This window comes from Hypomesus nipponensis, chromosome 19, assembly GCF_054491055.1.
Source record: "Hypomesus nipponensis isolate SF chromosome 19, ASM5449105v1, whole genome shotgun sequence".
Classification (NCBI taxonomy): Eukaryota; Metazoa; Chordata; class Actinopteri; order Osmeriformes; family Osmeridae; genus Hypomesus; species Hypomesus nipponensis.
Window position 1 is genome coordinate 2,963,601 of NC_140379.1, and position 72,089 is coordinate 3,035,689.

At 46.3% G+C, this 72,089-nt stretch overlaps 2 protein-coding genes and 2 long non-coding RNA genes across 5 annotated transcripts; 2 read left to right on the forward strand and 2 right to left on the reverse strand.

Moving 5' to 3' along the window:
• Positions 1-24,153: 24,153 nt before the first annotated feature.
• LOC146246549 (uncharacterized) lies at positions 24,154-34,938 on the reverse strand. The gene is made up of 3 exons (XR_014732204.1): positions 34,813-34,938; positions 33,941-34,088; positions 24,154-24,243 (listed from the first exon to the last, which is right to left on the reverse strand). It is a non-coding gene; the product is annotated as an uncharacterized LOC146246549 (long non-coding RNA).
• A 3,367-nt stretch (positions 34,939-38,305) lies between these two features.
• Positions 38,306-40,664, reverse strand: cebpa (CCAAT enhancer binding protein alpha). Its single transcript, XM_084683099.1, has one exon. The coding sequence runs from the start codon at positions 40,307-40,309 to the stop codon at positions 39,422-39,424; it is 888 nt and encodes a 295-aa protein (XP_084539225.1). The 5' UTR covers positions 40,310-40,664; the 3' UTR covers positions 38,306-39,421.
• A 2,298-nt stretch (positions 40,665-42,962) lies between these two features.
• Positions 42,963-45,784, forward strand: cebpg (CCAAT enhancer binding protein gamma). 2 transcript variants are annotated; one of them, XM_084682996.1, is made up of 2 exons: positions 42,963-43,106; positions 44,007-45,784. In XM_084682996.1, exon 2 carries the CDS (start codon positions 44,124-44,126, stop codon positions 44,646-44,648), a length of 525 nt encoding a protein of 174 aa, XP_084539122.1. In that variant the 5' UTR covers positions 42,963-43,106; positions 44,007-44,123; the 3' UTR covers positions 44,649-45,784. The 2 variants fall into 2 exon arrangements, with proteins under 2 accessions (XP_084539122.1, XP_084539121.1); XM_084682995.1 differs by having other exon boundaries at positions 42,963-43,101.
• A 951-nt stretch (positions 45,785-46,735) lies between these two features.
• Positions 46,736-48,393, forward strand: LOC146246552 (uncharacterized). The gene is made up of 3 exons (XR_014732318.1): positions 46,736-46,957; positions 47,530-47,992; positions 48,222-48,393. It is a non-coding gene; the product is annotated as an uncharacterized LOC146246552 (long non-coding RNA).
• Positions 48,394-72,089: the final 23,696 nt, after the last annotated feature.

The following is a 72,089-nucleotide window of genomic DNA, read 5'->3' on the forward strand; positions in this document are numbered from 1 at the left end:
TTTAGGCAGACGAGACAGAAGTGGAGCAGGCTGCAGGCTACAGATTGGAGGTCAAAGGTTGGACTCGGCAAGGCGTAGCTAGATAAGGGTTTGATGATGTTAGTGAGCTGGTTAGTTTAGTCAAAGTCATCAAACAAACACACACACACACACACAAGCACAAAACCTTACACACACAGACTTACACATACACACACACTATGCAGAAATGGACAATAAAGTTGTATTGTGTTCATTGTGGAGCAGAGCCATCACTCCCAGACTAAAACCAACCACAGTTAAAAGGACGTTAACGATTCATTACATTTTGACCATACACCACCTGACAGCTATTTTTAGCTGTCTAATGAGCAGGAGGAGACACAACGTCCCATCAATGTTTTATTTCCCTGTCTGGGGTCTAGACAAGTTATCTTGTCAAACCAGAATATCAGACAGATCTGCAATGCAGCATATCACAGGTTCACACTGACCGAAGGTAAATACGTTTTACACTGTTCTTGGTGCGGTTAGTGCATTTCATATTTTGATGAGGTGTTCATCTTGGTTGTTTTGTTCTCTGTGCAGATCTGACCCCAGCTGTACGGGTTATGTTCAATCTTGCCTGACACGAACAAAAGTTTAGATAGGAATGTGTGTTTGTGTGTGTGTCTGTCGTGCCATGCAGTTTGCATAGTATCCAACCACACCATAGGCACACTCACCACAGTCATATTGACGAACACAAACAAGATTGTGTCATGCATTCATACTGTAAAAGTCCTGTACATATGTACAGTTTAAAGTTATGCTTAGTTTTTGCGATTTTAAGGAAAAAAGGTACAGCAAAGCTTATTGTCACCTATCTGCATTTTATTACTCATCTTGTGTGTGTGTAATTAATCATCTCAGACAAGATGTCACATCTGTGGAATCCTCCTTCACTTCATACTCAACACTTCCCACACAGAGTTCTTCTGAAGAAGTATTGTTCACCTTACTTTATCCTGTATACACACATCCGTTACTAATGACTCAACCAAAATTGAAATTTTTCAAACATACGTTTTGCTCAGTCATGCTTTGAAAAATTAGAAAATGACATGCAAGCGTATGCTTTCAAAAACAATTTCAGCAGCTTTTTCGCATTCTGAAAAAAGCCAAAAGAAAAAGAGGTTGGTCGGTCGGTCGCAGTTGCTAGTAACTTTCGCAAGTGTCTTGTCTTGGAGGTGCGGTATGGCCGAACTCAGAGAGGAAGTCAGGGTTAAAGTGGTTGAGACATTCTGAAGAAGAAGTTGAAGAAAAAAGAAGAAAATGTTAAATGTTTCTGGTCAGGGGTAGATCAGTGATGCAAGGACACTTACCTGACACTTAAAAGAAATACAAATAAAAATAACAACAAAGTGTTGCATTTAGCAGACGCGCTTATCCAGAGCGACTTACAGTAAGTACAGGGACATTCACCCGAGGCAAGTAGGGTGAAGTGCCTTGCCCAAGGACACAACGTCATTTTGCACGGCCGGGAATCAAACCAGCTAGCCCAATTCCCTCACCGCTCAGCCACCTGACTCACCTGCTAAGTGTTATCACGGCAACGTAGAACAGGGTCGATGAATAAGTCTCTGGGAGGAGTCTTCTCAGGATGGGTTGCATAATATACGTGGGAAGAGGAAAAATCGCCATGACTTACTCATAAATGACCAAAACCACATTCACTCAAGTCATCGGCGTTGCCTCCCTTACGAGTGGGCCTCGTTTTCAGACTGCTGACTAGGTGGGGAGAGGTAGCTATAGCATGTTAAACTGCACAAGCCTGAGCAGTCCTGATGGTCTTGCCCCCCCCCCTCCCACTCCCCCCCTTCCCCCCCCCCTCCACCCCCTTTGCAACCGCAGAGAAGTTGAGTGGTTATTCAGAGGAGCTGAAGTGGATTTCAGTTTAAAGAGAAGAGATTAGCGCTCTCTTTACCTGGGTTAAGCTCTGTCTGACCACCAATGATTCATTGCATTGGACGGCACCAAGCACTCCCACATTGCGGTAAAGCGCTTGACAATAACAAAACAAAACAGAGATTGGTGTCAGGCAGTGAGCAGATCGGGCCGATCTGTTTAGCGACAACTACGGATTAAACGCTTGCTAGACTGAAGGGAAAAACAAAGGAAGTGAGGGGGTGTTGCGATTCATAGGGGTTCTGTTGAAGGTATGGGTGGTGTACAGAGGGAGGAGATGGGCTGCATGCCATAGCCTCAAACCACGGGCACTAGTGTCATTACACAGCTGCGGGTGAACTTCAAAAACAACAAACAGATAGAAGCGAACACACATACCTACACACACACACACACACACCACAATTTTCAAACTTTTTTTGACACCTCACATCTTCACCTCAACTGTTTTAAAATGAGGAACACGGAAATGTCAAATGGCTGTAATAGCCAATCGGAGACAGCAATTACTTTGGAAGATAATGACCTCCACAGTGACGAGTGATTGTTGAGACAAGATGAGAAATGATTTACGATCGAAATTGGAAAGCGGTCTCCTGTATTTCGGCACTGGAAACGTAAATCACATGGCCGTGCTCTGCGGCGACTTCACAGAGAGAACTGTGAAGGGTTGCAGTTCAGTGGGAATCACCCTTCCTGTGTCTCCTTTCTAAAAAGCGGAGGTGAGGAGATCATTGAGGAGCTAAACGCCTGTCACGACAACACAGCAGGCTCGCAAAACAAAACCAAAACCAACGGCAGAGCGTTATTGTACCATAAATCCAATCACCTCTAAAAACACACATCACGGCCTCAGCCACGGATATAATATTACTTATTAAAAAATTCAGAACGGTTGCGTGGCCCCGCACCCCGAGAGGTATGGTTTCTTTGGAATATCGGAGGACGATTCGAGTTTCCCGGACCGAGCTCGTGTTGAGTGGAAGTGGAAAGAAGATGAGCAGTGTTTTTGTCTGAGACAATGACCACGTTATGTTTCACGCGTTGATTGGCTCTGAGCCTACTGGTGAAGCTTCTCGTGGACAAAGGAGCACTATCCTTGAGCCCTGGCGTAGCGTTTGCCTGTTGTAGTCATTAGCCAGGTATGCGTAGGAGACACCTGTCGAGTGTTGTGCTGGTTTCATTCTTGTTGTGTGAAAGATCAGAATCACACAAAGCTTGACAACCCTGCGGGCAGGATTGTGCACAATGTCAAGTATAGGCTTATATATCATGAAAAACGTGTTATATATGCCTAACTGTAGAACCTTGCCTAACTATAGAACCATGCCTAACTGTAGAACCTTGCATAACTGTAGAACCATGCCTAACTGTAGAACCTTGCCTAACTGTAGAACCTTGCCTAACTATAGAACCATGCATAACTGTAGAACCTTGCATAACTATAGAACCATGCCTAACTGTAGAACCTTGCATAACTGTAGAACCGTGCCTAACTGTAGAACCTTGCCTAACTGTAGAACCTTGCCTAACTATAGAACCATGCCTAACTGTAGAACCTTGCATAACTGTAGAACCTTGCATAACTGTAGAACCTTGCATGACCACAGGCTGCCCAGTGATGATGTTGTCTGTGGAGGTCTGGCTCATGTCCCACTTTCTCCTACTCGCCCTTCCCGGTCATATATTTGAAACCATCGTCGTCCTTTACCGGTGTTTATCTGGAGTTGCCATTTGCCAATACTTTGAATTACTGCACCGTTTGGTTTTCACGATCTAGGCATCAGAATTGCTCAGAAATCCCAGAAGGACCCTGGGAATCCCAGCAGTCAAGTTTCTGTGTCTATCCTTGCATACAAATTTGGCCTCAGACTGTACAGGTATGCAGTCCATGGGATCTGCCCATGTTTTCTAAGTAAATAACTGGTTATTTAACCCTAACTTAACTCCTCACCCAGGAGATAGGAGACCTTAACCTTAACTTAACTCCTCACCCAGGAGATAGGAGACCTTAACCTTAACTTAACTCCTCACCCAGGAGATAGGAGACCTTAACCTTAACTTAACTCCTCACCCAGGAGATAGGAGACCTTAACCTTAACCTCACTCCTCACCCAGGAGATGATAGGGGCACTAACCTCACTCCTTCCTCAGTTCCTCAACAGATAATGTAGGATGTTTGGAGGTCCTTATTTTCGGCTGACCTTCCTCCTGCTGTCTTAGAGGAAGAGGACAAACACGAAGAGCTCTGAGTGCTGGGCTGAGCTCATAACCTCAAACAGCCATGATTCATGAGCCATGACCTCCATGGAAGGCCAAACCCAGTGCTTCCTGAGAATATGCAAACCAATGGGAGAAGCAGACTCCGGAGAAAGCATGTGACTCCAGACAAGCCCACATTAATCTACCTTGGAGACAGACAGAGTAACAGACAGAATAACAGACAGACAGAATAACACAGACAAGCAAACAGACAGACAGACAGACAGTAAAACAGAGAATTCAAGTGAAAGACTGAACACTAGCCTGCCTCGAGTGAGCCGGTGATCATTTAAGGACGGAACATCCGACCCCATCAGATCCAACAGGTTTGTTTTGGGAACCTTAACATATCCGTTGACCTGAGTGATTGGATCTATTTTTTCTATTCATCAAAGCCCTCTGGACCAAATAACATTGTCAAATATGCTTAAAGATTCAAATGAATCCAACCTGTCGATCGCCTGGACAAACCAACTAAATTGGGTCGAACATAAATCCCACTGTCTCTCGTGTCAGGCGACATAAAAGCAAAGTGTTTCTTGGCAAGGGGAGGATGATGTGAAACGCGAAACAGGAATGGAGAGAGGAGAGCAGAGAAGAGCCAGAACACAAGCGTGCTAAGGCAGGAGAGAGGCAGATCAAATTTTAGCGTGGGAAAGTCCGCATTGTGCAAAAAAAAAGTAAAAGAAAAGAAAACGGTAAACGTTCACTGGTACGCGCTCTCTCCAAGACGAGAGCGAGAAAACGCCATCCAGTTTATCTCGCTACCTCAAGCCAGAGCGAGAATACATACACAAATTACGCCTCTGGAACAGCATGTGTCCATTTCCCTCGGCGCTCCCGCGGCGAGCTAGCGCGGGCTAAGTTGCTAGCAGCGGAACAATAATTACCTTTCTCCCGCTGAAAGAGTGCTGGGAGAGAGAGGCTAATGTTTCTTTTCTTTGGACTGGATGGACCTCTCCTTCATCCAAGCCCCTTCCCTCCCCTCAGTCTTCTCTCCGTCTCCCTCGTCGTGTTTAAGCGTCGGCGCTTTGCTGCTCATCTGGCTTAATAGGCCTCATTAGTTGCGAGGGAGAGAGGGCAGTGGTCCCAGAGCGGTTGCGGAGGCCGGAGTGAAGCTTGCTTTAGGCCTGGTGTCACTGATGATGTACTATACCACTGTGGAAACTCACAGTGGAGGATACACAGATTCACGCCAAACTGAGGGGATTCCAAAGGCCCTGGACGATTATTACAGCTTTGTTTTGGCACAGGCGATACATTTTTGGAGGTTAGCTGTATTTCCCCCAGTGCTGGATAAAGTTTGCATTGAACCCCTTGGGGTGCCATCTCTTATTATCAAATTTGATAGAATGTAAGACTTATTTTACACTGGGCGTAGTGTGTGGACTCTGAGATATCGTGGACACATACTTTGTCTAGGCCTGGTGTTGAGTCACATGATAGCACACAAACACACATACTCAAACACACATACACACACACACTGCCCTATTCATGTCGTGCAACCTCATACACATTAACTCAAGCACAGTGGCTACAACATGTATGTAAAGCATAGGTCATACGAACGTACATTCTGTACACCTTGGCAGTGCACACACTCCTCACAAACACACACACTCCTCACAAACACACACACTCCTCACAAACACACACACTCCTCACAAACACACACACTCCTCACAAACACACCGATAATATTTCATTCATCCAGCTCTGAAAGCCTCCTGTGATAAATGGGGAGGCCTAGAAAGGTGAAATATAGAGTCATAAGGGGCTTAGAGGAGAGGTGGGTGTTGTTATATCACCATTCATCACCCCAGGCCTCAGTGCTGGGCCCCAGGCCTCAGTGCTGGACCCCAGGCCTCAGTGCTGGGCTCCAGGCCTCAGTGCTGGGCTCCAGGCCTCAGTGCTGGGCCCCGGGCCTCAGTGCTGGGCTCCAGGCCTCAGTGCTGGGCCCCAGGCCTCAGTGCTGGGCTCCGGGCCTCAGTGCTGGGCTCCGGGCCTCAGTGCTGGGCCCCAGGCCTCAGTGCTGGACCCCAGGCCTCAGTGCTGGGCTCCAGGCCTCAGTGCTGGGCTCCGGGCCTCAGTGCTGGGCCCCAGGCCTCAGTGCTGGGCTCCAGGCCTCAGTGCTGGGCCCCAGGCCTCAGTGCTGGGCTCCGGGCCTCAGTGCTGGGCTCCAGGCCTCAGTGCTGGGCCCCGGGCCTCAGTGCTGGGCCCCAGACAGTGTATAACTCTCTGTTGTTAACAGGACAGAGTTCAACCAGGGCTTCTGCTGCTGCCAAACAAGAGATTAGAACTCAGGGTCCAGTCCCCCCCTCCGCCTCCCCCTCCCTCTCTGCCTCCCTCTGCCCCCTCCCTCCTTCCCTCCCTCCTTCCTTCCCTCCATCTCTCTCCCCTTTCTTTCTCTCCCTCCCCAGAACCACAGAGGCTGTTTAGTATCAACACCAGCTCACTGCTACGGTGTCATCCAGAGAATGCACCCTTTTCATATCAAGTAGACCTATCCCAGAGGCAGACTGTGGACACATGCCAGGGAGTGTGTGTGTGTCTGCGGGGGTGAGGGGGGGCATATGAGAGAATGAACATGCACTGATAAAGATGCAAGAGATACTGCACATCATACCTTACCCTAAGTCATGACATATCAATGCCATGACCATCTAACAAACTCAAACATGCTAACATTTGCATCAGTCAGCTACAAACAACATTTCAGGTTACATACAGTGGGACTGACACTTCTGTCATATTTTGTTGTGTATGTTGTTGTTCTTGATGGAACGGATCAGTTCCTGGTGGCTGAAGTCGTTTCTGTAGAATCAATCATAGATTCCCACCGAGCACAAACTGTCGTCTGTGTCTCACGTCTTTGATGCAACAGAATGTGTGAAACACACACTGAGAACGCTGGCGGCCATGGTGACACCCACCCACCCACCACCCACCCAGACACACCCGGACACACACACACACCAAGCATACATGCACACCACATGCATGGCGTGTCTTCTGCGTGTTGGAGCGTGGTTTGGAAATCTGCCGCAGCACCTGGGCCTTGTCACAAAGACTTTTTCAGCTCAGTGTAACTATTCCAAACGTACCACTTCGTCCATCACATAAACGTCATCCGGAAACCCCACATCACCCTGTTACATCTAATAAAGGCCATGTGTTGATGACTTCTGACTGTGCTGTCTTTTATCCCAAAAACTGTGCTTGGGTTGAAAAGTCATATTAATTAATAGCATGTGTTTTTTCCCAAAGCAATGTTACAGGGGTGGATTTGAACCTGTGACCACTTGATCTACAATCACTAAGCTGTACCAATCCTTCCTAAAGTGATTTGAAGGACATAGCACTCTACACTGGCCAATCAAGGAGCAGAGTATAGTTGCTGACTTAGGATGGCTACTGTAGAAGTCAACCTTGTAGATGTTCTCAGCAAGTTGCCAGCTCACCCCTAACGTCGCCTCAAAGGTAAAAATAGAGGTGAGAAGGAAGTCACCTATAGTCATTCTTTCCTGTTCTCTCTCGCAGGTAACAGGTTCCAGCACATTCTCCTTCAAGGTTAAGATACCATTTCAACCTTAATAACAATAAGGTATGGATTTAGCAGATGCATTGATCTAAGTACAGCACGATGGGGGGGGGGGGGGGGGGGGGGGGTAGATTTGGATCTGCAATCTCTTGATCTACAGTAAACTGCTCTAATCAGTGAGCTGTACCCTTCCACCTCTTCAGAAGGTCACCCAAGGCCTGCACATTCTGGAACGAGTTGTGGCAGCTTGGGTGTTATGTGGTCGTCTGTACGGACGGACGCGTTAAAAGGGAAAAGAAGAAATAAGGAGAGAGTGTGATGACACTTAAGAGCTGTGACACACACACACACACACACACACACACACACACACAGACACATACACACACACACACACACACACACACACACACACAGACACACACACACAGACACACACACACACACACACACACAGACACACACACAGACACACACACACACAGACACATGACACACACATGACACACACACACACAGACACACACACACACACACACATGACACACACACACAGACACACACACACACAGACACACACACACACACACATGACACACACACAGACACACACACACACATGACACACACACACAGACACACACACACACACACATTACACACACACAGACACACACACACAGACACACACACACAGACACACACACACACATGACACACACACAGACACACACACACAGACACACACACACACAGACACACACACACAGACACACACACACACGACACACACAGACACACACACAGACACACACACACACACATGACACACACACAGACACACACATACAGACACACAGACACACACATGACACACACACACACACAGACACACACACAGACACACAGACACACACACAAACATGACACACAGACACACAGACACACAGACACACAGACACACACACATGACACATGCACATACACACACAGACACACACACACATGCACATACACACACAGACACACATGCACATACACACACATGACACACACACATGCACATACACACACAGACACACTCACTCACTCACTCACTCACTCAATCACACAGACGAAACTGTAGTTCATGTTAAAGATAGATCACTGTCATACTGGTTGGTCCTGTCCTTTTGACAGGAACACATACCATTCATTCATTCATTTCAATACCTACTCACATGGGACTGCGGCTGGAGGCTGGAGGCTGGAGGCTGGAGGCTGGAGGCTGGAGGCTTCATAAACAAAGTCACGGTGTGTTTTTGATTTGTGTGTGTGTGTGTGTGTGTGTGTGAGTAAGTGTTTGCGTGGGTGGTAGCTGATGAGATATGAGGAGATGAGAACCATCCATCATGGAACCATCCCAGGAAGAACACACTTGAACACACCTACTAGACACGACACACACACACACAAACAGACTCAAAAATTGACAAAGAAATGCTTGCGCATCCATACACATACACACACACTCCAACGCAGTATGAGTTTGTTTGGTGTCGGTGGAACCACACTGACAGTAAGAGCGTGTTCCCTCTCCTCTCCAGACGAAACCAAACCGAAACGAGTCTCTAATCCGGCCTCTGGTTTGCTGGGACTGACAGTAGTCAGCGTTAAAAGAGTTCAGTCGGAGCTGAACTCGATCATGACAGCAGGACATTAATTCAAATGTTCTCTGTGTATTTGCTGCCCCATCAAGTCTGAGTTAAGAGTCCATGGACTGAGAACGTATGATAATAGGTCCCCATGGACAACATAGTAGTATTCCAATGGGCAAAGCAGACCATATAAGGAAGGAGCACAACAGAATAAAAGAGGGTGGTTGCTTCACTCAGCCACAAAGCCTCCTTTGGCCCATTGCAAAGAATAGCTTAGCATCTTCAGTACCAAAGCTATTAGCAGTGCAGGGTGGGTGGGTTGAGATGATGTTGTGACTTTCAAAGCCTTTTATTGTTTCCACGGCTTGCTGTGGTCTGATGTTGGAAGGCAGACATGTGTGGTGGGTGGACGTGCTTAGAGGGTTGGTCGTTTATAGGATCACTGCGTCTGAGTCAGTGTGTCATACTGTCTGTCTGAGAGGGTGAGTTTTCAGGCCCTCCTTCAGATAGGATCAATCCAGTTTGTCCTTATTACTGAGAATACGAGACGCTGTCAGCAAAGCGCTAAGCGAGATTTGCTTCATGTGTCTTTGAGGCGGATTGTAGAGGAGTTTTTGTGAGACTGGAAGTTGTGGTTGATTTCTGTGTGTGTGTGTGTGTGTGTGTTGGTGGGTGTAAGTGCATGTGTGTGTGGGTTGGTGGGTGTAAATGTGTGTGTGTGTTGGTGGGCGTGAAAGTGTGTGTGTGTTGGTGGGTGTAGATGTGTGAGTGTGTAGATGCGTGTGTGTGTGTGGTCGCCTGTTATTCGTGTGTGTTATTGAATAACAGTTTTCAAAAGAATCCCTCCTGCTTACACCATAACACACGTAACAAGTACACACCCTTCCACAAACACCGCCCCCCCCCCCCACACACACACACACACACACACACAGACACCCACACACACACACACACACACACACACACACAGACACCCACCCACACACACACACACACACACACACACCCACACACACACACACATCTCCTCCATCTCCATAACACACTCACCACCTTCCTCAGCCACGTTCCCCCAGCTTCCTGCACACAGTGAAAGCTGTGTGGTTGTGATAACACCCCCAACCCACACACACACACGTATACACTCACACACACGCACTGCTGGATTCTTATCAGGCCTCATCATCTCTCTCCTCATAGGGGGAAGAGGAGGTTGTGGAGGCTGAGGTTTGTGTTGGATGACACAGGAACATGCAGAACCCAAGTCGTGCTTGTTACAGTTAGTGTGGGTTAGCCAGCCGTCTCCCCCACCTCACCCCACGAAACGTCCTCCAACGGGGGAAGGAGAGAGGGGGGAGAGGGGGTTGGGGGTGCAGGTGAATGACATGTTGCCCTGACAGCATGATCATGACACAGCTGGAACTGAACTCTCAAAGTCAGTGTCACGTTTCCCCCCGCGTCACTTTAGGACCTTTCTGGACGTCAGACAACCCACATTTTGTACACAAACACCTCTGACAACCATGGCAACCGGCTCAGGGAAGTCATCGATGATCTTTAACCTTCTCCTTCATCCTGTAGCCTTTCGCTGACATACGCGTTCTGTAGAGCTTGACAAGTTTTTGGGGAAGCGGATCCCAGGTCGTTGGTGAGTCTGAACCAGAAGGTTTTTGTCCACACAGCTAATCTCTCTGTTTTCTTCAGACCAAACAGCAAAAACGACACATCTAACTGAGTGTGATCATCTTGTTTTTAGATTTTTAATCGAGTTGGACGTGTTTCTAGTATTAATGGCTTATCTAGGGACTTAATTTAAGTAAATGACACATTATTTTATAAAGTACTGACATTTTAATACCGCACTGGCAGCCAAATGTACTTGTTTTAAGAATAAGCAAGCATACGACTCATATTTCTGTGCTTGAATTTGATAGGGCAGTTTTTCAGCGTGTTTCTGTGTCATCCCTCCCCACAGGAGCCTCCTCTCACTTCCACTCTGACGCTAAACAGACAGCGACATCCGCGCCGGGCTATCGGGAGAAAAAGCAGCGCTGGTTTTTAATTGGGTCTCTGGCTCCGCTGTGGTTTTATTTTCGATATAGTCGTTTCCATAGCGCTGAATTGATGAACCTGAAGAAACCTCAACACACCAACATGGTTATCGGTGTACTTGTTGATGGAGAGCAAATCACGTGTGGTTGAAGTTATGTGGATCAAGTTGCGGGCCAGTAAGGCAGAGCCTTTTGCTTGTCATCACAAGATTAAGTTCTGGGTATCAATTTATTGTACATTCATAATAATAAAGATTTTTTGGGGGCACAATAACTATCAAGTAACTATACATGCAGTAACAGTCTCCATTGACAACATGTAGTTATTTAAGTACAGCTATTTTGTTACATTTGATTATATTTAAGCAGTGATCGCACAGGTGAAACTTGACATGGGGGAGTGTTGCATAGCAGTTCCTATGAACCCACAATGTTGTTACTAAAGGCGTTGCCATGCAGTTACATGGTAGTTGCAGTAGCATATTACTGTTCAGGTAAGGTATCAAATGTTGATGTGTACTGAGGCTTGGGTGCCCACACTTTGTCTTTGTTGTGGCATTTGTGGTCAAACACTATCTCCAATCAGCTAGCTGTCTGATACTCATAAACGAAGAACCCAACCTGATAATCACACCGTTCTAGTGAAAAAGGACAGACCTTTCTTCCACACACTGCAAAGTCACCCATTACACAAACTAAAGCGACCTCAAGAGTCGACAGTTCACACATGCAGAGATTTCTCCTCAATCTTCAATTGTTGTTCCACAGCAAGTCACTGGGTGACATTTGACAAGAGCATTGTCACAAACGAGCGAGTTTTTTCCTTGGTTACGTTTGAATCTCCAATCAGCGTGTGCAGTGTATTAATGATTTAATTCACCGGCACTTTCATTCCCCCAAACCCAGAGAAGGTTATCCTGTGAGGGGTGGGCCTTCTAAAAATGTGCTTTGTTCCTATGTTATGTCCACTATGGGGTTCTATTTGTGTTAATGTTATGTAGTTTCCCATTTGGGGGAGCATGTCTTTCTCATATTTGGGGGGAGTGTTTTCATTTGGGGGATGCACTTATATTAGTGGGTGTGGTTTGCACTTCAGGGCCACCGAAACAAACAGAACGCCCTAGCCCACCCCTATCCCACTGCAGCGTCAAGGTACACGAGCATCAACGCGCCCTGCGTCACTCTGCTGCTTGTTGCCACGGTCGCGTAGTAAACATTCTGGTATCTATAAACGTCCATTTCTAAGTGCCTCGGTTGCGTGCAATATCATTTTCCCTCTTTGACAGAGCATGACCGAGTTCGAAAACGTGCACGCAATAAAAGATATCCCATGTTTACAGAGGAACTAATGCATGACCAATCTCTCTCCCATATAGCCTAGTGTCAGATAACAGTCCAGTTTGACACATTGCTTGTTTTTCTCGCTTCTTCTCTTAAAACTTATTGGTTATATTTGTTTAGACTATCTGTGAGACTTTCCATGACACATTACTTCGTATTTAGGAATACAACCTAAGAGTTCCTTTTACATTTCCCCACATACAGTTCCATTCAGATCCAGTCATACTCAGATACAGTTCCATTCAGAAGCAGTTCTATTCAAACACAGTTCTATTCATTCACAGCTCTATTCATATTTCCATGAGTTTACAGAGGGCCTCTACAACATTTGGACACGTATCAATCAGTCCTCCACAGCCCACAAGGTACACAGGAGAAGAGTCCTGGAGCAGGTCATGTTGGTTTAGTGAAGGCCTCAACACACACTCTCCGATCAAAGCTCAGAGTGACTGTGAGTGTCTGAGGGCTGGATACGCAGCGTGCCTCTGCATCCATGTCAGTGTACGCCCTATCGATCCACGGACCTTTTCCAGGCCCACATCTAACCCTGCCTTATCCATCAAGCCAACGACCAGCAGGATAATCCCTGGGCAAAGAAAAGCCTAAGCCATGGCCATCGGCATCTTAGAAAGTTGATCAGTAACTGAACTGTAAAATAATTCCCCTAACAAACAAGTTTTTTATGCGGCCACCTGGTTTAAAGTCTGTTTTGATAAATACTACTTAGTAGTTAATGTTTGGACTTCGACCCACTTCTCGTTCTCTCTTGTGAGGAAGCTCACCAAGTAGCCAGTGAGCCCATTGTTGTATAAATCGTGTATAAAGTATGCCTGGAAGTAAACAGCAGGAGTTTGAGGCTCTGAATGGTGGCTTTATGTGGTTATGTAAGGGCGTTGGGCCGTGAGTACAGGCCCGCAGAAGGGGTGATTCGCTGACGTATGCTTTGCTGATTGGGTGTTTTGAGGGTGCCATGACCCATGATGCATTGGAGGGAGAGTTGGTTCCTACAGAGGCATGATTGGCTAGGGGTCTAGAGCTGGTCAGAAGTTTTTGGCTTTTGGTTCATGGGACGAATGCTTGAAGGTTGTAATGTAAGTCACTGACTTTGATCTGCAGTTCGGACGCTCCTTTTCAGGGAGAGCTGCGTTGTCTTCGATTGTTTTGCTGACCAGGATATTTAGAAAATACAATTGGTGAAAGGGACGACAGGTTTGACCTTTCACACGTGACGAGAGCGAGATAAACGAAAAGGCCTGCAAACACTTCATCTACCGCGGAACTGCGAATCATCTGCCAGCAGTGCTCAAGTGCCAGTTTATTACACCGTTTAAAAAGTCTATATAATCTACGATACATATTAAATTGTATCTAAACAGTCAGTTTATAATGACGAACAAAGACTAGTCTTGTTCTTTGACCCTGGCGTCAACTCACTCATCAAGTAACGATGTTTGCACTGTAGGCAGTCCAGTAGTTAAGTAGTGTTCTGGGTTATGGGAAACATCCTGGAGGTAGAGGGAACCTTGATGCTTGGACACGCACACAATGACTTCAGTCATGATGCTCTCTAAGGTTACCTACCCAGCCCGGCGAACACTGAAGTCTCCTGGTGACTGTTTCACTGTAAACACAGCGAAGGAGAGAGAGGGAGAGAGAGACAGAGAGAGACAGAGAGAGAGAGGGGAAGAGAGAGAGAGAGAGACAGAGAGAGAGAGGGGAAGAGAGAGAGAGAGAGAGAGAGACAGAGAGAGAGAGGGAGAGAGAGATAGAGAGAGACAGAGAGAGAGAGGGGAAGAGAGAGAGAGATAGGAGAGAGAGGTGAGAGCCTCTAAAGGAGGAATAGAAAACAGGAACTTCCATATACTTACACTTACGTCAATCTCTTGTCATGAGAGACAGACTGTAACATAAAAAGGTCAGTTTAAAAGCATTTATTTTGTCTAAGGACTTGAGCTTTTTCAAGTCTTTGTTGAAAGAGCTCAAGTGCTTTGACAATAGATTTTTTAGTTTTTTTTCTAAAGGTCTAACGTTTTTGGGGGAATATGTTTTGAAACGTCAAAAAAGTATTTTTGAAATACATTTTGAAAAAAAAGTTACAAAAAAGGTTTGCGTCTTGATGAGTACTTGATGAGAACTCTACTATACTCTACTCTACTGTACTCTATTGTACTCTATTGTACTCTGCTTTAATCTACAGTTTTAGGCTTCTAATTTCTCTTCCCCTCTCCTCCTTTCCTATCCCTCTACTTGCTATGGGTCATTTAACCTAACATATAAGCATTATGTTTGTATTGCATTGTATTTAGCTGTTTGGGGAGGGCTTTGACTGAACAAGGATTGTGTTGTATTGGACAGAATCGGATTGTGTTAGTCAATGGGATGACTGGATTTGATGTTTTACTTTGTATTCAGTTAGCAAGATGCTTGTATCCAAAGGAACATACAAATATTATATATATAAAATAGTACACGTTGAAAGAACAGCAGTAGATCAAAGATCAGAGGAGCACAGTTCCTTGCTGTGCATTTTGTAAATATGTTACATGCAGGCTGTCAATAAACAACGATGTATACATGTGTGTACGTGTTTGTATGTGTGTGTAGTTTATTTGTGTTGTCCTCAATATGTTTTGCTGTAAGTGAGAAGACATGACTCAGAATAAGGAACATCTACGATCTACATTCCAGTCAAATTTCTTATATGCAAATACTGTTGAAACCTTTGATGTGTGAGAGCAATGGCCGACTTGTCTTGTGAAGCAGACAGTTAAATTTTGACAGGATCATAACAGTACTTTCTCCTAAAGACCTGAGCCGAATAAACTGCTGTGTGTATTTATCAGATAACACAATCACCATGACTACCGTACCTTGAAGAGGGAGGAGAGGGAGTGGTAGGTTACTGTGTGTGTGTGTGTGTGTGTGTATACTTAGAGAACTTGACAAACCAGTGTACACTAAAGAATGCCCTCTTTGTTTATGACTTGAGAGCATGTGGCCACTCGCCAGGTAAATACTGCACAGCAGACACCAGAGCACAAGCAGCACAACAGGGACACACACAGCTTTGTGTGTATGTGTGTGTGTGTTTTATGTTCAGGTTCAGGCCAAAAGAACATTGAACAGACCAAGAGAAGGAGAACAAAATACAATATTAGTTCCAGTGAGTTTTCTGAGCTTCCCAGCTGACACCAGCCAATCCCATGCAGGTGTGTTGCGATTGGAGGGATGTGAGGATGACATCACATTCTGAATCACTGACCACACATAACAATCCTCCCCTCCCCATCCACTCCCCTCCACCAAATACATGGAGTTTCAGGTGGCTATTAGTCATCACCGTATATGTTAGGGTTTTAGTTCCGTGGTCTTGTCCATGTTTGCTCACACACCATCTCTGGACTGGGAGTGTGACTAGTCAGCAACATAGTGGACAGATTAGTCACGATTATTGGAAGAAAGGGCAGTTTAAATAAAAACCATTATCTTCAAACAGCCTTGGCTGGGTAAATCGGTCACCTGCCTGAATGATTCCTGATACTTGTGACTGTTCAGGCCTGCGTGTGATAAGCCCTGAAAATTGACCCACAGACACACGCACACAGACACACGCACACAGACACACGCACACAGAAACACACTCTCTGACAATGATGGAATGTGTAAACAACTCAACATGCGCTCATGCGTACATACATTCACACCGGTTCCATAATCCTTCTGTGAGGTTTCTCGCAGTGTCAGACGTCGCGTTGGTTTGCTGGTTCACAGAGAGTTTACAGGAGGGAAATAAACCTCCAAGACCCCCTCCCTCTCTCCCTCTTTCCCTCTCTCTCTCCCTGTCTCCCTCCTTCCCTCTCTCCCTGTCTCCCTCTTTCCCTCTCTCTCTCCCTGTCTCCCTCCCTCTCTCCCTGTCTCCCTCCCTCCCTGTCTCCCTCTATCTCTCTCTCTCCCTCTCCCTGTCTCCCTCCTTCCCTCTCTCCGTCTCCCTCTTTCCCTCTCTCTCTCCCTGTCTCCCTCCCTCTCTCCCTGTCTCCCTCCCTCCCTCTGTCTCCCTCTATCTCTCCCTGTTTCCCTCCCTCTATCTCTCCCTCTCCCTGTCTCCCTCTATCTCTCCCTCTCTCCCTCTCTCCCTCCATCTCTCCCTCCCTCTATCTCTCCCTCCCTCCCCCCTCAATATTCCCTCCTCATAATCAGATTAGTTTGTGTGCCTCTGCCCCACCACGCACCAGCAGACTTCCCTGCGCACAAGCTCAATCACACACATACACATGCGCAAACACTGAAGAGTGAGGCGGACCTGTGAGTGTGTGTGTGTGTGTGTGTGTGAGAGAGTGGGCATTTACAGCTTTACAGGATATCAGCTATTAACAGTGTCATACCAAATGACATGGAGCAGTCTTCCACACAAGACCACTGCCAAGAATGTCATTGAAACCTGTCACACACACACGCACACATGGTCATACACACACACACCTCCACACATTTCCCAAACCACCCCCATCACTCCTAAACACACATTTCCCACCTCCACCCCCATAACCCTGCCTCCCTGTGCAAAAATAAACCACAGGATTGTTAATGATTCCCTGAAGAAAAGCATTGTTTGGGTCGTAGCACTCTGGTCTTATGCGAAAGCGAGAGAGTTTTGCTTGGCCGGCTTTGAAAGAGAAATTGTAATGAATCAGATTAGGGCAGAAGGACTCCAGTAAGACTCCAGGTCTACCCTGTTGGACGTGTGTGTGTGTGTGTGTGGTGTGTGGGGGGGGGGGGCAGGGTAAAAACACTCTTGGTGGGCCAGGGGTAGTGGGATCGAGGAATGGATGGTAATCAGTTGTGTGTTTGAGTGAGAAAGACAGAGAGAAAGAGGGAGAGAGAGAGGGAGGGAGAGGGAGAGAGAGGGGGAGAGAAAGAGAGAGAGGGAGGGAGGGGGGAAGAGAGACAGCGGGAGATAAAGATCATTTTGGGACTCAATTCTGCTTATTCAACCAAGGGACTGACACCTATCTGTTGGTCTGTATCACCCCCCCCCCCCCCCCTCTCACTCATTCCTCCCACCACCTAGATGCACCTAGAAGCACCTACAACCCACTACATCGGGCTAAAACATGCTGAGCACCCTCTTAGTAGCCTGCAGCTCTCTGCAGCTCTAAACTCTCTCTGTCCAGGAACCGGACTGACTGAACCACATTCCCATTTCACTGCCACACCAGCGTTTGTATAAAGGGTTTGTTTCCCTCCAAGGTTGTTTGTTCAGTAAATGACACTTGGGGCAGAGACTCCAGGCGACTGCGGGGGATGGGTGAGAGGTCTCCGGGTAGCAGACCACACTCGCCGGGGTGAATAAGACCTCCACTGTGTGATTAAAACAGCCCTGCAGCCTTGCGGTGGAGTCCCTGATGAATGTTTGTCTACCAGCAAAACCAGCAAAACCAGAGGCCATTGTTGGAGAGATCAGAACCCTGCTTCATTGTGCTGCCCCCCCCCCCCCTCCGCCCCCTGCAATCAAGCCCCACCCCTCTCCCGCCACCCCCCATGGCCCAGGACCATGTATTTAGCCTGAGAAAACGTCCGCAGTGATTTGCTGACTAAAAGAGAAGAGGTTGTTGTTTTACTCATGCTTGGTACCTCTGTGGATGTTTGTTTTGTACCTGTAGCTATGTCGGATCATGTGATCCTGTCAGGGCCCCTCAGATCACGTGATCCTGTGAGGGCTCCTCAGATCATGTGATCCTGTGAGGGCTCCTCAGATCATGTGATCCTGTGAGGGCTCCTCAGATCATGTGATCCTGTGAGGGCTTCTCAGATCATGTGATCCTGTGAGGGCTCCTCAGATCATGTGATCCTGTGAGGGCTCCTCAGATCATGTGATCCTATCAGGGCCCCTCAGATCACGTGATCCTGTGAGGGCTCCTCAGATCATGTGATCCTGAGAGGGCTCCTCAGATCATGTGATCCTGTGAGGGCTTCTCAGATCATGTGATCCTGTGAGGGCTCCTCAGATCATGTGATCCTGAGAGGGCTCCTCAGATCATGTGATCCTGAGAGGGCTCCTCAGATCATGTGATCCTGTGAGGGCTTCTCAGATCATGTGATCCTGTGAGGGCTCCTCAGATCATGTGAACCTGTGAGGGCTCCTCAGATCATGTGATCCTGTGAGGGCTACTCAGATCATGTGATCCTGTGAGGGCTCCTCAGATCATGTGATCTTGTGAGGGCTCCTCAGATCATGTGATCCTGTGAGGGCTCCTCAGATCATGTAATCCTGAGAGGGCTTCTCAGATCATGTGATCCTGTGAGGGCTCCTCAGATCATGTGATCCTGTCAGAGCCCCTCTGACTGGTTGTCCAGTCAGCCCAGACCTCACTCTCCCTGCCTCTCCCAAGACCTGAGAGGGGGGTGTCCAGGACACATACCCACACAAACAGACACACACACAGACACACACACAGACACACAAACAGACACACACACAGACACACACACAGACCCACACATGCACACACAGTCAGACACACACACAGACACACACACACAGATACGTCCTCTCCCTTGTTCACACACAATAGCAGTGCATATCTGTACGTGCATGCCCAGTGCCCACACATACACACACACACACACATAGCAAAGCCCAGAATGGCATCCAATGCAAACACCAGCTCTGGTTTCATTATAGCCCTTAAAGCAAGAACAAGCCCAAGTCTATTTCTTTATGAGAACAACTATTTATAGTCAATTTTAGGCCTATTTTAGCAGGACTAAAACTTGCCACAGAGCACGTCTGCTGCTCCCTGAGCAAACACAGAGAACAATAGCGTGGCATGTCTACATCTTTATCCACTATGGATTGACTGGTTTGTGGCTGAGCACGGTATCCTGATGACAGGCCACAACTGCAGAGATTATTGTAGTTCAGGCAGATTACCAGAGGAGGCTGGCTCAAAGACTGGCCTGAAGGGGAGAGGGAAGGGGGGAGGGGGGAGGGCTGGGGGGGGGGGAGGGCTGGGGGGGGGAGGGCTGGGGGGGCGGTGGGGGCTGGGGGGGGGGAAGGGGAGGCTCAGTTTCAGGGCTGCAGACAAAATGACAGGCAGTGGGAGGTTGGAAGGGGGCCAGGGGGCCAGGGGGGCGGGGGGGCGGGGGGGGGACAAGGGCCCTGAGTGGGACAGCAGGGGGCTGGTCAGACAGAGAGCCAGTGGGGTAGTCACCTAACCATGCTGGGAGGACTGAAGACTGGACTAGCAAGATTCAGGGACAAATGACTCCAGTTCAACTCAAGACTTGTCCTAAAGCCTAGTCTTGAATTAAAGAACGTAGGGTTAGGGTTGGACTGCAGGCCCCAGTCCTGGTCTAAAGACTGCAGGTCTGACTTTGGCCTAAAGACTATAGACTTACAGGAGTCTTAGACGTGTAAGCATGACTTAGCTTAATCTGTGTAGTGAGAAATTTAAAGAGAGACATGAGGGTAAGAAGGGAGAGAGAGAGAGGGTAAGAAGGGAGAGAGAGAAGGTAAGAAGGGAGAGAGAGAGAGAGAATCTTAGGGAAGGAAGGAGGGTTAATGGCCCAAGATGTTTGTTCGACCAATTCTCAAGGTCTTCTCAGAACAACTGCAATTTTGTTGACTGATGGAGACTAACTGAATGACGGATTCCCTTGTAATTGGTCGCATAAGGGTAAGAAATCAAGCAAGGGACAGAATATTTGTTTAATTCCTTGTTTAGTCTGAACACAGGGACACAAGTCCATGAGAAACGTGGTGCGTGAAGCCTGAAGCTAAACAGATATCCTGTTCCTCTGTCGAGCTACAGACCACATCTTTTCATTTCACAGAATAACCATACATCTGCATGCCTTTGTGTGTGTGTGACAGTGTGCGGGTCAGAGTGTGTATGTGTGTGCGTCTGTCTGTGTGCGTTTGTGTGTGACAGTGTGTGTGCGTGTTGGTGTGTGTCTGTCCTTTCCCATGTTTCATTTGACGGTGCTGTGAGTCGTACAGTGGTGTTGGTGAAGATGAAGGGCTGACACAGCATTCTGACCACAGTGGAATCTACAGGCTCTGCACCAACACAACTGCACTCAGCATGACCAGGCCTGGGAGACACCATAAACCAAGTGCCTCTTTTTACACAGTCAACACAAATCTCTCTGGACTCCAACCGTCAGCTCACACCAACACAACTCCCTGTAACCCTGCTCACACTCAACACACACATATTAAACTTCCCACACACACACCTTTATCTCACACACACACACACACACACACCCCCCACTCTCTTACTCACTCACCCACACAAACACACACCTTATTTTCTGTCACTCACTCACACACACACCCTGCTCTCTCGATCTCTCACACACACACACACACACACACACACACACACACACACACACACACACACAGGTCTCTCACCCTTACACAAAAACACACACGCCTGTACGTTCAATAAATCCAAGCAGGTCATCATCCAGGGCAGTGTAGGGCAAGGTAGGATTACTGGTTCGGTTAACCATTCGTTTGATAAGACATTCACAGATAAAAGAAAACATAAACAGAAAAACATTCTTCTAAGAACGGCATCTCCTGAGACATCAGCTCGGAGAATTTCTGAGACAGAGGCATTCAAACCGCCACTGGTCCTAGCATGATACAGAGTTAAGGAAAAGGACCTGAATGGGTCACAATTGGATCAACTGTGGTGCCAACAGATTAAAATCTGTTAGCAACTTTCTGTTGTGGCAGATGGTAGGCAGACGTGAGGGGAGCGTTGATTGAGTATGTAGCAAGTTACGGGTCGCTCAATAACAAACCGGCACACACAGTCCAATTTCAATGCAGATGTATATTGAATCTGTCACATCCCTACATACAAACACATCACAGTTTCTGGTCACGCTCCCTTCTTCTATGCAAACACTCAATCGATGAGTCTCTCAACAGGACACAGCCTGTCTTGTTGCTGCAGGAAGTCCCTTCATGCCTGCAGGCTGCCAGATACCTTCCCTCAGTAGGCACTCCCCTCACCTCTCCCTGCCATCTGCCACACTATGGCAATTCATTCATCCAAATATTAATTCAAGCCCATGTGGATTGTGTCCAGTGGTCCTACAATAAAATATTACAGCTTTATTGTTCTGGGAAAGACGGAATGTTGATGTTTTTCTCCAACTTCGGAGTAGTTTCCAGCAAGTGAATACATGTCAAAATGAAGAAAAATGTAGAGCTCGCTGGCTTTCTAAAACATGAGCTCATAGCATATCCTGCACGGTGTTAAACAAATTTGATCAGCCTTGTATGACCTGTTGGCGTTTGCTTTGAGTTGAGGTCATGTCACAGGTGAGCCAATCCAGTTCCTATGAAGATACGTGAGAAACACTCACTAATGTACCAACCCACGCATTCACCCACACACACACAGAAACCTTGTGCACATTACCATTCACACAAACGCACACACACACACACACAGTTTTAGAGTGAGTCTACTCCAGTTTAATACACAAGGCCAAGCCCATGCTGAGTCACACTCAAACATGCACGCACACACACACACACACACACACACAAACCTTGTACCCATCAACACAAACACGCACCCACACAAATCCCATGCACAGCAACATACCTACACACATGCACACACAGAAAAACCCCATGCACTTCAACACACACACACACACACACACAAAAGCCATGCATCAACACACACAGTCACACAAACGGTCACACACACAGTCACACAGACGGTCACACACACAGTCACACACACCGTCACACAGACGGTCACACACACCATCACACACACAGTCACACACACCGTCACACACACCGTCACAAACACCGTCACACGTCCCTGAGAGTGGCAGTGTTTTGTTTTCATTCTGGGTGACTTCCTGGCGTGTGCTAAGCAGCAGGCTGAGAAGGACCATGAGAGTCAGGAGAGAGAGGGAGAGAGGGTGCGAGAGGGGGGAGGGAGAGAGTGACAGAAAGGGGGAGGCAGAGAGAGAGAGGGAGGGAGAGAGACAGTGAGAGAGAGACAGAGAGAGAGAGAGAGAGAGAGAGAGAGAGAGAGAGAGAGAGAGAGAGAGAGAGAGAGAGAGAGAGAGAGAGAGAGAGGGGGTGAGAGAGAGGGGGTGAGGGAGAGAAACAGTGAGAGAGAGGGTGTGAGGGAGGGAGACACAGAGAGAGGGGGTGAGGGAGGGAGACACAGAGAGAGGGGGTGAGGGAGGGAGACACTGAGAGAGAGGGTGTGAGGGAGGGAGACACTGAGAGAGAGGGGGTGAGGGAGGGAGACACAGAGAGAGGGGGTGAGGGAGGGAGACACTGAGAGAGAGGGGGTGAAGGAGGGAGACACTGAGAGAGAGGGGGTGAGGGAGGGAGACACTGAGAGAGAGGGTGTGAGGGAGGGAGACACTGAGAGAGAGGGGGTGAGGGAGGGAGACACTGAGAGAGAGGGGGTGAGGTGTTGAGGGGCACTGGTGAAGCAGGACATCATGAGACTCAACCACATGCAGAGCCAGCTGTGTACTCATCCTCCCTCCCTCCCTTTTTCTCCCTCTTTTTCCTCTCCCTACACTGGCTAATTTCACTTCACAGAGATCTTCTGGTAATTGCAGTGTTGATAAAACCACTCAAGGCCTGACATGTGCTGCAAATCGTTTTCTGGAGCAGAAAGTGATTTTTTTTTTATTAATGGGTTGAAAGTGTTTGTTTTTTCCTTCAATCTGAGGACGGGGAGATAGCATCTGAGGTGCTGAACAGCCCTCTACTGCTCAGCCAGGGACTATTCTAAAGTTCAGCCTTAGTCACTAATCTTCCTCTCCTCCTCTTGTTCTCTTGTTTGCGTTCCCTCTCTCTCTCTCTCTCTCGTTCCCTCTCCCTCTCCCTCTTCCCCGTTTCTCCAATCTTTTCCCGCCCTTCTCTCCCTATTCCCCAAACTTTCCAGCTCTCTATAACCTTCGCCTCACCCTCTGCATCTTTCTCCTCCCTTTTCTTCTTTCATCTCTCCCAATCTATCTCGTTCTCCCTTCCCCTTCCATCTCTCCCCATCCTTCCATCCTCCCCCCCACCTCCCTCCCTCTCTCTCTCTCTCTCTCTCTCTCTCTCTCTCTCTCTCTCTCTCTCTCCATCTCTCCCCATCATCTTTGTCATCTCTCTTTCTCTCCCTCCCTCTCCCTCTCTACTTCACAAGCCAAGTGCTCACACCACTGCCCCCCCCCCTCCCCCCAGTCCCCCTGCTGTGATTATAGCCAGATGTTCAGTGGACTGACTCTGTTGTTTCTGCGTCAGCACTGTGTCGGAGATGTGGCACTTGGCCCCAACTTGGCCGGGGCCTGGTTAGAACTGATCACAGAAAAAATGACTTTGAACAGCATTAGAGTTATCCATTTTATGAACAATGAGGCATTGAAAAACTGAACATAATTACTGTAAAGAGGCTTGCATTGTCAGAAAGGTGCTCATGTTCCAGATCTGCAAGGCAAACACACAATATCTGTTTTGTTAGAGGGATAAACCACCCCCCCACCCCTCCTTTAACTTTGCATGGGAAACAATCTTATACATGAACATAAAAACACATCAATGAACGTCAGACAGTCAACAGTCTTTCTTGTTCTGTAGTGGAAGGGGAGAAGTGCCCCTTTCAGCCCTGTCATTAGTACACCTCATCTCTCAGAGGAGGAGGAGGGGGAGGAGGGGGAAGAGGACTGTACTGTTCACACAGGTTCTCTGGGCTGTCTGGCAGCTGTGGGGGTGGGGGGGAGGTCCTCTGTCAGTCAGGTGGAGGAGGGCCCTCGTGCAGAGCTGTCAGGGAGTCGTCACCCAGTGTCAACCTGGAGCCCACTAGCATGACTGAGCTCTAACTCACACATTCCCATTGCTGACCTCTGACCTCTAAGCCCCACCTTAGGCGCCTGCCCTGCCCTGTCAGGTTTGGGATACAGTAATGTTTTGATGCTCCAACCTCTGCAGTGTACAAGGTGTGTGTGTGTGTGTGTGTGTGTGGAGGGGGAGGTGGGAAGTGTCTTGTCTGTGCATGTACCTGAAAAAATTATTGTGAGAGAGAATGTACGTGAGCTCAGTGTACATGAAAAATGCATTTTTGTTTTGTGGAAAGACCAACAGCACTATGGGCCTGTGTGTGTAGAGACCAACAGCACTATGGGCCTGTGTGTGGAAAGACCAACAGCACTATGGGCCTGTGTGTGGAAAGACCAACAGCACTATGGGCCTGTGTGTGTAGAGACCAACAGCACTATGGGCCTGTGTGTGGAAAGACCAACAGCACTATGGGCCTGTGTGTGGAAAGACCAACAGCACTATGGGCCTGTGTGTAGAGACCAACAGCACTATGGGCCTGTGTGTGGAAAGACCAACAGCACTATGGGCCTGTGTGTGGAAAGACCAACAGCACTATGGGCCTGTGTGTGGAAAGACCAACAGCACTATGGGCCTGTGTGTGGAAAGACCAACAGCACTATGGGCCTGTGTGTGTAGAGACCAACAGCACTATGGGCCTGTGTGTAGAGACCAACAGCACTATGGGCCTGTGTGTGGAAAGACCAACAGCACTATGGGCCTGTGTGTGGAAAGACCAACAGCACTATGGGCCTGTGTGTGTAGAGACCAACAGCACTATGGGCCTGTGTGTAGAGACCAACAGCACTATGGGCCTGTGTGTGTAGAGACCAACAGCACTATGGGCCTGTGTGTGGAAAGACCAACAGCACTATGGGCCTGTGTGTGGAAAGACCAACAGCACTATGGGCCTGTGTGTGTAGAGACCAACAGCACTATGGGCCTGTGTGTGGAAAGACCAACAGCACTATGGGCCTGTGTGTGTAGAGGACGTATCCATCACACAAGTGCCCCTTACCGAGGACAAAGTACAGTGTGCAGATCTGCACTGGGCATTTGCCAAGTAATAAGTATTTGTGACATGTCATTATTTCAGTGCTGCCGTTGCTGCCTGTGTGTGTGTGTGTGTAGGCATGTGTGCGTGTGTCTATGTGCACGTGTGCGTACGTGCAAGTGTACGTGTGTGTTTCAGTGTGTGCGTGTGTCCTTGTGAATACCATGTCTGGAATGTAAACTTAGTGGATGGGATGTTTCAACCCCCACCTCAGCCCCGCCCCCACCCCTGCCCAAGCCAGGTAACTACACAACAGAAATACTGAAGCACCTTAAAACAGCTCCTGTCGATCTACGGGATGCGGGGGATGTGAATGTGACTTTGAGCCCTGTGTGGGACGATGAAAGGCACCTCGCGCACAAACACACCTGTACCAACTCCACACTTACTACACACTCACAACACGCTATTCATGACAAAGCAAAAGGTTTCAACACTAGGAGAAGACCAGTCTTAGACACTCTCTTCCTGGTTGAGGTAAGCTACTGACTCGACTGAGGACTAAATCTGGCTGTACGCCAGCCACACACACACACACGGTCCTTACACAACTTCTGTGACGCTGCTTTATGTTTGGGTGGGGGAGGGAGGGAGGTGTTGGTGAGGGAGTTGGGGGAGGGATGGAAAGCCACTGGCATTGTTATTGGGACCAAGGATCAGTCCGTTGCTACTGGGCGGTGTGTGTTGGTGGATCACGATGAGTCACTTGACAGTCAGTATCACAGAACGCTGCTAATCTTCACACACAGTCCTGTCTGGAGGGCCAGACAGGAACCATCTGACGAAGAGATCTCACACATGAATGGGAAAAACACCAGCACACTCTCAAATGATCTCCCGTTATTCAAACTAATTCTGGTACGAAACTTGCAAGGAACACAGAAACCAATTGAGGGGTTTTCATGTTCAAAGCGTGTCTTTGCAATGCGATCAACACGTCAGCAAACGTCCCCCCCTGAGACAACAGCAATGACAGAGAGCTGTCCTCCATCTCAGACAGCTGCACGGAACAGCGAACAAGCGACAAGGTGTTGTTGTAAAGTGTGCCTGTGGTTTTAACATACCGGTGAAGAGACGTGCGGCCGGGCACTTTGGACAATAGTATCTGTGAGGGACAATAGTGTCTGTGTGTGTGCAGCCCTCTGAGTGTGTGTGCGTGTGTTTGAGAGACAGAGAGACAGAGAGAGAGAGAGACACACAGAGAGAGAGAGAGAGAGAGAGAGACAGAGAGAGACAGAGAGAGATCAGAAATTCTGTGGTGAAAGAGTGTTTGTTTCTGTGTTTTCGTCTAGGCATGTGTACTCACGTGTGTTTGTGTGTCTGTGTATGTTTGTGTCTGGGTGTGCATTCGTGTGTGTGTTTGTTTGTGTGTCTGTGCATGTGTGTAGATAGCTGGGGTTACAATGAGCTGTGGGAGAAGATGACTTTGTTAAGACAGGTGGATAATTGAGGGATCATGGAACAGCCCACGGTATGGATCAGATGGGCGGGGAGATGATAAAACCAAAATTACCATCCCAACACACACACACACACACTGTCTAGGGACAGGTATAATGAGACGTAATCCTGCATTGTAAACTGGATGAGTTCTTTGACAGTTTGAATCCTCAAGCTCAGCTTTAGTCTACCATGTGAGAAAATACAGAGTTGCCATGGCATTACAGTGTCTGAAAAATCCCACAAACTCATAGGTGAGGAATTTACACCTTGGTTGAATGACGTATTAATGAATGAATGAATGAATGAATGACCAAGATAAAGCCCACTAACAGTCAACTTCCATCTACACCCTCAAGAGACAAACATTTATTGTTTAACAGTTTTTGAGGACAGTATTTTTTCATACTTCTCTGTTTCATACTGATTTATTTGAATTTGATGATTTGATTTCGATTATGATTTTGTATACCCCTCTGAGGACAAAATAAGGTTCTACTTTTACTTAACTTTTACTTTTAACACCAGGAGTGTCCGTTCTCGTCAGATGGACCATCGAGACGCTCCTGACGCTGAAATAACACTTTTTGAAATAACAGGCTGCGTCAACAAAACGTACAAGCCAGCTTGTGAATCCCCTTCACCTGATGCAGCTTTGTGTCCCACAGTCACTATCAAGCCAAGTGACCAAACACCCTCTACAAGATGATAAACTGGAGGCCAGCGCTGAAGAACAACACAACCAGTTCAAGGTTGTGACGAGAAGGGGCTGCTGGCGACAGTGACCTCACCCAGGATCCTCCAATCACGGCTCACCAGGAAGACCGTGTCCGCGCCCTGTCAAGGCTCTGTTTTGGTTTGTCCTTCTCTTGTTTGGATGCTGGCGATTTATGTCTTCCAGAGAAGGCATTGTTGGGACTCGTCCAAGAACAGTTGAACGCAGAGCTAAGGCAGCTTGACTGCAGACAAACACACGCAGGTTAGGCTAAACACACGAAGAAGAAACTGAGGAAGGAAAAGAAGAAGAAGAAGGGGAAAAGACAAGGACCATTGAGGGACTTTGTGGCCAGGAAGTTATTTGTCCCTAGTCGGGGCATGAAATATTTTCCTGTGACATTACGGGATGGTTAGACGAAGGACTCTAAACAGAACGAGATGCAGATCCTTTGTTTCTTCTTGTTTAAGGGAGAAACCATGTGATATGTAAACCTCTGGACACTCGCACAGGAGAACAAACAGTTGAGTCTGCGGCAGAACCTTCCGCCACACAATTCATCAACAAAATCTGACGTCATTTCTCGCAAATAGGACGAGATGGCAGTGCTAATGACACGGTGTACACACAATAGTATTTTTCATTTTCCACTTGGCAGCAAATGAAATGAACTTAACTGACATGGTCACATAAATATGACTCTGGTTAGACAAACAGGCGCAGTTTCAAATGAACGCCATGTCTGTCAGGACACTTAACGACCATCTTTCTCCTCAGTGCCATTGTCTAAACCCCACATCGTGGGTCTATTAAACCGCCATGGGGGCTTTTTAGAAAAACCAAGACAGAAAACAGACCCTTCACCAAAACAGTAAAAAAAAAATTAGCAGCAAACACTGAAAAACATGAGACAGATTAGAAAAAGGATAAATAAAAGGAATTAATAAATCACCAGGCACATTCAAATTTGGAGGCCTACAACAACACAACTAGTCCTCGCGGGTGTAACGTGTGGAGTGCGAACGGTCCCCAAGGCCTCAGTCGTATGCATGCTTTATGGACCCAGACCACCAGAGCACTGTGGCATTCTGTTTTTCCCAAAACATTCCAACCAGCCCTAGGGGGCGAAAGAGAGAGAAATGGATGGAGAGAGAGAAGGATGGAGAGAGACAGAGAGACAGAGAGACAGAGAGAGAGAGAGAGAGAGAGAGAGAGAGAGAGAGTGAGAGAGAGAGAGAGAGACAGAGACAGAGAGACAGAGAGAGACAGAGAGAGACAGAGAGGGGAGAAATATCAGAAATTCTGTGGTTTGTGTCAGCAAGGGTGAGCAGACCAGAGCTTAAAACATCTTGTAAGAATAACAGTGAAGAGGAGTGTGTGTTGGATGGCTTTTGTTTGTGTGTTGTACATTCCTTAAGCACATCATTCATACTGGCCGTGTCCGCTTCTTGGTCTTCCTGGGGGTGGGAAGGGTGGGGTAGGTATGGAGGGCTGTGGTTGGAGGGTGGAATGGGGTTGGTTTGGGGGGGTTAAGGGTGGCAGAGGAGGGCTTGTGCTGAAGATGGGAGTGAGAAGCTTGGCTTGGCAGTCATGTTTGATGACGCGCTGAGAAACAAAGATCTTGACGGTGCATGGCGGGTAAAAGCAATTAAGAGATGGGAAAAAAAAGTGTCCGCATTCTGGACGACTTTAAAGATAGTTTGTGTGTGTTTCCTAATTCTTTTATTCACTTACAGCCCCCCCCCCCCCCCGCACACTCTTTCCCTCCATGTATCCCTCTTGTCTTTTTTTTCCTCAACAAAGTCATCCTTGCCAAGATCTGAAACAATGGTCAGGCCTTCCAAACCTTAAACTTAAAACAATACCATCAATCACACTGAATGTAGCGGACATGCAAACACACACAGCGGTTAAGTGGAGCGCAAACTTCTTCCTCGCCTTTCACTCTTGGATGGATGAAGGGAGGGAGGGACGAGAGGACAAACAAGGAAAGACAACAAAGCAGAACCTCTCTCTTTTGTAGGAAACATATCAGTGCCGTATGAATCAAGGGCCTTGTCCGAACTTGAGTTTCAGGGACGGCACAGGTATAACCTCTCGTATAAATCTCAGCATGGTTGTCAATAAGGATTTGCGGTTAAAGATTTGACGGCCGGTGGGAGCTCCCTGTGTGACCGTATTCTGCGAGTCTGAAACTGTGTACTGGGTCACGCTCCCACCAGTCCCCAAGATACAGCAGACCTGTTTTTCAGAGGTCTATTGGAGTTCACCCACTCTGACCCACGTACTCTACCCCCCCACCGCCCCCAGAGCCCCACTTCCTTATCCCACTCAGAGACCACTCCCCTTGGATAAGCTGTGCGTGTTGCCCTTCTGCCCCTCTCTGGGTCTATCTACCCTGTTCAAAGCACTCCTAACACGCTATCAGTCCTGAGCAAGCAGTCCTACGAGCCAATGAACAGGTTTGCCTCCCCTGCTGTGTGGTTTGGGATCTCTCGTAGATAGCCTTCGAATGGTCTTGGGACTTTAACCATTGACATAAGGATAAGGGGGGCTGTATGGGCAGGGGGGGGGGCACCCTGCGCAAACACTGCTTGAGCTCTCAACTGGGGCGTCACCCGTGTGCAAACACACAAAACACCAAAACACGCAAGGAACGGACGTCAAACACAACGTGAAGTATTCACAAAGTCGCATGAGTGGTTCAATGTGGGTGACACCTGTTGGTTTGCACACTGAAAACGTGTCACATCACATTAAAAGATCGATACTCTGACACACGGTTGCTAGGATACTCAACCCAAAGACGTGTAGGGGCAATGTACATTAAGACCAACTGAAAGTCCATTCATATCATTTTATCAACTCTATCTACAGTAGCTATCAGATCAAACGAGTATAGTTAGACCTCATTTTGAAAATTTTAAGATTCCTATATGTTTAATGTATGCACCTTCCTGCCAAAGCAAATTCCTTGTCTGTGCAAACTTTCATGGCGATTAAAATCCATTCAGATTTTGATCAAACGACTGATTGATTAAATTCACGATGAAGTAGCCTGGGATAACATATTTCTGTGGCTTTATTTTTTATCTGTGAAAAGAGAAAAAGATTCTAATCATTGTGTTCTGTGCATTCTAATCATCCAACTCATTCTGACGATGAACCAGAAGGCTAAGGTCCCACGGCCTTCTCCAAGACCTCCCTTTATCCCCCAACGCTCTGAGGCCATCACCCAGCCAGGTCACACTGGAGGCTGGGGAGGTTCAGTCCTGGATCTGGGCCCTAAGAACCACCACCACCACCAAGCCTGCCACCTCAGGTCTGAATCGACCCTCCGGGAGGAACAGCCTCGTTCAGGGCCATAAACCACCGACACCGGGAGTAGAAGGGAGAGCGAAGACCTGCCTCTCTCCAAGACAGATATTCATCTCCTCGCAATGATCAAGCACACAGCTCGACCAACCAAAGAGTTGAAAAGCTGAACAGTGGTTACAAATGGAGATTGGAAGCTGTTTCAAGGCCTTTAGAATTTTTTTTCAAAAGAAAGCGGTTTGAAATATTTGGGCTTGTGGAATGTATCGCTGCAGTCTGTGTTGTTTTAACCACAGAAAATAAAAGTAGGAATTTTACCAAAGGGAGGGGGGGGGTTACCCTTATCTATACTTACAGTGAGCACCATCCATTTTTCCTTGTTGACTTTAGATTGTTGACTCATGCCTGTAGCATAAGCCAACAGATTTGTCGTAGACAAACGGATACATGCTCTCAACAATGGTGACGATAGTGGACCGTTGAGTCGGTGGTTGCGTCTCTGTACGTGACCGACAGAACGCGGAGGTCGTCTCCCTAAAACGCAGGCCTCTGGGCCTCCAATCAAACCCATCTGTGGTAGAACTCTCCTCTCTGCATACGGATCAGAGAGAACCGGTCCAGTGAGTGTTCTGCTGCTCCCCCAAACCGATTCCCAAATACCACGCTTCCAATTGAGCATGCCTTTGGCCCGCTGGTGCAAGGCCCTCGAAGTACACAATACCGGTGCTGGAGGAATTCCGCTGACTGGCAGACAGACAGGCTGGGGACACATCTGCCAGAGGCCTCCCACAGTCGAGGCTCCCTGCTGGGCATGGGCCTCAGAACCACACGGACCCAACTACTCCCAAGGCTCCTTATCAGAGAGGCTGCCCTCCACCCCCTTCCAGCCTCCCCAACCCTGGAAACACGTGCTGCCCTGCCTCCCCCAAATTCAGCCTTGTCAGCAACACAGCTCTCATCTCAAGCTATTATTTCTGAAGACTCTCTGACACCGTGGGGTTTCGCTGCAACCGCTGTGCAGAGGCTATGGTCACCAGGCCTGTTTGAAGGTACATGGAAGGCAGAACCGATCATGCATAACTCTGATGAGAACCGGAGGATGGACTTTGTCATTTGGCGGTACCGCAGCAGAACCAGGGAATAGGGACCACTCCCAAACTGCCAAAAGCAATAGATCCCAGGTTTCTCAAACCTGGATGGTTAGAGAACTCGCTCTCCTTAATCGGGCTCTAAAGCTAAAGTGCAGGAAACTTAAGCTTCTGACTGACGTTCTCCTTGAAGGAGAAGGGACGTCGTTATGGCTGTTACAGAATTTAAATGTTCAGATGTTCTTAGAAGTCTGATTCAACAGGTCGTTTACCTCATGCTAACTTCTCAGATCCAAACATCTGCTGGTGTACGTTTTCCGTACTGTGCACATTCTGACCACACCACAACTCGGAGTTGTTCGGAAAACAGAAAAGGCCTCAATTACAATTACACCTGCTCGTCAAGTCTGTCTCCTAGAAATGCTGATACTGAATACACTGTAATATAAGCTGACAATGAAAGGACTGGCAGGGGTCGATTCTGAGGAATACTCTGTTGCAGGTGCGTCAACAATATTCTACAGAACATTTAAATTATTCCCATATTTTTCCTTGGAAAACAATCACTAGCTTTTGCACTTGATCATTTGAACTTTGCCAGGAAGTGAGCACGACAGTGTGAAGGGCGCTACGTCAAACTTAACGGCATTGAAAACATTAAAACAATAGTTTGGTTCATCGTCTAGTTAATAACAACTCCTCACTTAATTGCTGTAAATGGGAGAAAATAAGTAAATTGTACCACTAACCCTCACAGAACCGAACAGCACCGAACAGAAACACAAATCAATCTGCCTTTGGCGTTAGCTTCTTTCCCTTCATTTGTATCTTCATGGGAACAATCAGGATAGTTTACAGTAACAAAGGAACTGATTATGCGAGAACAGAAATCTCTGTGATTGGATTCTGGAGGAGACGCCGTTGACCTGACCGGAGGACTGGAGGGGTTACCTTGGAACACACCCGGTCTGGCCACAACTCAAACCTTCCCCATTTCAGTAACAAGAAAAACGCTGTTTCTGTAGGCTTACATTTTCCTCAAAGGAGGCCGACAAGATGGAAAATCATGAGGCTTGGGGAGACCACAATGTTGGATTATTATGGTTATTTTCAGATATATTCTTACACTAGTGTGGGTGCCTGTCTCCAAGAAACCATAAGGAAAATAATTCCATCAGATTGCATGCATTAAGAATTGGACGGTGTCATAACCCTGGGTGATGCTTTGACAAAGTGAAGAGATGTGCAGAGAAAGAGAAGGGCGGAGGAGGGAAGAGAAGGAGGGACAGAGAGAAATAAAGAAAAAAGAATGAGATAATTAGATAGTGAGATAGTGAAATAGTGAGAGAGAAAGAAAGAAAGAAAGAAAGAAAAAGAGAAAGAGAGAAAGAAAGAAAGAAAGAAAGAAAGAAAGAGAGAAAGAAAGAAAGAAAGAAAGAGAGAAAGAAAGAAAGAAAGAAAGAAAGAAAGAAAGAAAGAAAGAAAGAAAGAAAGAAAGAAAGAAAGAAAGAAAGAAAGAAAGAAAGAAAGAAAGAAAGAAAGAAAGAAAAGGAAGTGCGGTCATGTTGAGGTAACGTTTGCGGGAATCCGATATAGGCTGCATTCTGCACCATTACCGGGGCGCCAAGCATTTTGTGATACTAAAACCATGCGAGGACACCGCCGGTGCGCGTATAAGAGCTGCGCCAACATATCTACCCATCTGGCGAGGCCTGGGAGTCGGGGAGTAGACGCGGCTTGAGGGCTGCCGCCTCCTGAACGCCTCGCGGCACAGTAACAAAGTAGTAGAGCTCGAGCTCGTCCCTCGTAACCTTAGATTCCATCTCCGACTCGTCACGCAGCATTTCTGTGAAAGGAATAACACCCAAGAACTGTTTCATCGAAACAAAAACAAAAACACAATACTCTCATGTACACAGCTCCATAACGGCGCCCGAGTCATCTTTCTTCATCAGAGCTGGACTCACTTGATATTTTCTTAAGCTCATTCATTGCCTGTGAGAGAACTAACATAACCTGCAATGAGCCATAGAAACCATAACGCTATGGTCGACTTGCACCACAATGTTGTGTACTGGAATTGAAAAATAGGCTACTCTTTGACCACCCAAAGGGCCTATTGGGGGGTGGGGGGAATACTCTAATCCAAATAATTTCAACAAAGGGGAGTTGCAGTGGTGGTCGTAATGGACACAGCGAACACACGTGTGTGCCTGAAACACTGCTTGGCTATTTCACTGCTCTCAATTTCCCCTTTCTCTCTCAATCCCAATTTCCTCAGCAGGTAAGCTACCTCTCATGCGTTGATATCACCGGTGGCTTCTATCTGTTACTGAGCTATTGAAAACATTAGCTCACTTCCCAAGAAAACTTGTTGGTCTCGCTGTGAGAAGAATATGATGTTGTGTTCACAGCAGTCAACAATGGAATTCCTCCATCCCTACGATGTCTCACTGGAGCTAATCCACATGCTCTGTGCGTGCCTGTGTTTGTCTTTGCGATGCCATAAAAGTGGAATGCTGTGTTTTATTAGCGTAAACATGCACTTTTATTTTTTCAACTGTACTTACAGTAATACATGGTTAGCGCACTCCGTTTACTGCACGGCCAGATGTTTAGCTGCTACGAGAAAGAGGGATGAACACGTTGTCTGGCCTCGACCTTTCCCATCCGCATCGATGTACAGATATCCTCCTTCACCTGCCTGCACCTTGACGAATGCGGGTTAGGCTACGTCAGAGGCCCACATGACTAAGGATGACATGAAATGATAAAAAATAAAAATAAAACGGATAAAAAGGCTAATCAAGGACAATCCATGACACCGTCACAGTTGGAATACAGTTTTCCCACCATCACCGTCCTAACCATCACAGTACGTTTGGGTTACCGTCATGGTTTCTGGTACTGAAACCATCAAAACGAGAATATGTTAGAATTGAATGTATGTACCAATGGAAGGGCTGTAGAGAGAAACAAGACTGTTCTGAATATGTTAGCAGGGTGATATACAAGTTAAGACTGAACTGAGTGAGAGAGTAGTTACCATGGCAAAAAAAGGCACTGGCATTTAAATACTTTTTTTTAAAGATTTAGGTTGAGACTAGTCAGCATCCATTGAGCAATTAATAACTTCATGACTCAGAATAGTAACTGTGTTTCATGAAGATACCAAAACAAACCATGTGAAATCTCTCTTCAATTAATTCATTGTTTCACTATATGCCAACAACTGCCAACAAACTCAGGTGTGTTAAAGACAGATTTCCTCTAACTACAATTTCATCACGGTTCTCTCGTATTAATTCATTTTTACACTTCACACAGGCTGGTGGAAACGTAATGGATTTCATCCAAATTGTGCGTTGTTGTGGAATCACTAACATTGAGGCATAAGCAGCAAGTTCAAACAAGAAAACAGTTCTTAAACAGACAACATTAAGAAACTGAAGTGTATAATATTTATTTTTCTCATCCTTTCCTTTGTTTGGCTTGTGTGCTAAGAATTTTAGCTTGGTTGATTCCACACAGTCTATGGCAATGAAAGAGCTGGTTAATTTTTTATCAGAGAGTAAATAGGAAAAAAAAGTGGATTGTCAAATAGAACATACACACTTAGAGCAGCAGGCACTAAAGTCAACACACACACACACACACACAAAATCCTCGACCTGCTAAACTATCGAGCAATAAATACGAGCACTTTGAGACTGCAAATAGAGGTAGAAGACTGCAAATAGAACTTTAGATTAGTAAAGCAATCAGAGATTCTATCACATGGTTTTTTTATGTCCAGGATTTTCCTTTTTATCATTAAAACCATAAGGACTCACCCGGGCCAATTTCTTTGGAAGAAAATCTTTTCCTGAATGAAAGAAGACAACTTCTGCAGACTTCTGCAGCTATAACGCATGCTGTTGCCATGCCAATATTGTTTCAGAGTACCACAATACATGAACGTTTGAGTAAAGACCAAAAATGGCTGGAGGATGTTAGTTTTTAGGAAATGAAGACTTAGACTTCCGGGCACGGACAGCTTAATGTCTTCCATCTGATGAGAGATTCTCCGTCCAGAAACCACCACGAGAAGTCTCTCTACACCAACAGATCTTTACCCCTGCTGGGTTTTATGTGGACGCAAGGTCACAACCTCAACAGCACCGTGTGACAGTGATGCTTTACGGAGGAGGTGGGCATCCAGATAACATTGGCAGGAATGCCACGAGAGGGTTGCCTGCTGTGGATATAAATAACTTCTGGCGGCCATCTTGGCTTTGGCGTGTCTGTCTTCACCTGCTGTTGAGGAGTTCACAGGCCGATAGTCGGGTCAGTGCATCACATGTTTTCTTTTAGGAGTTTTTATCGCAAGAGAGGTTTTTACGTGGATTGCTGGACAAATGAATGTGGTGGGGGGTGGCAGTGGGTGTGTGTGGAGGGGCGGGGGGGGGGGGGGGTATTGGCGTAGCACAAAGCTAACTGACTGTAAAGGGGAGAAACTGATCCAATCTCTCTAAGGTGTACAGTGCAGGGGCCAGGCCCAGGGTAATTTTACACAGACACACACACCTTCCTCTGCTTACACACACATGCAGGCATCAGCACACCATCAACTGTTACACACACACACACACCCTCTGTTACACACACACACACACACACCCTCTGTTACACACACACACCCTCTGTGATACACACACCCTGCTAGACAGCACTTGGAAACAAAGATGAAATATAGAGTCAATCACATTGCAATTGATTACATAGAAAACCAACAAAAGACTACATCAGTTCTAACAAAGCAAAGTTCTCAAGGCATGGAATATGCACTATATTGTCCTCTGCTCTTTGTAACTCTGCACTTTGATTTCTTGGCCATCTTGGGCTGCTGAAGTCTTAGTGAGTCTCTCAAGAGATGTACAAGATAGTACAAGATTTTTGTTTATTTTTTACATTATTCAGCTTTCGTGAATTTGTGGAATGTCATCACATGATATGATAAGTGGATGCTAGAATAAATGTTTTACTCACCAATGTGTTATTCAAGACTCAAAATGTCTATGAAGAAGACAAGAGGTGGTTCATATTTTGCCGTAGATAAATTATACAGGGAAGGTTTACCGATTGCCATAATCAGCATTGTGCTCCATTTATCTTATCCTAAAGAACGTGATTGATTCTGGAATCAGTCAAGCCTGTCTATCCTTTGGTGATCATTGTTGGATTGAGAGATAAAAGAACATTACATAACTTGACTGATTGATGTGATTGTGCATGATAAATTGCACCTAATATGCTTGAATGCATGCGCAAACACGCACGCACATTAAATTATTTAGATAGATTTGGGAGCATACATGAAAAAGCCTGTCCTGTCTTCCCACACTGTAAAACCTTAAATAACAAAGCTAAAATAACAAAAAGCAGAATGAACAAAACACATAAGGATGATAGAAAGTCTTTCGGAATAATTGGGCATTATCGAGTAATCATTTGTGATATATAGACGTTCAGCTGAAGCGTAATTTTATTTCCTGTCATGACTTTGGAGTTCTGCCAAAACTATGCAGGAGTGTTACATAAAACTAGAATTGAAATAGGTTCGTTTTATGTTGTGATGCATAACGTTGACCTACATTAATTGTGCTATTAAAATGTTCGTGAGCAATTTTCTTGTAAGTTTGTTTGTATGTAGAAAGACAGCTTCATGAAGAGGAGTCAAAAACATATCTACAGTTATCATACATATCAAAAGGTGGGCTTTGTTCATGGACTCTTGAGCTAGACAAGCGCCATCTACCGACTGAGGCGTTTAACCGTCTGAGCCAATTATAATAGGTCTTGAAAGATTTCTGGCAGTGAAGAATTTGAAGTGTAATTGATAAACTACAGTATCTTATCATGTGCTCTTATGTCATGTTATTGACTGATATCCTACTTTCAATCATGTATAGTCAAAGTTCAAAACATAGTAATCTATAAATCAGATATGGTTTGTCGCCTACTTAAGTATAAAGGTCATCTTTAATTGCACTTTGCTTAAAACACAGCAAACCAAGACAAAAATACATAAGACAATGCTCTTTTATTATCATTAATAATTTTTGGCATTTATATATGGTCATTTTACAGTTGTAGGGTTTGGCAATATGGATCAGTAAAAACAAAAACAAAAAAGTGCTTCCTTTACCTTGCTGCAAAAATACATCTTAATGTCATCGATTCAACGACGTTCAGCCAATGATAAAGTTTGCTTCAGAGAAGTCAGAAGGCACTGAATTTAGGTGTACACGTGAGGGTGCTCTGAGAAAAATAGACAGTGCCACTGAAGTTGACTCTGCAGAACTAGTTTAACAGCGCTTCACAGAAAACTCACTGAGAAAGCACAACGGTGTGAACAGACATTGCATAGGAACCCTTTTCACATTTTTCTTCAATTATACATAAATACAAAGCTATAACTTTATAAAGCGTACAGGCCTACACTGAGAGGCATTTTAGATCAGTACCCAAACCTGGCAATTTTCAAAATACAATGTGCTTCATTTGGTCGTATTTTGACTAGCCTACATATAGTGCACAAAACACTGCTTATGAAGCAGGTTCCATAGTATAACAAACACCAGTTGCTTTGGCTTATAAATCAGTCCATCGATCACCCCAACCTGTGAAAGCCTGTACCACACTTGAGTTGAACGCTCTGTACATTTGGGTTCTCAGTTTGGATAAGAAGAATGGCAAGACATTTTCATCAGTGCGCACATTTTTTTCGCTGCAAAAATAAACATATTGAAAAGCAGTGTGCACTTTGCATTTTATAGACTATAGCTCAAGGCGCAAATATTAGACGCAGGAAATGATATCGAGATGGTAACTTTACAATATGAACAACAGGCTAACGATTATAGTTAAAATCATGCCCTACCATAGCTGCACTGATATGTTTTGTTGCGTGACTAGCACACAATCTTTTAAAGGCACAAAACAACCGCAAATCCACTGTTCAAACTGGTCAATGAGCTTATCGTTTTGTACGAAAGGCACTTGTATACCTCAGCTGCCTGGCCTCTCCTTAAATAACAGTTGCAGAATCTGTCAGATGATACATATATACCGCTTGAATCCAGCAGTCACCATTTTACACGGCTTTTAAAAGTCCAACAGGGTCATACTAGTCCGTTTTCAAGCGCAGTTGCCCATGGATTTGAAAGAGCCATCGGGGAGTTGTCTAAATATGCCCCGTAATGTGTCCAGTTCCCGCGTGAGATGTTCAACTCTCTTGCGCAGTCTATCGTTGTCTGTAGCCAACTCAATCACTTTCTGTTGCGTCTCCACGTTGCGCATTTTAGCCTTGTCCCTACTCTTCCTCACCGCAACATTGTTTCGCTCCCTCCTCAATCTGTACTCGCTACTGTTCTTGTCGACGTTCTTTTTTGATTTTCCCCTGTCGCTGCCACCCATCATCTTCATAGACCCGCCGGACATACTGTTCTGCTGGTGGTGAGGGCTCGGCACCGGAGTTGGTGGAGGCGTCGGGTGGCCAGGTTGCAGATGCATGGTTGTCTGCGCGCAATGAGCAATCTGGTATTGAAGATGTGGTAGGTGCTGCGGGTGGTGCTGATGAGCGTGGTGATAGGTAGGCGGCATGGAATGGTTCATGTCCTCGTCCTCGCGAGGCTCTTGCTTTATTGCCACCGGTCGGATTCTTGTTGACGCGTTGTCATAGATGGGCTCTAATTTGGAGGACTCCATATAGTTGGGCATGTACACTTGTTGCTGCGCCCCTGGTCCACCGTTCAGGTGCCCGTGGCCATGAGAATAGTCGTAGTCGCCGTTCATCATCTTCAGCTTTTCTTGTTTCGAGCTGCTATGGAAGAGATCTGCCAGAAATTCGTCGTTGAAGGCTGCAGGATCGATGTAGGCACTTATGTCAATAGAGTTCTCGTTGTCGCAGATTTCGTTGATGTCTCCGGCAACAGCGGGGTCTTTGTAGCAGTAAGCGTTCGGCTGACTCTGAAGGCTGGTCATGAGGGGCCGAGGGGCGACCTCGTAGAGATTCGGCTGCTCCATGGAGTATCTATAACCCGCCAGACATGGCGAAGAGCTCCGGGAATCCAGCTTGCTCGCAATACCGGAGAAAGCCGCGCTGGCTAGTAGATTAAAGGACAGATCTTTCTCAGGTGCTCTGTCCAGGTGTAGAGTAAACGGCAGCTTTAGTTGCCACGAGGAGCGTAAGATTTGCTACGATGTGGACAGGAATGTCTCAAGAGTAATTAAGCTGAGCTCTAAGTAACTTCACGCTGTAGAAACTCACAACTGTCAAACCAGCCTCCAAGCTGCTATTTATACACACTGAGAAAGAGGGCGGGTACGTGCGGTTGGGGTCTTGGTGTTTATGCAGTTGCGCCAGTTGTAGATTTGAGATCTGGACCGATATTACTGTATGAAACTTTTATTTTAGAGTATAAGGTTAACCGAGTTAACACTCTACATGACATCTTTACAAAAAAAGACATGCATTGTGGCGTAGAAGCAATGATTTTTTTTTATCGCTTATCGCTTTTATCATAATTCCTGCAACAGCTAATTTAAAATCTCATGAAAATAAATTGTATACCTTTTTCTACATGTTCTAAGGAATGTGTTTTTATACTATGTTTCTTAGCCTATTTTGCAAATCTTTTTTCTACTCGTCAGACTGTCAAAAGGTATCTCAAAATAAGGAATAAAATGACACATTCTTTCACGCGTCGTAACATTTTAAACACAATGACTTAATGCTGCCTATCACAACCTCAAGTTTACAAAGAGTGATTTGGCATAATGTGAATAATAGCATTCATATCATGCACCATGAGAAAAATGATCAAAATGTACACATCGTTTACAGAAAAAGAACAAATTAACTATTGTGGCCCGGATCTATTTCTTTGAACATCTTGTATAGAAGAAAGTATTGGAGTTTGGACCATCCGTGAATAATTTATTTCTGATAGCGTATTGGTTATCTGAGCTGCAACGGTGACAGTCGTACAGAGCAGATTATGCGTCTGACGGGCGACATCCCCTCGCGGGAGAACAGCGGGGAGGGGAGGCTACACCTGTTGCGCGTTATCGGGAAACTGTTGGGTTTGCGCACTGTGCCACTGTGTGTCGTGAGGTTAGGACATAGGGCTCGAAGACAATTACTTATCTACTTGCTTCACGAATGTCCTCTTTTGGTGAGAATAGCTCAATCAATATTGATCATTTGACAGCATTATTTGAACTCGGCTAGATCTTAAAAATTACACTTGTTTTGCACTTGGAAGAAGGCTATTTGCCATCATCGTTAATGAAGAGATATTAAAATGTTTTAGGTATTGCATTAGGCTACAACGCCTTGGCTATGCCTTGCAGCCGTACTGGCCGTCAAACTGAATGTATACATGGGCAACTTTCAAACCGACCGAACTCTATAAACCTATAGAACGCTCCCAAGCGCAGTTTACGAGTGTCATGTTTGCAAGGATTATGGTGAAACACTATAACCAATGCCACAGCCAGAAGCAGTTTCCGCAGGCTATGTGTACGGGCTGGGAGCTCCCTCTGTTGTTGTGGTGAGGAACCCGTCCCCAGCAAGTAAAGTAGAGGGCGGAGTGTGTTTCTCATATCACATCGCTGACTACTGCACACACGAGTCAGCCGTTTGGAGAAGTCCTCTGGACAAAAAGTCCTCTCGCTTATTCATAATAATTTCCAAAGGTCTGTTACATTCTGCGACATTAAAGGAAGCCTATAGGGGTTAAAACTTTATTTTATAAACAAAATACGTAACATAGAATCAACAACCCGCAGGAGATTAAAAGAGTACACTGGGAGTAACCTAAACAGCATGCTGTTAAATATGGTGAGATCTAAGGAACTCAAAATCTTAAGAACTTGGCCAAAGAAATGTAGGTCTAAAACAGCGCTTGGTGAGATGAGCTGTGCACTGTTTCATTTCTGGCTATGGGCAGTCAGACAGACAGTTGCAAACCATAACATTTAACAATCATTCTGTTGTCATAAACTTCTTGATTTCTTGACATTTTTAACAATATGTATGCAGTTAAATAGTGTAGGCATGTGTTATTTGACTTGGATTCAACCTTGAACTCTTACCTGTACAGGTAACCCATCTACCCTCTGGAAAACTTTGCTAAAGACTTATCTTTTATTCAGAAATAGGCTACAGAGATATTGTTGAATCTATACAGGCTATTGTTGATATATAAATCCACGTTTACAATATTATGTTGCTATTCTTTGAGAACAAACTTGTATGCAGTTCATGTAGGCTAACCCACACAACTTTGGGCACTTTCTCATGTAAGACGTAAGCTTTGCTCAACTGGACGATCGTTTTCAAAAGAATAGAACAAAAGCCTAATATAAAATGAAATAGCCTTAAACTAAGAACAAATATTGTGCATGTGAACTTGGTGCATTATTGTTGACACAATGTAAGACTTTTACATTTTCTATCAACATCAAAACGGTCATATGGGTCACTCGCAGGTAACTAAGGAATGAAGTCATTTCAGTGTGAATTTATTACATAAACGCTCATGCACTTGAGCTGTGTGAGTTGTGTTTTCTATTGGTTCTCAAAACTGACACTCCAGTAGTTTGTCGCGTCACATCCTCCAACCACGCAAGCTCATTGGTTACCATTGCAAATTGCCCTACATGGTCAAACATATTTCGCAATACACCCTAGAACCTCTTCATGCTCTAAACAAAACCGAACCAAGCAACGAACTTCAAAGCTCTACGAAAGGGAACATTATTTCAACTTTTCAGACATTGATCGGCGATTGAATTTACCTACCCGTGGCAAGGTAAGGTGTGGATTTCTCTGTTTTTCCAAAAATAAATTCTGTCGAAAAAAGGGTTCACTAATAGCCTATGCTAGCAGGCTAGCTGGATAGCTGACTGCTTGAATAAGTCAACGGAATTCACAAGCCCGTGTTGTGTTACCCAACAACGAAGGGACGCAAACAAGCCCACGCGTGAGCCCTTCAGAGAACGTTTATGTTTAATTGGCTATACCAGTAGCGTGTCCATGATATTGTAAACCTGTTAACTTATTATGTTTTTGTGACTCCCTTAACGCGCTAACTATGTAGCCTCAGCAACAGTTCCGAACACCATGGTTTCAAAGTCGCTGTTACAGTATGGATATAATATGGGTTTATACGACAATTGTATTTCTTTCTTTTTTGCTGAGCCGGCCCGTCTTTTCTCAATATGCCTGTTAGTTTTCCCCTTGAAACTAATTTTGCTTAGCACTGCATGACTTCGGAGTTCCCCGTCATAGCACAAAGAGGAGGAGGAGAGGTATGCGATGATGCAATACCAGGCAACACTCTAGCTAGCAGACGGAGCAGGATTGCCACATATGCACAGAGTAGCAACATTGTGTCTTACCAACCAATCAGAGGCGGTTATTTCCCTCAAGGGAAATCATGGTAGATCCTTCATCCTTGATTGCTAATTAGACCTATAGTCAAGTTCATTATGCAGCGTACTGTTATTGAAATGATATTGGGTCATTGATGGCATCAATCCTTTTTTGAATAACTACTTTACCACAATGGTCGTTTTTCCCTATAAGCAATCCCTATTGATTCTCTATGGCAATTCATTTCTCATCTAAGTAAATTCAGGGCTACCATTGCCCCTTGATTAGACCTTTTAAATGACCATGAAGGCTAACAATGTTTTTCTCCCATTCCTCATTCAGACTCAAATCATCGGTTGAGGAAGACCGGTCCAGCCACGCATCCCCTTTCAAACAAGGGCACAACCAGAAAGCCGGTCATCGAGGTCCGACAGCGAGAAGCGTGGGCAGCGGATCCAAATGAGCAGGCCTTCGCAGCAGAAGCCAATCACAGACCAGAACGGTGTGAGCGTGATCCAGGCCCACGCCAACGTAGCAACCGCTGCCTCTTCAGCAGCAGCGGTAGGCTTCCAGCAGGTCCCCCAGCTCACCACCATAACCCCGGGAGGAGGAGGAGGAGGAGGAGGCAAAGCCACACCGCCCAGCAAGATGAAGAAGACGTCGGCCGACAAGGACAGCGACGAGTACCGGCAGCGCCGCGAGCGCAACAACCTGGCGGTGAAGAAGAGCCGCATGCGCAGCAAGCAAAAGGCACAGGACACGCAGCAACGCGTCAACGAGCTGAAGGATGAGAATGAGCGCCTGGAGGCGAAGATCAAGCTGCTCAGCAAGGAGCTGAGCGTGCTAAAGGACCTGTTCCTGGAGCATGCTCACAACTTGGCCGACAACGTGCAGCCGCCGGGCGCCGACGGGGCCAGCCCCGCGCCCAACAACAACAACAACAACATCAATAACAATGGCGCCTGCAACAACAACGGGCAGTGAGGGAATTGACAAGTGTTTTGTTTGTTTCTTTGTTGGTTTTTTGCCCAGCCTACTGTTGGGGAGCGGGGGATTCACTAGCTTCTTAAACGTTTTTTGTTTGTTTTGTTTCTGTCGCTTTTTCATCTGGAGATAATGTCAGATATTTTCACAGTTTTTGCTTTTTGTTCAGTCAGATTTGTAAACAGAATTTTAGAGTAACCAGTCAGGGAAGGTCCGCCTTGAATATTTGTATCCATTTTGTATGAGACCTGTGGTGATATTTGCCCCTGAGTGCTTGCTCTGTTAGCAGTACAGATGTGTAGAAAGCTTTTGAAATTCTAAGAATGTGTGATTGAAAAATATTTAATTGGAATTTAGGATTGTGATGTTCATTTAAATGTTTCCCTTTTATGTGTCCTTTGCCATGAGAGATGTACTCCATGTAAATGTTTGTTTTTGTCTTTATCCAATCAAAATGTTTGAAGCTCTAGAGGATGACAAGACAGACGTAATACGTTTCCAAAATGGCCTAAGAGAGAATTCAAAGAGCAAGTCAGTCACTGTATTTATTTATCTATCTCTCTAGGAGCCTCTGTCCTACTGTCCCTCATATCAGACACCCTGCCCCCCCCCCCGCCCCCCGATCCAGACAGATGTTTGCCCATGGATAGGCCCACTTAGACACCCCAGACTACCACGCACTTGCACGGGATTAAATCCAGACTTTTCTGGTGGCGTCACAGGCCACTTGCTAAAGCAAATTTAATTATTTTATGTTTTTGTTACCAGTCCCAACACGGGGAGAACGGCCCATTCACAGTCCTATCTAACTCTCACTAATTAGCGAAGGCAGAGCAGGACAAGTTTGCTCCAGTTTTCGAGACTTCAACAGCACGGCAACAGGTATCAGAATGTATAGAAAGCCAGACAGCGATTGTGTATGTTTGTAGACTTTGTAATTAACCAGCTTTGTGGGGTGGGGCCTGCTAGGACTGGATTGTCTCTGAAAAATGATAACCTATTTCCGTTTTTGAAAAAGGACTTACTTGGCAGGGGGGGTTCCCGTTTGCTGTTGTGTCTGATAAGACTTCTGTACCTCAGGCTGACAGACTTCTGTAACACAGGCTGACAGACTTCTGTAACACAGCCACACCAAACGGCGCCTTTTGTTCTTTTCTTAGCGAAAGCTTGACAAAGTCAAAGACCTCCTGAAGCATCTTTTCACAAGTTTTTTGTAATCCTAATTTTTTTACAACTTTTAATTAAGCAGCAGCATGATAGGACAATATTTGCATGGGGAAGCACTGTTTAAAGATGTTTTTTGCACTACAAAAAAGATGGGTTGGAGGGGGGGGGGAGGGAACAGCTGGGTTGGGGGGGGGAGATGAGGGAACAGCATACTGATAACATTCTCCGTAGCTGAGCTTTTCTGTATGGTGTCATGGAAATAACACTAAATTAGCTAGATTCTGTCGATCATTTTGTTAGATATGACACATTTGATAATATTTCCATGACTGATTGACATTATGCTTTGGTATGAATGTTGCTGGGCAGCATTTCTCTCTTGGTTGCATTTTTATAAGAGTATATTGGGGTAACGTGCATTGTAAATTAAAAATTGCATTTAAAGTTTCAACAAAGTCTTTCTTGTGATGTCTTGTTTATTTTGTTATTAATCTTGATCAAATTATCCCATACTTACTGTGACAAAGCAGATGAATATTTATTATTAATATGTATAATATTTATTAATGCAATCAATCCAGTCATAATAATTAGTTTAGTAACTTAAATTCCTTGTACATGTATCATACGGTTTTAATTTATCAATAAAGTTACATCTAACCTAACCAAACAAAAGCCAAACAGGAAGGAGCGCTGGACCATGGCAAACATCATGAACTGAAGTGGACCCCGGAACAAGGTGTTCATCTGAGGCCGTCACATGAAACCCGACAGACAGACTTGCGAAACCTATAGTCTGATTCCTCGGTCTGAACCCAAGTACAGTAAACAAAAGCAATCCTGCCGCGTCTCGCTAGCTTGCTTTGTTCACTGTAGCCTTTAATCAGGCTCTCATTCCCTCACTAGGTGAGCGCCAAGCCAAGATCTATTTTTATGTCTGCTTGCTTTCAAGGCTAAGCAAATGAAAACAGCTTATTCAAGCTCTATGCAAACATCAAGGAGGGGGTTAGGGTGGGGCCAGCAGGTATGGTACTGGACAATGGTTCACTGCGCGTTTCAGCCCCAAAGTAAACTGCTTGGCGATCGGCACCCAGGCTCTGAACTCTCGCTGTGTCTCTGCTAAAGAACAGTACCAAGTCCAGGTCAGCACTCACCCCACACCCCTGTGTTCTCAAAGCAGGTTTGATTACCGAGGAGGACAAATCATTGGCTCCCAGCCAATAATATTAATCTTGACGGTGTATCTTGGTCAAGTTATCCGAGTATTGACTTTCAAAGTTCAACTAGAAGGATATGAAGAGGCACAGCGTATCAGTGCAGTTCGGCACCATATCAGAACACCATGTTAAATGTTAGCCAGGCTGTCTTCTGGCAAAATGTGTCAGAACTAGGATTTTTTGTGAACGTTTGTTAATTGAATATTATGTATGTTGTGAAATAAGTGATCCAGAATTTAAAAAAAGCCTAATTTAAAAGTACGCGCCGCTTTTCTCTGCAGGAGATTCAAAAAGTCGGTTGAACCAGGCACAGAAGAGAAACCTACGTGTTAGCTCGTTAACCATTTACGTCTGTACAGTTTAATCGTTTGTGTAGGATTATAATCGAGTTTAGTCCCAGAGCTAACGCACTCTTAAAACCATAGCAGAGTCAGGGAGAGTTGTGGGTGGGGAGGGAGTGAATTGGATTCACCCATGTGAACTTTGAACAACCGCAGGTGTGCATAACCTACCAACTGCTGATTAGAGAATTGACGTGCCCTGTCACCATGCCAAGGTTTCCCAGCACAGCGGAAAGAGCCAGGACACAGTGGATTCTTATATACCCGTCTCACCCTGCAAGAATAAAATTACATTAGTTGATTCAATGTAAAAATTTTAGGTACCGTGTTATTCCTCAGATCAATAATTTGATTTAAACTACCGTGTAGTTATTTGACTGCACTGTGAGTGAGTATTGAGTGAGTGTGTGAGAGAGAGAGTGAGAGAGAGAGTGTGAGAGAAAGTGTGAGAGAGAGAAAGTGGGAAAGAAAGAAAATGAATGACATGGCCTCCTCCAGGCCAATGGCTAAGCGACTAATGTCACGCCGTGCACTGCTGGTGACAGCTGTGGAGAGTCCAGCGCGAGTGACGCTGACAGGAGGCAGAACGAACACGATTTCTGAGCAAACAGTGGCAAGCGTAAGTACAAACAGTCTGATATACTATAACAAACACACGTGTTAGAACGCTAGCCAGCCAGCCGTGCCAACCAACTAGAGAAGAGACATTTTGTGAAACCCGAATATTTACTAAACGGCTGAGTCTATATGGTGGACGAATACAGTTGCCAAAAACACTCAAGGTTAACCATATGGGTAGAACCACTGGACCAGTGTCGCCTTTCTTTAGCGGCTCCTTGTTTTTGCAGGTAGACTTTTTTTTGTCTGGTCTCGGACAGGTAGAGGAAACTGCCATCACGTCACAACTCAAGCAGTAGCTACACCTAGCCAACGGAGTCATTTCCAGTCAGCTAGGCTTAAATTACAGGATATCCATGGATGTAAATAGACAATGAGATACATTGATACCGGAAATGGTATTGTGACTACAATAAAGTTGTTTGCATTTGATACTGGTCACAATTAATGATGATGGTTTATGTCTGACAGTGTGTGTGAAAAAATGTGGGGCATTCGTTTTCAAGGTGAAAAGAGTATTCCGGAACCATGTCTTGAAGTCATTTTGAGTGGGCTACATCAATTCGAATTGCATTTGTGTTGCCCCTTTTACAAGCACACAACTTACAGACACAGAGGGACTCACACATGCCCACAGAACTGCACCTAAACCGACCTAGAGGAGACAAAAGACTAACTCCCAGAAAAACAAGACAAAATGGCAGAAAGCTTGGGAGGACCAGTGAGACATACTCCGCCACAGACGGGTAGAGATGCAGTCAGAAAAGAGGTAGAATAATTAAATGTTTCTGTTGAATGGATGACGAACCACAGATAATTAGAAAATACATCTCACTCTCTCTTTCTCTCTCACTCACACCTACATTCAGTCATTCGTACACTCACACAAACAGCCAACCTCCCACGTACCATTATTACTATAATTAACGTCACTAAATATTGCAACATCAGGCCTAAAAATAAACCATGCTTTATCACTGTTGAGTTTTCCTCTCCCCTACCGATCATCGGTCTATGTCCGTTCTTTTGCCAACGAAGACAGTTTGTTCTCTTTGCCGGCTTTTTCTGTCTATACACCTTGATAAATATCCACACTCAGGACTGATTAAGAGGCAACAAAAGCTAGCATTAGATGATTATCTCTTGGAGAATTGATCAAAACCTTTTTTGTCAACTTCCAAAAGTATTATTGGGGTTTGTCTCAGATTAGACAAAAGTGCAATCTCAAAGATTCTGGAGGGATTCTGTGGTTTTCTGTCAACTTCAGACTTGGGTGCAGAGCGCTTCAGTGTTTGACTAAACGGTGTTATGAGGGTGTGGTCGGAATGTTGGACGTGTCACCAGAGAATGTAAGCTAAGAAAGATGCTGTTTACTCCAAGTTTTTCCTAGCTGTCTACTTTCGGATGTTCTGGTAATTACCGTACCATCTGAGGACGTCACACTAATCTTTCGACTCCTTTCAGGAGATATCTCAATTCCTTTCTCTAAACTAATCTGAAGGTATAAACAGCTTACAGGCCAATGGTCAGAAAATGTTTAAAGTCTTTTATCTTGCAAGCAGAGAATTCGGGCCCTATTTTACCAACATTTGAATTACAGAGAGTAATGTGATACAAGCGCTCAAATACTAGCCTATCGGAGGTTCTCGTTTGGTTAACATGATAAAATAGTCCAGTGACTTGAATATTTTCATGAGGAAAGATAGACAAAAAATCTCCTTGATGTTAGCATGGCTAAGGTCCGAAGCTAACCTGATACGATTTCTCATCCAAAACTATCATCATGTTGAGGCCTCAGCCAACACATGCATGCTTTGATTAATTCTGCGCAGTGTCAAGTTCAGATAGAGAGCAATAAAAGTGTGTGTGTGTGTGTGTTTGGGGAGGTGGGGGTGGGAGGGGGGTGGGGTATTCCTGTAACTGGGACATGCCTGCCCTCCCTGAGGCAAACTCTGGTACCTGTGGGAGGGTCAGGGCCGGGTCGTACTAGGCGCTCGCAGGCCTACGAAGGGAGAACAGCCCGGTTTCGCCGTCATAAATGTCAGGTTCACGTCCAAACCGCTTCATCACACGGATATGAATTCATAAAAGCATCGTCATCAACACTTCATCGAGAGCCAAGGGTTTGAATGGATCTTGCATGCCTCTGTGTGTCTGTGAACATGATCAACTTTTGTGCGTTGTTTGTTGATGTGGGTTGGTGTGAGTTTCTTCATGCATGCCTGAGTGTGTATACTTATGTGTACATATATAACTGTGTGTGTATGTGTGTGTGCTTGCATGCATGTACATATCTAACTGTGTGTGTGCATGCATGAACATATATAGCTGCGTGTGTGCATGCATGAACATATATAGCTGTGTGTATATATGCATGTACATGTGTATGTGTTTGTGCATGCCTGCCCGTGTGATGGACAGTGATGGAGAGAGACAGTTTGATGTCCAACAGATGCCTCCCCTTCAGCTCCAGTTGAACTGTTCTCGTTCCCATATAGATTTGCATCTGTCCTCATAATGCCTGCTTCCTTAACAGATGGGCAGACATGAAAACATTTGAAACTTTAAACATAAAAATGAGCGATGAATCCTTTCTAAAAAAGCCTCTCTATTCTTCCATCATGCCAAGATACGTTTAAAAGTAAACCTCCTCAAAGATTTTGGCAAGCCAGATCATGCCGGAGAACATCTGGAAAACATGTTTTTCCAGAAAAGTGTGGTCTTTTCCATTGTTTGCTTTTTGAAAACCCCCCCACACAAAAAGATCCTCTTAATGCTTTTCATAATTCAGCAGTAAAGATGTGATATTAGTTCAGATAATCTTTTGTTGATTTAGGGCCACGCGTTAAGATGTGGTTGTGTGGGATTGTGGAAGGTTAGTGTGAGAGCCTGGTGGGCCCCGGTGGGCCCCAGTGGGCCTCTCGGACACAGAGTTCCATCTAACAGGTCAGGTAAGGCAACACAACACCTGTCCTGCTCACCTGTCTTGGTCACCGCGCACATGGTCAGAAAAAACCTCCTTCCAAAAACATGATGTCAGCAGGGTCCAACCTCTTTGTTCTGAGCTGCGTTTCCCGATAACGATGGATCGTAGCAACGATCGAGCAAAAAACGAAACCCTCGATATTTCTTACGTGCATTTCCCAAACATGCATGTAAGGAGTAGGCTAATCTATGCGCTTTCAAGAGCTACACATTTTCAAGAGACATTTTAGCTACGATGTCTTCGGGAACGGCCCGTAAAACTAAGATTCGTCCTACGACGAATTCTACGATCAACTTAGGCTTATGATGCTTTCGGGAAACGCAGCCCTGGACAGTAGGCTGTGTGTGTGTGATTAACTCACAGTGACCCAGGCCACCACTGGGGCTGCAGTGATGTGTTCATCCCGTCTGGCTCCTGTTGGCCTGTCCCAGCTGGAGCAAAGCAGGCTCTGATCCAGGTGGGGAAACGTCTCAGTGTACATCTGCAGTGTGAATAGCTGGCTTGCCCTGGTGAGCCCGGCTTCCAGTCAGAATGAGGAGGTACACACAAGTGACTGGTGAAATATGACTTAGATATGGCTGACTTTGCACTGGAGCCCCAGAACACCTGTGCCAGTTCAAATCGAGAAACACCTGTCAGTAGACAACACCAACTGGCTTCGAAGTCTTTGGATCTACATACTACAAAATGGCGAAGGAAATGTCTCCCTAAGCCTGTGTTTCCTCAGAGAGGAGAGTCAGTAAGTGTTGTTAAGGTCACAGACTATTTGTGTGACTCACTAAGCAACAAGTTAACACAGACATGAACTAGAAACAACATGGGTCCTCCCTTCAAGACCTAGAGAACATCCCTCCATCAATCCCTCCTTCCCCAGAGAGGAGTGATGTCGCTGGAATGCCGCAAAAAAAACGAGTTCTCTTCTCCCTCCTGTCTGTCTCTCAGCAAGCATTCAAGCCTCCCTCCTCCACCCAGACTCTCCCTCTCTTTTTCCAAACCCGGTCCACCCTCAGCCATCTTCCCTCCCTCTATCCCTTCATCTCCCCTTTACTCCCCCCTCAGAGCTGCCAGCAGCAGGAGATTTGTGCTAACACAGCAGCACCGGGGGCTATTGCAGGGGCCAGAGATAGTACATGGAGGAATTGGGGGAGGGGGGGTTAAGGAGTGACCCAGACCCAAGTTATGGGGGGGGGGGCAGCCCTCAATCTCTCTCTCGCTCTCCCCCCACCCTCTTTCCCTGCTGGATAAATCTCACCCCTGGAGTCCAACAGTCGCTGCTGGAAGCCGTCACTCTGCACTGCCACCACTGCATGGACCTTTGAGAGCCACGGTGAGGAGAAACAGCCAAGACCGTGGAAGTGTGTGTGTGTGTGTGTGTGTGTGTGTCTGTCTGTTCGTGCATGTAAGTGTGTGAGTGTGTGTGTATATATGTGTGTGGGGGGTGGAGTGTGTTGGCAGTGACATTCCACATCTGCTACGATGTATCCAACCCGCCTCCCCTCACCCCTTTTCTTCCCTCTCTTTACCCCTCCACCCCTCCGTCCCCCACCCCTCCATCCCCCACCCCTCCACCCGTCCATCCCCCACCCCTTCATCCCTCCATGCCCCACCCCTCCATCCCCCACCCCTTCATCCCTCCATCCCCCACCTCTCCACCCCTCCATCCTCCACCCCTCCACTCCACCCCTCCATCCCCCACCCCTTCATCCCTCCATGCCCCACCCCTCCACTCCATCCCTCCATCCCCCAACCCTTCACTCCTCCATCCCCTACCCCATCCCTCCATCCCCCACCCCTCCATCCCTCCATCCCCCACCCCTCCACTCCTCCATCCCACACCCCTCCACTCCTCCATCCCACACCCCTCCATCCCTCTATCCCACACCCCTCCATCCCTCCATCTCTTCTTCTGGTCTATTGTGGGTCCTTTCCCTCTGCCTCCGGCGGGCTAAAACTCCACAACTACAGCCTAGAGCCTGATAACCCAGATAACACACCTCAGTGACACAGAACTAGCGAGCATCCAGAGAGTATTAGTGAGCATCTATTCCAAAAATGTTGTCGAATAGCCCTTTGTATTTCAGTGTCACAGAGGGTTCCACATACAACCATAGAACTGTATCACTCAACCTACCTACAACATCTTGGATCCTTGGAAACACACTTGATAAGACGATAAGTGAAGACATTTATCTGCACAACTGGCCTTTGTGACAGCCCCGTTATTCACACATAGTAATGAACCACATGTTCTCCAATAATAACGACATTAATCACTGTCTGGGAGCTGGTTCCTCGCCCGAGCCTGAAATATTTCAATTTTTCTTAGCGTTCTGGACAGGGAACAATTCCTAATCAATCTTCCAACACTGGGCTGGAAGTAATTTATTTGGAACACAGTGTACCTGCCAGATAGGAGACACTCTTTTCAGCTCTAAACTGACAAGCTTGTGAGTCAGAGTGTGAATTATACAATGACAATCGGGGGTGTCAACTTCTTCTCCAGGGCATAAAGTAATATTTACGATTACAGGTAAGAACAATATATAAATGTATCGTGAGTGTGTATATTGGTAGGGAAAGGAGGGCTGGGAAAAAAGGAGGGGGCAGGGGGGGAGGAGCTGGTTTGGAAACCTTGTTGGTAACTCCATCCAGAATGTGACCAATCATGGATGTTCAGGAAGAGTTTGGAGGGGCGATGGGTTTAAAAGAGGAAGTGCTTGGTGATGTATGAACTGGAACTGAACGGCATTCCTGGTCAGGAATCGGACCATCCCTCTTCTTCTGAGAAGATCTAAAGAGTCGAGAACAGACAGAATAGAGAGAGAGAGAGAGAGAACAGACAGAATAGAGAGAGAGAGAGAAAACAGAGAGAGTGGGCTGGGAGAGGATGAATGAAACTCTGCAGAGCCACTTCAGAGTGGAAGATGGATAGGGAGGGGGAGGTAGTGATGTAGAAAACGACTAATATTTCAGGACTGTCTTTGAAGTGAAAACCAACATCAATATACAGTATAACAACCAGGGCTGAACACAAGACACCAAGTTGTAGTCTACTTAAACAAACAATGTGGGATACATTACTTTAGTCACTTATTCCATTCATACAGAACACTCACATTCTATTAGAATTAATCAGTCCCTTTAAATAGCACACCAGACACCCAGAAGATCACCAGAGGTTTCCTGTGTGTGTGTTTGTGTTCACACACATTATCTATCCTCTTTTAATGGTATTTTTGGATCTCAGTTCCCTGCAGAAGCTTTCTGTGTGCATGTGTGTGTGTGTGTGTGTGTGTGCGTGTGTGTGTGTGTGTGTGTGTGTGTGTGTGTGTGTGCATGTAAGTGATTTTCCCCTCCATTCTCTCATATCCCACTGTACCAGTAGCCAGGAAAGACTCACTTAGTCTCGTCATTAGGGAAAGAAAGAACATCTCGCCAAAGGCACAAGACATGTAGCGTAGCCACGACAGTAAATTCTCTGAGCTGGATATAATGAAAACGTCAAGGAGCCTCAGAAGTTCAGGCAGCGCCAACACAGGGTTGACCTGTTCATATTTTTACATTTTACAGTTTATTTAGCAGACACCTTTATCTAATGTGACACACAAATAGTGCATGTAGAAAGTATGTCTTGATGGAAAACCATACGCTCTCCGGAGACAAATAAATAAGTTGAAAGTTGCAGTGCAGAAGATTGTTTACTGCAGGATCAGAAGCGCCCGTTTTGGACTGCTTTTCAGTGGTCAGTGCCACACACACATGCATGGGCATGGGCACGCATGAACACGCTATGTAATAAAATGGTATTCAGTGTCTTGGTTGGGTTATTGCAACAGTGTGAGAAAGGCAGAAGGCACAGTGTGCGGGAGGGGGGTGAGAGGTAAGTGGATGTTGTAAAGGAGCAGTTACAGGTTGAGTTATCAAAACAAGATCAATGTTAACATCTACTTACCTCTGGAGAGAACAACCTACCTCATTCCAAGTTTCAATTGTGTAATAACTTAATGATGTGTACTTTAATGATGTGTAACTACATAAGCAGTTCCCATAACTACAAAGTTGTTACTATGGGCATTGCTATGTAGTTATATGGTTGATCCAACTGAAATGTTAAATTGTGTCCAACATTCTTCACAAGTAGACTGCACATAAACTTTCTGAGGACGACACTGCCCAAACAGGAAGTTTTCATGTATTTACACACTATTGCTTTTCTATTTACACACACCGGGTTAAGCATTTGAGAATACAGTGCATATACCTTCCGAGAATGATACCAACATCCACTCATTCCGTCTCAAGGAGGAATGTCTCCACGCTGTTGCAGGTTACCAAGGCCCTGCCGTTACGCAAAACAGAGGGGGGAACTGAGAACAAACTCCCAGTGGTCCCTCTCTTTGAACCCGGGAGGCCGCTGAAAATGTGAAAATTGGATTATTTACTTGCCTGGGGAAAAATGTTGCTCTGCGGGTTCTGGGACCACGAACCAACTCCAGAGACCCTGGAGTATGGATACCATTACATCATTATCAACTATATATTCAGCTATGGGTTAATTAGAGACGGAAAACACTTAAAAATGGGTCTTTCCAAGTCTTTGACGCCTCTGCCAAAGTGAATGCGCCTTCACACTAAACACCTGGATTGGGGTGAGTCACTGTTGACTCTGAATCGATTCACACCGCAAACCACGTGACCGAGCCAAAATGTGGAATATGCATCTATGTTAATCTGATCATCAATCTTCCGTGCTTAATGACTTCAACATGACGATCACCGCGTGAACACGTAACCACCCTAGCGCTCGGCGTAGGCCAAATCTGGGAGTGTGTGTGTCTGTGAAGGAGGGCCCCTCAGCCCCCTGCCCCCCGCCCCCCTCTCCAAACACCCCCGCCCCCCTCTCCCGAACCCCCCAGCAGTTGGATAGAGTGCATGTATAGGCCACCAAAGGCAGTGACCTTTGACCCCGCTAAGTGTGCTCTTGACTTGGCTGCACTCATCATGCTCGCCCCCGACGGAGCCATCTTCCGAAACCTCATGTTGCCATGGTTACGGGCCAGGACAAAACCTGCCAAAACGTGCTTTGTAGGAATAGATAAGAGTTCGGAGAACTCATTCCAAAGAAGTGGTGGAAAAAACAACAATAATTTACCAAATACCTTTTCCAAGTTTTTTTTTTTTTTTTATTCCCACCTCACTTCATTCAGTCCAAAAACATTAACCTCTTCTCTGAACGTGGCAGCAAAGTTAATGACCGCTGCGCTGAAGAGAAGTATCACATTTCAATGTCCCAAATGGTAGATCCTGTGTTTGAGTGTGTATGTATTGTGTCAGCATGTGTGTGGTTACTGTTGTTACACCTAACCTTGTGGGTTACAGCCAGACCATTGGTTGTGCAAAAGAAAACATTTGGACACATGCGACCAAACAAATCTCAGAGCTTGGAGGCGCTGGCTGATTGGGGTTAAGGTCCTTGTTTATATTTCGGATCGATCGAGATGCAGAGTTTGAGAAACCTGTCAAATGTCTCCAAATGTCTGCAAGCAATCAAGGTCAGCATGATTGACTGGCTACGGCAAAACAACTCGCATCACTTGTCAGAGTGAGTTACGTGATTGAGCGAGAGAAACAGAAAAAAACACATTCCACCTCAGCTGATTCGCTGGTCGGCGCCGTCTCTCGGAGCTCTGCCAGTCGGATAACAACCCATCGTTTTTAGTTTGCGTGAAGCTATGTGATTTATTCCACGTGTCTTCTAACTCATAAACTCTGCAAAAAGTGTCGTTTCTTATTCGACTTTCAGTTTTAAGTTTGACGAGAGTGTCAGTGAGCCTAGAAGGGCTCTGCCACCTTACCCTGACCCCTGCTGAGAAAGGACATACAGTAATCAGAAGGTTGCCGGATTGATTCCCCGCCGTGCCAAAATGACGTTGTGTCCTTGGGCAAGGCACTTCACCCTACTTGCCTCGGGGACAATGTCCCTGTACTCACTGTAAGTCGTTCTGGATAAGAGCGTCTGCTAAGTGACTGAATGTAAATGCCTCCACAGTCTGGCACAGAGACAGACTCTGCACCAGCACCACTTCATCATGGACGCTGTAAAAGTCTAAATACCTCCAGTCTGAGATATACCACACCACAGGTTATCAGAGGTAAAGATGGCTCTCATCCCTGAAGGGTGTGTTACTGTGGAGGTCGTTGTTCTGGGTGGCAGATCAATGCACTTTATCACTGGCCCTGCCAGAGTGGGACTGGAGCTAAGGGCTCGGCCCAGTCTTCCAGCTGGGAGCCATGTGAGGAAATACTGAAACTGAAGCCTGGACACTGTGCAGTAAGGGTCAACACACTCACCACTCCACCACCGCTCTCTCTCTCTCTCTCTCTCTCTCTCTCTGTCTCTCTGTCTATTTCCCTTTCTCTCGAGACAGAGAGAGAGGGAGAGACCGAGGCAGAGAGAAACATTTCACCTCAGTGACCAGGCGCGACTGGAGACACCAGCAGTGGGGTTTGTCCTTGGACTCTGGAGAGAGGCGGCCCACAGAAATGTGCTGATTTCAGACAGCGACCCAGCTACCCGACCTCCAGACAGTCCCCTGCTTTCCAAAGCCAAAAACCCAGCACCCAGTTTGAGCGTCTGCATTGCACACAGTCCAGTACAGACACAGAGGCCAAAGTTTCTAAATCAGTGCACGGTATCAGGATAGATATGATAAAGGGTTGTGACAGGTGAGGCTAGCTCAAGGCTAGCCAACACGCCACTGGATTGAATGTGGATTCAGAACCACAGCACAAGTATTGAGACCTCACTCCTTTTTTCACATTCTGTGATGTTTTATCCGTTTAAGTTCATCTTAAATGGATTACAAAAATCTACAATCAATTCATGTATAGAAAATAACTACAACACAACATGTGGACAAAATTGTGGGTCTGAATATTTTCCAAAGATACAGTCAACTCTGGACATCCATACATGAACTGTTCCTTAAACCTGGTGAGATCCTCTGTCCATGAACATCTAAGAGCAAATGATGTGTCTATCTTGTCATGCATTTTCCTGGTACAGTAAAACAACGCGATGGGTTTACCTCAAAAACGAAAATGCCTCTAAGTAAGGTGATTGCTGAAACATTTATTCCCTAGAACTACCTCGTAAAATTCATGAAGGATCATCTAGTATGGAATTTCTACGTAGTGGCGTGACGCAGAACGAGTCATTCAGACTTTGTGTTCACTAACTGGGCTTTGAGAGTTCTTCATGGGGGTAAACTACTATCAGGGTTTCCTGGAAAGCTGATATCGTCACTTGGTGTGAAAAATAGCTAATCTACAGGAGGCGTCTTGGACCTTGGTACTGGAGAGCTGTTCAACTGGAGAGTGTTACTTCTTCCACAGTTATAATTGGTAACTTAATCTGATTCATTTTGTCAACCAGATTATTATTAGAATCTGCTGTGCTGTTATCTATCCTAAGAAGAAGAGAATGGCTGGTCTTGAATCTACATCTGCAGGAGGAGAGAAGAAGAAGAAAATGCCTGCTCCTGAATCCGCATCCCTATGGTACATCTATTTAGGTGTTACATGATGAATAAGAGCGTGTAAACCTGTAAGAGCAACTGTACACCAAATCGTATTCGTTATTCCATATCACATTATCACTTATCTAAGGACACGGATGGCTCCGTTTAATGGAGCACACCAGTGGCCTGCCATCAGAACTATTCTGATAATCATTAAACTGGGCAAACACTCTCTGGACAAACCCGGTTGAGACAGACTGAGCAGTACCTCTCAGACCCATAATGAGTCCCACCAGTCTAAATATTCCCCCAACCAGGCAGATAAGAGCCGGCTTTCTAATGAACAGTGAGTGGAGTGGACACAATAGAATTTGACTGGGTCGGTGAGGAGAACAATGACCATAAGGGCCACTTTAATAATCCTTCGTCTTCGTCGTAATATCACTCGATAGACAGACAAAGAACGATCGTAGCCGGCACAATTTGTACGAGATAAGGTTGTCATTTGGACGTCTGCCCGGCTCAGCTTGAACACGTCACCTGTGATTCTGTGAACATGAGTTGTTCAGGAGCAACAAAGCGTGAATCGTTTTTTTTATTATTACTTCATCGGCCTATGCATTAAAATATTGTAGTTGAGTAAACTCTGTAAGGATGTGAGTGCAACACTATTGTCTTTATACTCAAAAAACGTCATGTTCATGTCAAGTGTTACGCAGCCAGCCAATTTGGTGCGGTTCGGGTTACGCGCTCCTCTTTAGCGCCCACGGTGTGTAAACCGTGAACATGCTGGAGCACATCTCACGAGATCGGATTGCGTTCTACTTTATTTTTAATTTTTAGACGTGGCAGCTTTTCAAGTGATGCATCATAGTGATGAGGTGCAGACGGTACAAGAGAAATCCGCGGGCACTTTAACCGCCTTATCAATTTTACTGCAACCGCTTGTAACCATAACAACTGCCAGATCAGTCCCAGGACACATGGCAGCGATTTTTTCCCCCGTCGATCTCTGTAACTTTACAGCAGCTCGTTCTGAGACATTGTGTTCTTCTCCAGTCTTGTCGTAGCTTGCTGGGCCACGACATGGTTCTCATTCTTTCACCTAGTGGCAAATGACATGGGAGTTTGTCTAGGCCTGCGGTCTCGTGTTATTCTGTACCCTTCTCAAACCACACACGTGCGTACAGACACACACGCACACGCGCGGGCATACGCTCGTCCACACACGCTCGCTCGCTCTTCCACTCACTTGTTGTCATGGGAGTGCTGTTACACACACGGTAGCTACATCAGTATCTGCAGTTTGTATATATCGTATGTCCAGTATATATCTTATGTCAGTAAATGCACTTTATAAACACACGCCCACACAGATGTGCGTAGGGTTATGTATTTGGGTAGCTCTGGGCTCAGCACTGTTCGTTGTAAACCAACCACCCCGTTCTCCAGGAGAGCCCTCATAGGGAAAGGGAGAGAAAAGGTCACGTTGTTCAAGAGGGCTTTGTGATAGCTGTCTCACAGGACCACACTGACACTCCCTCAACCCCGAGTCTTCACAGAGATTAACAAGTTCCATCTCTCCTCTGTCTCATCGCTTTTATCTCTAGTTTGTGTGAGACCATGCTAAATGTATTGCACAAGTATAGGGCTTGAGAGGTTATAAAGTCTATCGCTCAAGTAATCTAGGACCCGAAGTCAAATGAGGACATTGAGAAGATGAGTTCAAGTGAAGATCCATTCAATTCAAGGGAAAATGGATTGTAACGGTGAAGGGATTAAGAGGTGATCACTGTGCTGTGGTCGTAACGGTCTGATGTTCGTTGGCGATTCTGCGGATGCGGCCCGTGCAGCCTGGCAAAGCCCGTCGACCCGGGAATTATCCGTCTCTGAAGTGGCATGCCTTGGCGCTCAGAAGCAAAAACATTGTATAACTCCCCACTGAAAACGCTGTAAAAACCAAGCTTAACATCGCACCCAAGTTCAACCAAATAAAAACCAAAGGGATTAATGATAATAAATAAAAGAAATAATAATAAAACTGTAAACTAAAATAAATCCAGACACAGCGTCTGCTTCTCGCTCCCTCATCAGCCGGACCACTGAGCGCCACATTCCTGTCAGACATCCTCAGTGCTTCTCGAGCCCGGCTCGCTTCTTTCTTAATGTCAGCGCTCCCCAGGCAGCCAGCAACAGAAGAACAATGAGCTATCAGATTGATGGGGAGAACGATCTGATGCCGGGTCTTGCTTGTGACCCCTGAACCGTACATGTGGAAATGTGTCCGTGTTTCCTGGATGCACTCTCTCGGTGCTGGCGAGAACCCTCTCTGGGGCTGAGTCCAGCTTCTTAGGGAGTCGATCAACACGCTCATCTGGGATTCAGCCCCCCCCGTGGTGGATGTAATCAGGATTTGTGTACTCAACGCGGCGTTTGAATACATTGACAATCCGCAAGATCGTTAGTCAAACCATTGACTTACAATGCAAGACCTGCAGATATCATGCACGGTGGGGTAGGGAGAGGGGGGAAGGGCCTCTGCTCTTTGACAGCGGGTTCCGAGAGAATGTAACCTATTGTCACCGTAGGTGAATCATTGTTAAGTCTTAGCCCTGAACCTGACGAGATAAAAACTTTCATCGAACGACGTCGACGTCACGGCCAGCGGTTGTCAGGAGCTAAAAATAGAACTTGATGATCCACGTGATTTGTCTTTCTTGGGAGAAGAGTGGCTGTGTACTTTGCTGTGTACACTGAAGCCCAGGTGCGTGTGTGTGTGTGTGTGTGCGTGTGTGTGTGTTTGAGTGTGTGTGTGTTTGAGTGTGTGTGTGTTTGAGTGTGAGAGAGAGAGAGAAGTCAGGTGTTGCCAAGGTGACAAATGAACCCCCCCCACCCCCCTTTTCCAACCTCCTGCAACCCTCACCCTAAATTCGAATATATTGGGCTTGTTAGAGTTTTCACATTTAAATTAAAGTTTTTAAAACAATAGTGTGTGTTAGGGTTTTCCCATTCATCCTAACTTTGAAAGTGCGTGTGTGTGTGTGCATCACATCTGGTAGTCAGGCTATTTCTGAAGTCCTTTCTCAGTGTCCACTTTGAAGCCCTGTCATGCCTCTCTCACATGTACCTCCACCTCACACACACACACACACACACACACACACCAGGGCAAGCACACACAGAGCACCTGGTCTGCAGCAGGGGACTTTGAGACGCATCAGTTGTTCAGGCCCCCCATCACTGAGTCATTCCCATTACACAGCCTGTATATCAACACACACACACACACAGAAATACATCCTGTACGTAAATGTTCTGTATTTATTACACAATGTAAGATGAGATGCCCGACTGGTCCCATGAGAGGAAAGAACGAATGAAATGTTTTTCTGGAGACCTTTCATGTTCTCTCCCTTTCTCAGTGTTTCTGTATATGTAGATCAACTTTCACTCAAGAAGCCATTCAGTTCAGACAATATCCACCTGCTAAAGTACAGAGGACATTCTACATCGATGACTCATATGACAACAGGGGTCAGTGTGTGACATGGTGAACATTGATGTTGCATTTGATTTGAGTTGCCTGACAATTTCGATGAAGGGGCCCATGAGTGAGTTGAACAACCACTGAATTCAGAGTTGCAGTGATACTGGCTTGCAGAAGTACATCCTCAGCAAACTCCACGTTGAGAGGCCAATCAGTGAGCTGTGCTTTCATTGCCCAGAGGTGACTCATCCATCACAACCAAACTACAATGACCAGGACTGCAACTGTAGAATCGATACCCGGTAGGCCCATTAATTGTAGTTTATTCTTCCCCGTAGCAGGCACTAGTTGACATCTCCCAATTGGACATCAACTGGCTGTAACAACCTCTGACAACCTCAATGGTCTCTATCCATGTGGACTTTATAGAACGCAGCTATAGGCCTGTTCAAAACGCAGCTAAAGGCCGGTTCTAGAATGCGCCCAACGCTCCGACCACAATGATCGTGTGGTGTAGGGTTCAGGCATCGCTAATGGATCAGGTCAGACATTTGGGCCCTGACTTTTGCCCTCCATTTGACGCCAAAAAGCTTCTCCTTTGCATGCTTCGTGGAGAGAGGGAGGGTGGGTGTTTAACTGGAAACCTAGATAACATAATGCTGGAAAGTGATATACTCCCCCCGATCTCATCTGGACACAGATACACAGACACATACACCCACGCCTACGGTGACGATCACAGTGGTTGGGACAGCTTCAGTCCTACTGGCAAGTCTGGCATGTTCTGGCCAAGATCAAGTCACATGCTCGACAAGCGTGTGTGTGTGTTTATGTATTTGTGTAGGTGTGTGTGTGCGCCTGTGTATGTCTGTGTGCGTGTGTATGTGTGTGTCTGTGTGCGTGTGTATGTGTGTGTATGTGTCTGTGTGTTTGTGTGTGTGTCAGTGCATCTGTGTGTGTGTGTGTGTGTGTGTGTGTGTTTGTGTGTATGTGTGTGTATGTGTGTGTCTGTGTGTGTGTGTATGTGTGTGTCTGTGTGTGTGTGTGTGTGTGTGTTTGTGTGTATGTGTGTGTCTGTGTGTGTGTGTATGTGTGTGTGTGTATGTGTGTGTATGTGTGTGTGTGTATGTGTGTGTCTGTGTGTGTGTGTCTGTGTGTGTGTGTGTGTGTGTCTGTGTGTGTGTGTATGTGTGTCTGTGTGTGTGTGTCTGTGTGTGTGTGTATGTGTGTGTCTGTGTGTGGGTCTGTGTGTTTGTGGTATCCAGGTCGTTAAGAGAAGGAGGTTATGTCCTGGGGCCTGGCAGGAGCCACTGGTGCAGAGTTGAGACGGGCGGGGTGACGGGGGTGCGGGTGGGCGTGGCGGGGTGACGGGCCCCCAGGGAGCCGGCCACGGCCCCAGCACGCGTTCCTGCCGTTGCTCAACGCCCTAGACAACCCTGCGCCCGTTGCCATGGACTCCCCTGGAGAGACAGCCTGGTGGGGAGGGTAAGGATGGGGTGGGAGGGGAGGGGGGTGGGGGCAGAAACATACTGCTGGCAGAGAAAAGATCAAGTGGACAACAGGGAAAGGACGGGGGGGGGGGGGGGGGGGTGGAAGGAGTGATGATAGGCTTAGCCAGATCTGTTGCAATGCCCCCATTTGGCCCAGAGTGGATGTAAGGCTTGTGGGGCTCGAGTCAACAAGCAGTTTTCTGGGTTTGACGCCATCTCCTTAGATGTTGGGACACACGCTGTTCAAGACCAGCGAGGTCTCCATTACGAACACAGACACAAGCACAGTCACTCTCTCTCTTTCTCTCTCTCTCTCTCTCTCTCTCTCTCTCTCTCTCTCTCTCTCTCTCTCTCTCTCTCTCTCTCTCTCTCTCTCTCTCTCTCTCTCTCTCTCTCTCTCACACACACACACACACACACAATTGACCATAGACCTTGCTTTCATCAGTCAGGCCCTAAGAGCCCATGGAGTCTGCAGTATTGGTCTTACTGTTAATTTAGCAGCCATAGAGTTTAATACTGTAGATTCAACCACTGATACAAGCCTGTATAGTTCTGCATAGTTCTCAATCTGCATGTGGACACCACTGGTTCCCTTCCCACAGATCCAACTATGAGTTAAGCAGAGGTCTCAATCCTGATATTTATGACAATGGAGATTCGTTAGAATGGCACGTTATGGCCGTAACAGCTCCGCACCATATAACAATGAACATATTACAGCAATAAATATCAGTCATATTGGCAATCCAGTGGTCAAACGACATAATGGCAACTTGCCGTTCATATGCTGCTACAGTAATGTGTTTTCTTATGTTCTCTACGTGCAGCGCGGAAGACTCGTCCAAACCTCTGTAGTAGTAGTTGAAAGACACACGCGGAATCTAGATTTTAGCGGGTCTCTGTAGCCTCTTAGCGGGGCAACGAGTTGAGTGAAACATAAATCAAAGCCCGTTAAAATGATTTCCTTTTTAACGGTTGTGCACAACGGAGAATACAAAAGGGAAATCAATCAAAAGACACGGGGGAAATCGGGGAAGGGGGCGAGGCTGAAGAGGGGTGTGAGCTCCGCACTACGCCACGACCAAAAGAAGTGGAGCATATTGAAATTAAATCGGAGAACAGGGAGTTGTGTGGCGGCGGAGGGAAGTGAATGGTGGGGGGTGTAGAGGAAGGCCAGAGGGGGGCGAGGGGTGATGGCGCAAATTCGCAAAGACACCTGTGCTTATCTTTAATGATAAGCGGCAGTACTTCCCTTCTCCCCTTCATTGCTCTTGTTACTGTATTCCATATTACTGTAAGCGTAAACAAACTCGTTATGATGGTGGGCAAGTGTTGGCTCTGTGGTCCAGGCCTACGACTTGTCCATGGTCGCACAAATATGCACATTATACTATTGGGGGCTGTTTAGGATTATGTTTAGGACAGTTTTTAGTAGTGTGAATGTGTGTGAACGTTAAATATGTGAATGTGTGTTTCATATGTGTTTGTGTAAGGACAGTCTGAATTATTTCCTTAACGGCCCCTCATACTACACTGCTGGGAAACATACACAAGATAATACTTATATCTGAGAGTAAGGCCGAATCCCAATACTCCCCCTTACCAGTGCAGGGAGTATTGGGATTCGGCCTAAGCACTGTTCCAACAAGGCTACAGTCACAAACACTGGGTATGGAAGAAAAGCATAAAGAGGGTGGGAAAGAAAGAGAGACAGATGAAATCGTTTAAAAACCGTTTCCAGCAGGAAGATGGAACAACTGTTATTAGTTGAGGCCTGCCGCTTTAAATCGAACACAGCGGCTGGGCTGTGAGCCTGCGTGCGACCAGAGGAGCCTTGAATGTAGTGTGACATAGAGAGCCAAGACGCTCTGAAACAGACAAAGTAGAACAGAGCAACGCATACATTCACGCACCGCCCCAGGGCCCGAACCACAGAAGAACAAAACCAACTGTCAGACAACTGTGGAAGATGGGATCAAACGCAATGATAAAACACAGTTATTTGAAATATCCTGGTTACAAAATATGTCTAGTTTCTTGTCAGGATATAGGTTTCCTCACGATGTTACACAGTGTGACGCATGTCGATGACAGTGACAGTCAAACTTCCTGCTTCTGGGTCCTGTTGCATTGCACAGGTAGCCTGTGGTGTGTGTATGTGTGTGTGCCATGGTCACTGTGGGGGGTGTCCCATTGGGAAAGCTTGTTGGGGAAGGCTCATCACTTCCTCTCTCGGACAGTCTGGGCAGCATCAACTTCCTGTGTGGAGGATGTTAACCGTTGTGACGTCAAGTACCTGGATAGAAACAGAGCCTCTGACACAACTGTCTCTTCCAGACCACTTCTCTAACTCTCACACACATGGGCCCACACCACACACACACACACACACACACACACACACAGCAGGCAGTCAGAGAACGCAATAACTCAATTAAAGTTTTAATGATGACTGCAGGTTCATCAGAGCAAGTTTTTACAGGTTTACTGCGAAGCCTCATTTAGAAGGCATTGCTTTACTTTAGGGATGAACTCAACTATCTGTGCAAACCTATCCTTGGAATATTAAGTTTGAATATAGACATTACACAAACCCAGAACACAGATCCACCAACTAAAGATGCATTTTACACCTCCAACAACGTCAAACAACAAACCATACTTGTATTTTCATAATCATGCAACCTATTCCTTCTAGTTCAACCGATTAATTTTTTCTGCCCTTTGGCAGAGTCCTCACTGGCCAGGACTAGAGAAACTGTCTTCTCATGGCTGGAGAAGACTGAGTAACTCAGGGATAAGCGACTGTCTCTCCGCCAAGCAGTACAAGAGAGGACTGGGAAGATGTGAGTTACGCCCCACCAGAGGATAGTTTGGTTTTAATCTGACACAGAAATCAAGTCAAAGAAACCCCTCCCTGTAGGGATATGAACCATGAGAGCTGATTGAATTAGCGCTCGAACCCTGAATCATGTCAGAAACACTGTCTGCTTGAATCCCAGCTAGGGGGGCGTCAAAAGAAGCGAGTGCTTTTTGGAATGATTGTGGAGTCAGCAGAAAGGGACAGCAGCTCTTGTGTGGCGTTGTTGAAAAAAATATTCACTTTGTTGTACTTGACACACAGCAAAGTTAATGAAAATGTTGTGTCGTTAACACTGTAGATGATATGGATAATACATTATGGATATTACTGAATTTGGTGGATGTGATATAATGTGTTTGATATGTAATCCACCAGTATACTGTACATGTACTACAGATACACTGTTGTATTAGATATAAATCAAGGTAAAGTTTCCAGTATTCATGGGTTAAAATAAACATTCCCACAACAACACAGTATCCGATTGTTCATTAATCACTTTTCACCTTGACTAAAAACATGACACTAAACAGCCCTTGACAAGATCACACACACACACACACACACACACTCTCACACACACACACACACGCACACACACACTCTCACACACACACACACGCACACACACACCACCCCAGAGAGGCCTGCTCCACAGTGCCTCAAACACGCTTCCACTGTGCAAATACAGTGTGAGAGAGCAAGCACCCTGCTCGGGTTCACCCGACACACACACTCCACTACAACACACACACCCTCCTCCGCAACACACACTCTTTACCTCAACACACACACACTCCACCACACACTCCACCACAACACACACACTCTCCACCGCAACACACACATTCTCCACCGTAACACACACACTCTCTACCGCAACACACACTCTCTCTGCCGCAACCCCCGTGGTAGTGTTCCGTGGGTGGGTGCAACAGCCGGGGGGGGGGGGCGCGGACAGCAGTGTCCAGGATTTACAGCCCCTGGCTGGGCTCGCCTGCCTCCACAGCTGCCTAGTCTGCAGCCAGGGTTCGGGACTGAGCCTGGGGTTAGATCAGGACAGGGAGGGAGAGATAGAGAGAGGGCCTCAGTCGCACACAATAAAACTGCGTTTCGTTTTATGTAGCGCTGAGGTCGTAAAACCTGAAGAGAAGAGAGAGATCTGAGATGAAGGGGTGGAGAGAGGGAGCGGGGTGTTGAGTTGGAGAGTCAGAGCTGTAAGGGGGCAGGGGAGTGGGGGGGGGGGGAGTGGCGAGTGGGGAGGGGAGTGGGGAGTGGGGAGGGGAGTGGGGAGGGGGAGGGGAGTGGGGAGGGGGGAGGGGAGTGGGGAGGGGGAGGGGGGAGGGGAGTGGGGAGGGGAGTGGGGAGGGGGGAGGGGAGTGGGGAGGGGAGTGGGGAGGGGGAGGGGAGTGGGGAGGGGAGTGGGGAGGGGGAGGGGAGTGGGGAGTGGGGAGGGGAGTGGGGAGGGGAGTGGGGAGGGGGGAGGGGAGTGGGGAGGGGGGAGGGGGAGGTGGCATGGTTCTGATGTCGGATTTGTGTGTGCAAGAGAGAGATTGAGAGAGAGATTGAGATACTGAGATGCGGAATTGGCATCATTCAGGCTGGAGGTAATCTCTTCCTGTGTGGTAGACGTGAGTGGTTGGGACTGATAGAGCCAGACCCATCCCTATCTCCAGTGCAAACACACACACATGTCATCACACACATGTGAACACCCACAGTGGTTCTTTCTCTTGTCTCTCATGCACACACAGTATTGTCTCTCTGACACACACGCATACTACTCTCTCTCTCTGTCCCTCACACATACACATACAGAAATACAGATATAGACACACAAGCACACACACACACACACACTATCAGATCCAAGGACATCTAGTGATTATGTCTGGCACTGCGTTGTAAAACCACACAGCCCATAGACACAGACGCCACACTACCACAGACATCATGATAGGAGCATGATAAGACATGAGGGAGAGTGTGGCAGGGGGTGGGGGGTATGGCAGGGGGGAGGGGGGTATGGGGGGGTGCGGAGGGCTCTAGAAACGCTCTCCTCTGTTGCAGTCTCTGTGAACTGTCTTCACCTCAGCCAGCTTATTCATCACATCAGGATGAAGCCATGGAGCCACTCTGGAGGATTGAGAGAGGACTGGAGGTGGAGAGACAGGAAGACGCCTCCAGAGTGGATTTCTTCATTTGCTCACATCATTGTAAAAAAAGTAATCTCCCTTTCACTTAAACGTAAAAGACAGAGCAAGCAATCGTTTTGTTGACTGTGAGTTACCCAAAAGAGAGCTGACTGGTGATTTACAGTAGCGATACCATACACCTCAGTTATAGCGGCGCTTTCTGAAAGCCCTCAGCTGGATGTCCTAATGCTACTTCTCTGGCCACAGTCCTCTTCAGTGTCCCATCCGTCACGAAGCTGCGTGGGCCTGGATGACAGGCCGACCCCCTGGCGGTCCAACAGCGGCTCCACGCGTGGCCAAGCAGCTGGAGCCTCCAGTGGACCCCTGGGGAAACCCTGATGAAGCCGAACACGCAAGTCTCCCCTACACACACACACACACACACACACACACCCTGACCTAGTCTTGACATCCGCCCTAAAATAACAGTCCTCTGCTGCCCCTTCCGGTATCTTTATGTGGCCTTCAACAACCTTGTGACACGTCCACCTTTCTTGGCCTCATCAACATCTATACCTGGGCCTGTTAACAGCCTCACACACACCCACACACACACACAGAGTAATGCACACTGTATGTCTATTTGTCTTCGGGGAAGCCTCAACTCACATTCCTGACAATACGTCTTTGTACTTTGCCAGAGTCTCAGTTCAACCCAGGGTCCACTTCTGTTAGACCCTTGTGTCATCTCTGCATTTGAGCCCTGATCGAGCCCTCTTGCACACGTTTCCCCTGCTGGGAGAATCGCTCACACTCTCCACACGAGCAACGATCAATCAGTCCATCCTCCATCAGCAAACTAGCTTCCACCGCAACTAAGGGTTTTTGGGGTCTTGCAACGTTTTGAAACTCCTTCAGGGATTTTGAGACTCGATGGAGATCCTTGACGCCAGAAGTTGCACACTTTCAATGTTTGTTGAAAGAGGGACTTGTGAAAAAGGTCTGTAAAAATTTGTGAAAAAAATTAACTAAAAGCCTTTTAATGTCAGTTAGGAGCAGTTTGCGAATGGGTGACTCAACCATAACAAACACCTGGAAGGAAGCCTACTGAGGAGAATGCTGAGCTTGTAACGTTGCGACAACCATCGCCTTTAGTCCACTTCTTCTGGGTTTGTGTCGTGGTCAGTTTGAGATATAGGTGACGCAGAAACATCCACTGATAACCTAATTTATTAACCTATATTCGGACTGACAGCGTGTCAGTTTAGTCCACTGGGAATGTGACTTGAAAAGCTTGTGACAGACAGTATATGTGGTGGTGGTGTTCTGACAGGAAACCTTATACTACCCCTCTATGGTTATACCTGTTACAGTAAAGTAAGATCTGAAAGTAATCTTGCATTTAATACAATCTTGTCATGTTTCATACCTGACTGGGTGTTGTCATTTTTGTGTTTTCGTTTAAAGAAAGATGTGCGTCTAGTCTTATCTCAAGAGGTGAACTGAACTTCATTTCAACAATGTTGAGCCCTAAGCCTGAACCCTCCTCGGTGTTAAGTCTTTGGATCGGTATGATTGCGTGTTAAACACACACTCTCTGGAGCATGGGACTGAAAACATCACAATTGACCCCAATCAACAAGAAAAAAAAATGCTTTTCTCTCCTTGTGTATGTGTGTGTGTATGTGTGTGTGTATGTGTGATAGCCAGTAACCCTTATGTAAAGTTTAAGAGGTCTCCAAAACCATGGGATTGTCCCAAATCCCCCTCTGCTGATATGAGCTTTCGAAGGACCACAGAGTTCATCTCCACAGTCCTCTCCACAACCAATGGAAACCTCCCATCTGAAACCTGTCGATGAAGGCAATTTTCAGTCTGATTGTATAAGTCATCCATAGAAGATAATAACTAATTGATTAGGATTAGGTATGCACTATTGTACTTCACTTGTCCTAGGTTAGTATAGGTTATAATGTGTATTAGAGGTTTAGTATATTGTATTGAATATTGTATTTTTATATTAGGTTTACTATATTTTAGCTTATTATAGATGTAATTTATGTTATGTGTACTTGTGTTATGTTATGCCAGGTTGCTTTGTGTTGTCTTGTCCTAAGAATTTGTTTGACCCTGTGTTGTTTTGTGCATCTGACAATAAAAGACTTGAACTTGATATTTGAGTTTCATTATAAGAATAACAGAAAGCTCATCACAAACCGTATACGCTTGTGATGTTTTTGGCTTTTTGACGATGTCCTTGACAGCAACTTCTTCAAACAACTGTACAACTAACGCAAACGACAGACATGACATGACGTTGTCTGGTTACTTCTCGACAGAAGCATCTTAAGCATAAAGCTTCAGATGGTGGTAGGCTGGTTCAGAGAGTGGCCTGCTGGTTCAGAGAGTTGCAGGCTGGTTCAGAGGGTGGCAGGCTGGTTCAGAGAGTGTCAGGCTGGTTCAGAGAGTGTCAGGCTGGTTCAGAGAGTGGCAGGCTGGTTCAGAGAGTAGCAGGCTGGTTCAGAGGGTGGCAGGCTGGTTCAGAGAGTGACAAGCTGGTTCAGAGAGTTGCAGGCTGGTTCCGAGAGTGGCAGGCTGGTTCAGAGGGTAGCAGGCTGGTTCAGCGCCACTTCAACGTTGGCTTTTATTTGCGTCGAGGCAAAGTGTCCTGGAGCAGAATTGTGTCAACATCTCAAACGTTTCGGGGGGCAGGTGTTTGGCGAGGATCCAGGCGAGAGGTGAGGAACAGTCTGTTCTTTTCATCTCTAGGTGCCGTCTGGGAGCAGAGCTATGCTCACTGCTCCGAGGCTAACCATGCTGTCTTAGGGAGACATAAAGAAGCAATTACTGCACACAGGCTGACAGGGTGGGTGATGCACTGTGAGACTTTGCTGCCTCAACACTTTTCTGTTAAGACTCTGTTGACTCAAGGAGGGTGTAGACAGGTAGGGTATAACAGATGAGCTGAGGATGACAGGGATGATTTGTGAAGAAAAAAATATTCTTTCATGGGATTTTGTACTTTATTTGGGATTTATTAGAGTTAGGGTTGGGGTAAGATTCATGACTATTATCTTTATCTTGTACATATTTCAAACTGCTTCGCCATACTTGAAATGCTGCACGTGCACACTTCCAGCAAACATTTGACACAGCTTCATTGTCTTACACGGCGAGGTGCTTACATTGAGTGTGACTTTTAAATAAAACAACTTCCCAGGAAGTCTCCTTGAATATGTGTGCTGTGACGCGGTTTGATTACAAGGGAAAACACATGAAATGTATTGTGTCGAAGGGTGAACCTCTTCATACACCACAGAAAATCTGTCAAGCCAAACCACAATCATCATTCTGACACACACTAATAGCTCTTCATGGTACAGTGCATCTGCAAGAGATTTCAAATCAACCCCTTCACAACTCTCACTGTCAATCAACACGTTTGTTACAATCACAAATCATAGCACGAACGCACACACATCAGTAACCGAAAAAACTGTTCCCATGCCATGACGGAATGACAGAGATGGCGACTTGCCAAAGAGAGGCCTTTACCGCGGATCACCACACACTCATCCACACCTCTGCTCCACCGTGGCCTCAGTTCAACCGTC

Coding starts and splice junctions, on each gene's coding strand:
- cebpa (XM_084683099.1), bottom strand. CDS start 40,309: ATGGAGCAGCCGAATCTCTACGAGGTCGCCCCTCGGCCCCTCATGACC.
- cebpg (XM_084682996.1), top strand. CDS start 44,124: ATGAGCAGGCCTTCGCAGCAGAAGCCAATCACAGACCAGAACGGTGTG.